This window comes from Gracilinanus agilis, chromosome 4 (assembly GCF_016433145.1).
Source record: "Gracilinanus agilis isolate LMUSP501 chromosome 4, AgileGrace, whole genome shotgun sequence".
Lineage (NCBI taxonomy): Eukaryota > Metazoa > Chordata > Mammalia > Didelphimorphia > Didelphidae > Gracilinanus > Gracilinanus agilis.
The window spans coordinates 370,179,771-370,251,859 of record NC_058133.1 but is presented as its reverse complement, the minus strand read 5'-3'; the positions used below and the strand labels follow the sequence as shown (position 1 = coordinate 370,251,859).

The 72,089-nt window shown below is 35.8% G+C and overlaps 1 protein-coding gene across 2 annotated transcripts; it reads left to right on the top strand.

The window, feature by feature from the left end:
* The first annotated feature begins 19,060 nt into the window (after positions 1–19,060).
* Positions 19,061–65,249, top strand: GOPC (golgi associated PDZ and coiled-coil motif containing). 2 transcript variants are annotated; one of them, XM_044676818.1, is made up of 9 exons: positions 19,061–19,541; positions 45,730–45,894; positions 48,261–48,284; positions 55,847–56,022; positions 57,201–57,366; positions 58,996–59,091; positions 60,532–60,696; positions 63,764–63,944; positions 64,769–65,249. In XM_044676818.1, exons 1-9 carry the CDS (start codon positions 19,254–19,256, stop codon positions 64,885–64,887), a joined length of 1,380 nt encoding a protein of 459 aa, XP_044532753.1. In that variant the 5' UTR covers positions 19,061–19,253; the 3' UTR covers positions 64,888–65,249. The 2 variants fall into 2 exon arrangements, with proteins under 2 accessions (XP_044532753.1, XP_044532754.1); XM_044676819.1 differs by lacking the exon at positions 48,261–48,284 and having other exon boundaries at positions 64,769–65,245.
* Positions 65,250–72,089: the final 6,840 nt, after the last annotated feature.

The window sequence follows — 72,089 nt, the reverse complement described above, 5'->3', positions numbered from 1 at the left end:
AGCTGGTTAAGCAACTGGTGGGATATCTGGGAATGAACTATGGCCCCTGGGATTGCTTGGGTTTATATAGGAGCCTTACAAATGTTTTGGGTAATGCTTTTACATAAACAATATTCTGTGGGAAAGAAATGCCTCCTAATTCTACTCTCTATAAAAATCTTTCTCATATCTATAATAACTGGAGTTTATGCAACCCCACCCCTCAAATCTGGCCTACTTTTGTATTTCCCCCTCTTCACCCACCTCCTATTTTCTTTTTCAGTAGCCAAACCCTGAGAAAGGGGCATATATGTAGCTATTTACAGATTCACAGGACCTACCTTACTTTGTTTTTCCTACACAATTAGCAGTTTTTGCATCTGGTGCAAGTGTGCTTGCCAAGGGGAGGAATTGCCACCTAGGATGCCGCTGATGAGTTGGCTATGGGGTTGAGTGGAATGGGAGTCAGGCTGAGGAAGAGCTTGCCTGAGCCATAGTTTTTGGAAGAGAGGAAGCTGCTAGAGCCTTTTAGAATTAAGTTTTCCTTTGTAAATGATCAACTCAGCTAGTTGCCAAACATAACTATTTTTGTGTTGCTGAAGGATTTCAGGCACTGTCTGCCACTTCCAAATACCTAGAGTACTGGGCTTGGAATCAGGAAGATTCATCTTCCTTTTTTTTTTTAATCCCTTTTTATTATTTTTTATTATTATATTAGTACTCTATCCATTGTGCCATCTGGCTACCCTTGAATATAGAAATACCAAGTAATTTTTTCAGTGATTGCACTGAGCCAAAGAAAAATGATTAACTCTCCACTCTGCTTTTTTGTTACTCCATAAGTATAACTGAAGAGTGTAGACAAGATGACCCTGAAAGCCATGCTTCTAATAGTATGGCAATGTCACCTTTGGAAGACTACTATCAAACTTAACCTAAAACAGAAACCCCTTTACCTTATATGACTTCCATTATAATAGTGAAAACTCACCTTAATTTACCCAAATAGTTCTTGGTAAAGATCAGAAATGAATGAGGAATGAGAAGCATCTAGAACATATTCTTTCTGTTATAGGTCTTCAGATAAATTCAAGGTAAATATTTGAAGCCAGGTCATGGGATATCACTCCATTAGTGTAGGATTAATACTTATTGCCAACTATAGAGTAACACTGTTGAATTCTTTTTTTTTTTTTTGCATTTTGCATTTTATTTTTTAGAAAAATTTTCCATGGTTACATGATTCATGTTCTTACTTTCCCCTTCATCCCCCAACCCCACCCCACCCCCAAGCTGACGTGCATTTCCACTGGTTTTGACATGTGTCATTATTCAAGACCTATTTCCATATTATTGATAGTTGCATTGGTGTGGTTGTTTTGAGTCTACATCCCCAACATTGTCTGCATTAACTCATGTAATGCTGCTAAATTCTGAGAAATGAAGCAAGGTTTGTTGTACATACTCTTCCAAAAAATCAATTAAACTCTGATATATATATATATCATAGTCTATCCTAGGAGTCCAAACCATCCTGATTCCATTTATTTCAACAAATATTTATTAAGCACTGTTCTGTTTTAAGAACAGTGTTAATTGGTGGGGAAATTTATTTTGATAGATTTATGAATTAATCAATGAGGGTACTTCTTCTTATCCAATGTAATCTTTGTCTTTGATCTATAAATCCTCCACTGGGGTGGAAAGATACACCTTATATTCAGGGTATTTTCAGATCTCCCCTGACATTACATGGATATCAGTGGAACAGAGACTGCCCATTAGTTATCTTTTGCTCGTTCTATATGACCAGACTATTTCCTTTTCTGGATACACTTTTCTTTGATAATATCCTTTTTGCTTTTTTTCTTTTGTACAATACCTCATCGCTAATATTCTGTAGCTTCCTTACATCCATAATATACCTACCTCTCCATTAGACTTTGGGTAACTTGCAATTAAAATTCTTCAAAATTTGTGGTATCCTTATTGTGTGACTCAGAGTCATATAGCCTAACTCAAAAATTATTTATGGTAATGTTTATGTCTTTCACTCTAATGCTAGAAGTTTACTTTGATCTTGCTCCATGGTTTCTAGCTTGTATGATAATTAAGAAACACGATGATAATAGCTCAAATAAAGTTTTCTCAAACAAATTCTTTTTGTGTAAGAATTTAAATTAAGGTTTTATTCTAAATATGAGAATTCTAAACATTGTGGTTGCCAATTTAAAAATATTACAACTTAAGTCAAAATGACTTTTAGCGGCTTTATTTAAAAGAGGTGGAAAGAGTGAAAGTGGAAGAATGGAAGAATGTAGATAAAGAGACAGAAAATGGTGCCTAGCTACAAATACCCTAAGTTTAATCCTAAATGTCTCCAGATAAGAAATGGGAATCTGAAAGTGAATCTCACCAGAATCCAAAGTCCTAATTAGGAAGCTAAAGAACCAGGAGATGCTAAAAAATCCATCAAGAACCAAAGAACCAAGGAAAGAATCACTCTACTCACTATCACAAGCAACTCAAGATCCAGGGAAAGAGTCTCTTCCTCCAGTTTGGCTCATCAAGGCAGAGAGAGTGACTGAATCCTTGAACTGGCCTTTTAAAGCAGTTTTCTTGGTGTCACTTCCTGTCACTCCCCCACTTTACGGGAACTAATTGCAATCATTCAATTTGCCTAGCTCTGCCAATGGAGCAGGGAGTGCAGTGACCTTTGGAGGTGTGAGCTTACTCTAGTAATTTGTGAACTCTTACTTAGTGTCAAGTAGGGGTACTTTAAGTTCTTGATTTGTTTTGCTAAAAATAGACCAGGGGAGAGTTAATCCTATCTTCACAATCCCCACCCCCATCCCCATTCTTTGGGAGACTAGTCTCCCTATGAATCATTTAATATAGCTAGCCTATAGCTCTAAAGATCTTCTAGCTAAAGGTGCATACAATATTGTACTTTCTAAGAGGAAACTACAATAGTTAGAGATAAGAGGAAACTAGAAGAGAGAGAGCAAAACCAAAGTTTGCTAGGCACATTGACAAAAAGCCAATTAGGGAGCAGTCCCTTTTGACATAAGAGTTTACATTCAGAATAAATGATATGTTCAATCCCCTTTAGTTTAATCCATTACATCCCAAATGGATCTTCTAATGCAGTATAAGTTTCTTTATGGCACTTTCTCCAAACAATTCACTTTCTTGATTTGAGGAGTTATCGAGCTTCTTTTTCTTAAATTTCTCTCAAAAAAAATTTAAATCTTGGATTTTACGAAAATTATACATTTGTTATTAAGTAGACAATTTTTAGAGATGTTTGGTTTGTTTGTTATTGTTTTTCAGTACCACCTAATCCTTCATGACTCTTTTGGGGTTTTCTTGGCAAAGATAGTGAAGTGGTTTGTCATTTCTTTTTCAAGCTCATTTTACAAATGAAGAAACTAAGGCAAATAAGGTTAAGTAGCTGACCCAGGATCACACAGCTAGTGTCTGAGTCTGGATTTGAACTCAGGAGGAGGAGTCTTCCTGACTCCTGGACTGGTACTCTATCCACTGAGCCACCTAAATTCTCTGGCTGTTTTGTTATGACTTTAAGTATTACATATATATATATATATATATATATATATATATATATATATTTCAGAAAAATAAACCATGTATCAGAAGTTCACAATTTTGAAATTTTAAACTCTTTCTCTTTTTTCTTGTTATATTTGTTTGTGTTTGTTGATTATTGTTACAATGATAAAAATGAAAATAATTTAACCATATGCTTTTACTGGCTCATACATACCTGAGAGTATTTGTTAAAGAAATATTTTTCTTTCCTTTCCTAGCTCTACAAAGTGAGCAATAGCAGTGAGGACAACACAACATATAAAACAATTCCTCTTCTTAAAATTCTCCAATATTTCAGTGTTGAGACAGATGACGAAGTTCTGTAATAAAAGCAGCAATAGACTTGCCAGACCTATTATTCTTTCTGTGAAACCTAGAACAATGTTTGATGGTGGTGGGGAGAAGTATGCTTTTAACACTTTCACAAATACATAAAAAAGCATAGTTTTAGATGAAGGAAGGATACTGAAGGATTTCTTTATGACATAAATTTGGATTCTACAGGCTATCTGCAGCAATACTCTCAAGAAGACTGGAACTAGATTAAAATGAATTTGGGAAATATTTAACAAAACAAATAAAATTAGAATAGAATATAAATCATATTAATTTGTGGTTTTTCTGACTCAGTGTGAAACCTTTGAGGATTCTTATATATGATTTAGTGTTTCTTATTTCTTTTTTTTATTTTAATCTAGAGGGCTTCATACTTCTTAGAGTCTTCTGCTTGCTTTGGGCTATGTAAAGCAACTTGACTATGAATCTGAGGTGAACTAATTCAAAAATGTTATTTCATGCCAAATCAACCATTTTAGGCATGTATCCTCACATTTCAGAGTGGAAGCCATGTCTAATTTCATACCTGAAACACTTAAGAATGGAATTAACGGAGCCTTAACTGCCCAGTTATAACAAGATCTCATCTTTATCACAAGAATCACTGTTGTATAAACAATAGCAGTCAGGGAAGAGATGAATTGACTTAAACAAACTTTGTTGGTGCAACAAATACTCTAGAAATTTGTGTGGTGAATTAAGGAACTCAAAGGAAATTAATCACTAACCAAAAAAAGTATCCTTTGACTTATACAGAAAAGGATTATATTGTATATGCCAAACTCCTTGCATATATTATCTTTTTTTTTTGTCCCAAAGGTCATTAAATGTAAGCAGAAGGATGAATTAGATCAGTGATTCTCAAAGTATAGTCTGAGGAATCCTTTTAGGGGTTCATGAGGCCAAAACTAATTTCATAATAGTATTAAGTTGTTTTTATTTCTAATATAGTATATGTCCTGAATAATTTTTAAACATTTAAAGGAAGTCTTGAGACCAAAATGTTTGAGAACTGCTGAATTAGATTTATGAATCAAAGTCTCAACTCCTTTTGTAAAATGTAGGGATTGAGGGCAGGTAGGGCATCAGACTTAGATACTACCTCCTAGGTATGTGCAAACCACTCTTCTGCCTTGTAACCAACCAATACCTAGTATTGATTCTAAGACAAGGTCCAAGGTAATTTTGAAATTGGGAACTATAATGTTTCTGGGATTTGCTGCCATCTAATGACATGCCAGTATTATAACATTGCTTAGGAAAGCAACCTGATTTTTTTCTGTTTTCTTCTTTGATTAGCTCATTTTGTTAAAATAATATGTTAATGAAGATAATCATGAATATGATCATCTATGAACCAGTTATTTTCATTCCATTTTTTTTGCCTTTCTAAGACTATAAATTGAAGAGCAGTTGCTGATCTGCATTGGGAGCTCCAATAAAATCATATGTTTGGACCATCAAAAATATATCTAGAAATAGACATAGATTTATAGATGAGGAAAGACAACACAGAGCTAAAAAGAAGAGAGGGAAAGAAGGTGTCCACAGGGCAAGATGGAAAATTAGATCTGAGATGCAAGAGCTGATTATTTTCAGTGCTAATTAATCTCCCCCTTTAGGGGAGAAGGGAAGGATGAATTGGAGTAGGAGAGAACTGAGGCAAGAAGGCCAGTTAGAAGGCTTATAGCAACAGCACAATCAAGAGGTAATAATGGGGGCAGCTAAGTAGCTCAGTGGATTGAGAGCTAGGCCAAGAGATGGGAGGTCCTGGATTCAAATCTGGCCTCAGACACTTCCTAGCTGTGTGACCCTGGGCAAGTCACTTAACTCCTATCACCTAGCCCCTACTGCTCTTGTCTTATTGGTTCTAAGACAGAAGGTAAGGATTTAAAAAAAGAAGATAAGGGCTAGAGGGCATGGTATGGCCTAGTGAAGTTTTCAGGAGGAAATGCATATTTATGTAGGCAGTAGCAAAGGAACTAGTAGATAGGGAGAAATTGAAGACTAAAGAGAGTAAGGGTAATTGAAATAGCTCTTTGTTGGAGAGGATGAGAGGGAATGAGATTAAAGATATAATATAGTGAAAAGAACTGCCATTGGGGAAAATGGGACAGAGAATCAATAGGGAAGAGTAAAAGGATTTCCAGGCTGAAGCAAGGGCCAAGGTGAGGTTAGCAAATATAAAGTTGAAGTGGACCCAGTTGTCTTGGTTGCATGACTTCCTCCAGTTTTGTGATAGGATATCTCTACCTCAAGGACCAACATTAGTTTGGATAGATTAAACCTTGAAGGAGGAAAGGTTGTCAAGTAAAGATGAAAGGGGGAGAGTCTAGAAATGGCAATAAGGAGTATACTAATATACCCATCAGAACCAGTGTGTCAGGGAGGTATAAAAGTAAGTATAGCCAGTACTAGAGAGGATGGCCAGAGATACAGTAATCCCTGGGGGCATCTGTGAGTGACAAAAAACCAGAAGAAACAAAAAAAAAGGAAGTGGTCAAAGTGGAGAGAGTTTGTTGAGTATAGAATGGGAATTCTAGAGGGCAAAGTGGAAGAGGTGGAGAGAAAACTAGTGTTAAAGAAGTTCTGAAGTGGGACTAGGAGATGGGGGAAGTAAACTCTTATTTAGTGTCACTGTCATTGGAAGAGCAAGAGTTTGTAATTCAACAATGGTGAATTTAGGCAAAGGAACACTGGATGGTATCAGCCCTGGTAGTAATGGGAGATGAATAGGAAGTTCTCTGCCACTTCAAAAGCATGGGCATTACACATGGTTCTCTCAAGTCCCAACATGAACAAACTGGTTCTTGTAGATCTTACTATGGATTAGGCTTGCCTTTCTGTTCCCACTTCCCATCCTGTTTTTCCTGTTATGAATGATAATTCAAATCTTCTACCTTCCTTTTCCAATATATTTTGCAAATGAGTTTAGACAAGATGAGTTATTTAAGTGCTTACTATGAGTGCTTTGCTTACCACTGGGAAAATACAAGCAAAAAGAAAGTCTCTGCTCTCAGGGAACTTAGATTATAATGGGGGAAGAAAACAGAAAAAAATAATTGAAAAGGGAGATGGAGGGAAAAAATGTCTGTGATGGCATGGTAGAAAAATAGCCTGGAAAATCAGGAGCTAAGATAGATAAATGAACACTTATTTAAATGAAGATTTCTGCTCAGCTCCTAACTCTCCACAATACTTTTTTTTTTTTTAAAACCTTTGTTTCAGGGGGCAGCTGGGTAGCTCAGTGGATTGAGAGTCAGGCCTAGAGACGGGAGGTCCTAGGTTCAAATCTGGCCTCAGACACTTCCCAGCTGTGTGACCCTGGGCAAGTCACTTGACCCCCATTGCCTACCCTTACCAATCTTCTGCCTTGGAGCCAATACACAGTACTGACTTCAAGACGGAAGGTAAGGGTTTAAAAAAAAAAAACCCTTTGTTTCAGCAGCCTTCTCATGCTAGAGATGTCTCCATTCTGTAATAAGAGGATTTTAGGATGTAATAAGGGAATATTGCAGGGTGGTAATAAGGGCTTAGGCTATAGGTAGTAGCTGGTTGGAATAGAGGATAGGCATTGTGGATAGGGGTTTGTGAGTCCCTAAGGCAATATAGTGGATGAGGAAGGTACAATGATGAAGGTTGGTAGTTGAGGTGGTAGGAGAAATAAGGGAATGTCTGAGTTTAGGAAATATAAACACTGAGATACCAAGAGTTGCAAGGGAGAGGATGAGTTAATCTAAGGCAGGCAACAACAGCAGGGAAATACAGACTGGGACCCAGGTTAGAGACAAAACACTGAAGGGAAACAGACTGAGCCCTTGGAGTAAAAGAGACACTTTTACAGAGTAAGGTTAGAGCCAGCCAAGAATGGCTTGAAATTGACTTGAGGCTTCTAGTCAGTTTCACGGGAAGGGACTAGAGGAAGTATTGAAATTACACTTCCTCCAAAATGGATACCTTCAGCTTCCTCAAACTCCAGAGAGTATGTTATTCCTCTCTCTCCTCCTCCCTCTCTTATTAATCAACTAATGAAGTAGCCAAAGGGTTTTGATTAAAGACCAATGGGGTTTATTGTCTTCTATAGTAGATTGGCAGGGTAGAGGATACAAAGTAGTCCTAACAGCCCCTTAGAGAAAGCTTCAGGTGGGGGAAGGGAGGCAGTAACGTGAGACTGAATAGGAACCAGCCTACTTCAGCCCTAAGAGGGTTTGAAGTCAAAAGGAGTAGGAAAGTTGGATACAATGATTCAATAGGTAAATTTGTAACAAGGGTGAGCCCTATTTGTCTAAACTATTGAAGATTTGAACTAACTCTCAGATCTACTCTCCTTTCAAAACTTCTCAGACATTCAGGTAGGGAAAATGAAGGTGGGAATAAGGTAGGGTAGAGAGATTCAAAGGAATTAGCTAAATTAACAATTTTAAAAAAAAAGCTGCAAAATATAGACCAGGTTTCAATCTAAAGAAGGAGCTCAGATTGACCCTGATACTCTCCACAAGTTCCCAGGACCAACTCAACTTTTCCCAAGATTCTAAACTCTCCTTAACTGACAGAAGAACTCTGCAAAGCAGTTATGCCCCCTCTCTGCACCACAATTCCCACAATTTCTTCCTGTGATTAGTCAGTTCTTCTTTGGAAATTCTGAAGAAGTACCCAGTCCAAACATGCTTACTTCTTACCCAACATTCTAAACTGGTATTGCTCTCTTATTTTTCTCTGCTTTGCAAGAAGATTCAGTGTTTTCTAGCTTAGGTGACTTAAAAAACAACATTAGTTGTCAGTAAGTACATGAAAAAGTGTTCTAAATCCCTCCTGATTAGAGAAATGCAAATTAAAACAACTTTAAGGTACCTCCCCCTTAACCCTAGCAGACTTGCCAATATGGCAGCAAAGTGATAAATGTTGGAGGGGATTTGGCAAAATTGGGACACTAACATACTGCTGGTGGATTTATGAATTGATCCAACCATTCTGGAGGGCAATTTGGAGTTAGGCCCAAAGGGCTTTAAAAGAATGCCTACCCTTTGACCCAGCCATACCACTGCTGGGTTTGTACCCCAAAGAGATAATAAGGAAAAAAACTTGTACAAAAATATTTATAGCTGTGCTCCTTGTGGTGGCAAAAAAAAATGGAAAATGAGTGGGTGTCCATCGATTGGGAAATGGCTGAACAAATTGTGGTATATGATGGTGATGGAATACTATTGTGCTGAAAAGAATAATGAGCTGGAGGAATTCCATGTGAACTGGAATGACCTCCAGGAAATTAATCCAGAGTGAATAGAGCAGAACCAGGAGAACACTGCGCACAGAGACTGATACACTGTGGCATAATTGAATGTAATGGACTTCTCTACTAGCAGCAATGCAATGACCAGCACAACACCAAGGAACTTAGGAGAAAGAATGCTATCCACATCCACAGAAAGCACTGTGGGAGTGGAAACACAGAAGAAAAACATATGATCAGTCACATAGTTCAATATGGATATGATTGGGGTTTGGATGTTGAAAGATCACTCTATTGCAAATATGAATAACATGGAAATATGTTTTGAAAAATGATAAATGTATAAGCCAGTGGAACTGCTTGTCAGCTTTGGGGGGGAGGAGGAAAGGGGGAGATCATGAATCATGTAACCATGGGAAAATATTCTTTTTTTTTTTTTTTTAACCCTTACCTTCCGTCTTGAAGTCAATACTGTGTATTGGCTCCAAGGCAGAAGAGTGGTAAGGGTAGGCAATGGGGGTCAAGTGACTTGCCCAGGGTCACACAGCTGGGAAGTATCTGAGGCCAGATTTGAACCTAGGACCTCCCGTCTCTAGGCCTGGTTCTCAATCCACTGAGCTACCCAGCTGCCCCCTGGAAAATATTCTAAATAAAACAAACAAAAAGTTAAATTTGTGTGGCTGTCAATGTTTTTTTTCCTTTATTCAATTCCTCATTTTTAGCTTGCTTGAATAAATTAGCTTGAAGATATTGTAATTGCACACTGTCTCCATTCCCATCTCTGTCTTTCTAATTTTGTATTGATTTTGAGTATGGGATTAATTAGTCAATATTTTGACCACATAAGACAGTTGATTCACAAATAACTTTAATATAAACAGTTTTCCTATATGCTAAGATAACTTCATTTTTCATGATGTTATTTATTGCTTAGTATTTTTCAATTATCTTCTTTTTTTAAAAAAAAGTTTATTTAATTAATTTAGAATATTTTTCCATGGTTATTTATGTTCTTTCCCTCTTCTCCTCCCACCCTCCTCCTGTAGCTAATGAGCAATTCCACTGAGTTTTACCAATTGTTCAAGACCTATTTCCTTATTATTGATATTTGCAATAGGGTGATCATTTAGAGTCAGTATCCCCAATCATATCCCTATCAACCTATGTGATCAAGCAATTGTTTTTCTTCTGTGTTTCTACTCCCACAGTTCTTCCTCTGAATGTGTATAGCGTTCTTTCTCATAAGTCCCTCAGAAATATCTTGGATCATTGCATTGCTGCTAGTAGAGAAGTCCATTATGTTCAATTATGCCATAATGTGTCCATCTCTGTGTATAATATTCTTCTGGTTCTGCTCCTTTAACTCTGCATCCATTCCTGGAGGTCTTTCCAGTTCACATTCCAATTATATTTTAAGAGAAAAACCATGAGGGCAAACTGCATGGCTCAGAAGAGAGATTATCTTTGTAGTCAGAAGACCTGGATTCAAGGTCTACCTTTGACACTTACCATTTGTTTGATCCCATGGTCAGTCTACATAACCTCTCTAGCTCTTAGTTTTCTGATTTATAAAATGAAGAGGCTGGACAATAGTATCTTTGACCTCTGATATACATTCAGGAATTTTTGAGTTAATATGCAACTCTTTTGAATCTTTCATTTCATAATTCTGAACTATGGTTTAATGGGACCATTACTAAGCATAGTTAAGATAATATACATTTTATAAATCTAAATAATATTTTTCAACCACAGATTAATACAGTTCTCTCTACATATTAATCCTTAACAAATGTTATATTGGATTGAAATTTAGTTCCCTAGTATGGCATAACAGTAAATGCATTCAATATCTGCTGACAACAGATGGCAGCACTAGAACATAAGATTCTGCTTTTAGGATAACATCTGGAAACATATTAGACAAAAATCTTCACACAACCAGTGTACAAGTAATAAAGTGTAGTTTATGTGCATATGCTATATCTGTTTTAGCCTCTTAATCTCTAGATTTCAGTTATAAGAAGACCAAATAGGTCCTGCACAGTGCTCAATGAGAGACAAGATGATAGTTCCCTGAACCAGTGAACATAAAAATAGGTATAACAAAAACAAGGAATTGGATTATAAAAAAATGGTCTATTCTGCACTTAGTAGAGTACTGGGCTCATTGAACTTGAAACTAGAAGACTTAGGTTTGACTCTTGACCTCTTAAATAGGTGATGTGGTCATTTTGGGTTTCAATTTCCTCTTCTATGAAGAAAAGGTAATACTTGCACTACCTCTATTCAAGGGCTACTGAGAAAAATCAACAAAAGTAATGTATAGGAAAGCATTTTTCAACCTTAAAGAACTCTACTAATTTTTTAGAACTACACTTAAAGAGATTTGTAATCTCATTGAGGTAAGTAATCTGTCCAATGAGGCAAATATCAAATGGTACAAATTGTCCTATGTAACTTTTGCCCAGTTTTCTCATAAATCTTTCATAGGTGATCTACCCAACATGCTAAGGATCTTCCTCTAGATCTCCTGCTTTGTGGATACTAATAGATACCGTTACTAATATTAATAGAGACTGTTCATCTGTTAGCCCTCAACTCTCACCATATAATTGGCCCATCTTTTTCTATAGGTCTTACAGTTCCTTTTTTACATTTACCTTTTACGTTCTGTTCACATGGTTCAATAGTAATATTTACCAAGTTTACCATTGTCTTTTTGGTGACTAGCAACCTTAGTTCTTTTTGTGAGACTTGGCATTCTATAATTTGTACCTATTCAGCATATCTGGAAGAATATTGATGTTAAAAAGGCAAAGCTTTGATTTTAGGATTTGGAGTTATTAAAGCTTGGATATATTAAAAATACTGTGCAGTTTCTCAAAGATAACATAGCCTGTTCCCCTCCTTTTAACTGGGCCCTGTTTATTATCTATTAACAATGAATATCCAACATGGATTTATTAAATCAATGGGCTACCTGTCCAATTGTGTATCAGTTTTTGGACAATAGGCATTTTCTATCCATTAACTTTCAGTCACTTGTATAACGGTAAATACAAGAACTACTGCAGAATATCATCTGAAAAAGCTTTCCTGTGACCTCAAATCTATAAAGAATGTCCTTGATAAAAAAGAAGAGAAAATAAGCATACAATTCAATAATCATCAACATTTTCTTGGTTGCTTTTTAGGGTATCAATAAGTTGCTTGATTTTTTTCTAAGCATTTCATGTATTTCTCTAGGATCTCTTTAAAAACAGTCCCTAGGTGCCTAAAAATTGCATTACCTCTAGCAGAGACCACCACTCTATATTCCTGATCTCCCATAAAGTCTTATTCCAATGGCTATTTGTGGCCTAGAGGAGACAGTATGAGGTTTTAATAGAATACAAGCTCCTACTGCTTCTGCCATGATAGAGAGTTTCCATGCTTAGTCCTGAGAACAGATTATATCTGCTTTTTAAGGATGAGCCTAGCTTAAGAAGAAGAAGGCTCTGACCACAAAGAAAATGTTACTTTCCAATCTTGACATTCTTGTAGAAATAAAAACAGAAGAAAAAAAGAAAACTAAAACTAAATGGAAGGGTGACTTTTAAAAGAAGCAAATAAAGAGGGGCAGTTGGGTGGCTCAGTGGATTGAGAGCCAGTCCTAGAGGTCCTGGGTTCAAATCTGGTCTCAGATACTTCCTAGCTGTGTGGCCCTGGGCAAATCACTTAACCCCTGTTGCCTGACCCTTACCACTCTTCTGCCATGGAATCAATATATAGTATTAATTCTAAGACAGAAGGTAAGGGTTTAAAACGGTGGTTCCCAAACTTTTTTGGCCTACCTCCCCCTTTCCAGAAAAAATATTACTTAGCCCCCTAGAAATTATTTTTAAAAAATTTAATAGCAATTAATATGAAAAATAAATGCCCCTGTGGCCATCACCACCTCCCTGGATTGCTGCAGCATCCACCAGGGGGTAGTGGTGCCCACTTTGGGAATCACTGTTCTAAAACAAAAGAGAGAGAAAAAAGAAGCAAATAAAGAAGTAGAAGAGTTGGCTTTAGCAATTGATCAGATGCAACAAGAAACACAATTTTGTGAGCCAATCAACAATTTAAAAAGCAGTTATTAAGCTCCTCCTATGTTCTATATTCAAGGAACTATGCTAAACAGGATATACAAAGAAATGAAAGTTTCTTCTCAAGAAACTTTTACATTCCACTGGAAAACTATAGCATGTACACAGAGAAATAAATTCAAGATCATTTGAAGAGGGATGAACACTAATACCCAAGGAACAAGAAGAAGCTTCCCATAGGAAGTAGCACTTAAGTTGAACTTGAAGGTAAAGTTTCTAAGAGGCAGGGATGAGAAAGAAGCATAGTTCAGGAAACTGGGGCAGAATACAAAGGCAAGGAGGCTGGAGACACAATGTTGATTTCTGAGAATTGGCCAGATCATTGAAAAGCAAAATATAAGAAGAGGAATAATGCAAATTAAATCCAGAAAGGTAAGTTGTAGTGCTCATAATAAGCATTTGCAAAAAAGAAAAAAAGCATCATGAAATATAATTGCAATTTATGCAACCATTATCTGTTGTCATAGAAAATGAGGTAGTGAAATTAAATGAAGAAATCAAGGAGGCAGTGAGGTGGCTCAGTGGATTGAGAGCCAGGGCCAGAGACAGGAAGTCTTGGGTTCAACTCTGGCCTCAGACACTTCCTAACTGTGTCACCTTGGGCAAATCACTTAAGCCCCATTGCTTAGTCCTTACCACTCTTCTGCCTTGGAACCAATATATAGTATTGATTCTAAGGTGGAGGGAGGATTTAAAAAAAAAAGAAATTATTAAGTCTCTTTAAATAAAATCATGTTAAAAGTGTTTAATACTTAGTAACTTAATGAAAAAGGTAGGCATATGGCTGGATAGTAAACAACATGTTGGAAAACACTGCCCAAGAGGAAGAAATGAAAGGGACAAAATGAATAGATTATATAGATTTATATTTATATATCATGAATACTTCCTCAAGAAACAAGTTAAAAGAAGTCAAACTTGGCAACCTAAAAATAATTAAGGAATGAAATTGCAGTGAAGGGCAAAAATTGTTTACAGAAATGAGTCATTTCTTATGGCTGCGTATAGTTAACCATTAACTTGTTAGAACAAAGATTAAAATCAGTACCAAATTAGAGTAAAAATAATTGGAATATATGGATCATGTAATTGAGGCAATTCAAGCCTGCCCCATTCATTTTTTATTTTATTTTATTTTATTGATTAAGAGAATTTTTCCATGGTTACATGATTTATATTCTTTCCCTCTCCTCCTCCTTGTAGCCAATGAGCAGTTTCACTGGGTTTTACATGTGTCATTGATCAAGACCTATTCCCATATTATTGATATTTGCACTAGGGTGATTGTTTAGAGTCTGCATCTCCAATCATATCCCCATCGAGCCATGTGATCAAGCAGTTGTTTTTTTCTGTATTTTTACTCCCACAGTTCTTTCTCTGGATGTGGATAGCATTTTTTCTCATAAGTCCCTCAGAAATATCTTGGATCATTGCATTGCTGCTAGTAAAGAAGTCCATTATATTCAATTGTGCCACAGTGTATCTGTCTCTTTGTATAAGGTTCTCCTGGTTCTGGGTTCTGCACCTTTCATTCTACATCAATTCCTGGAGGTCATTCCAGTTCACATAGAATTCCTCCAGTTCATCATTCCTTTTAGCACAATAGTATTCCATCATCAACAGATACTACAATTTGTTTAGCCATTCTCCAATCAAAGGGCATCCCTTCAGTTTCTAATTTTTTTGCCACCACAAAGAGCGCGGCTATAAATATTTTTGTACAAGTCTTTTTCCTTATTATATCTTTGGGGTATAAACCCAGCAGTGGTATGGCGGGATCAAAGTAACCTGCCCCATTCAAACAACAACAACAACAACAAAAAACTATCCAGAAAAATGAGAAATAGATAAGAGACATTGGTACAAACTATCCTCATTTCCTACGAAAGTTTTAGCAACATAAATCAGTTGCCACAATGAGGAGTACAAAAGAACCCAGAAACTATCTTAGCTAGCAAACATTTGATTTTGTTTTGAAGATAAATGGCAAAAAAAGAGCAACACCTGTTTAGAATATACATTTATTCATAAAATGTTATGGATAGTAGCATAGAAGGTGATCACCATTATTATTTATTCAACAATCATTTATTAAGTTGTCTATTATGTGCCAGATATTATATTTGATTCTGAGGGTACAGACAAAAACAAAATAGTCTCTTTCCTGAAGGCACTTACATTCTCCTGGTGGGAAAATATGCATACAGAGAAGTCAATACAAAATTTATACAAAGTGGAAATGGAGAAATTTTGTTGAGGGGAACTAAAAACTGGGAAGATCAGGAAAGGTTTCATACAAAGAAGTATATCCACATCTCTTTGCTTTTTGCTATTATTATTTTCAGTCTCATTTCCTGAATCTTTATTCAGGACATGCCTACTAACCAAGAATATCCCATTGGGCTCTGTATTGAATCCTATTCTCTTCTTTCTCTATACCACTTCACTTGATGATCTCTTAGTGATTCTCAGATCTAATTATCCAAGTCAGAGAGATGTTCAAACTATTGGTGGAAGGGAGGCAGTAGTCTAGAAGATGGCTGCCATACCCACTGTCTAATTACATGAGAGCCATGCCTTCTAACTCTGCAGGGGCAATAGGCAGACAGTATTCTCTCACAGGAAAATGGTCCCTGCAGTCAAATTGCTGCCACAGCATTCCCTCCCTCTTTTCTCCCCTAATTGTTTTTATTTTGTTTGTCCTAGGCAAATATATTGTTAAGTTATATCTCATACTCCTTAAAATCTCCTTCATCATTTTGTAACAACTTCCCAATTTCAAAATTACTCTTTAACTTGAACTAACCTAAATAAAAATGTCCATGGGAGAAGTTTGAAGGAGAAAATGACCACACAGTGTAATATGTTCATCATATACCTCTTTCTCCCTCCTCTTCCCTACTCAATGTTTCTGCAACCTTCTTTCCATGATTTGCTGGTGCTTTTAAAGATACTGGACAAATTGACAAGAGAATGTAAATCAATCTACTTCATCATTTATACTTCAATACTTAGGAGTTCTTTTGAGTGTGTATGCCTATTCTCTATAATGCAGAACATAACTCCTACATTTTTGTGATTTTTGTAAGGTGCTTCAGCAGAAACAAAATTTTTTCCTACTGCTAATAGTGATAAACCTCTTCATACTTAATAAGGCTTGTTTTTAATGAACAGATATATTCTGTTTCTGGACCCATATCCAAAACCATCTTGGCAGAGGCTTCTAGAGCTTGTACCTTATTGGCAAAGTCATTGAGAACACAAGACTATCTAGATTCTATGAGGTTATGAGGCTTAGGAATATAACTTAAGCAGCAGTCACTTCTTTACAGTTGCATCTTTATGTCTAACTGTCAATACAATGCCAAATTAATTCTTGTCTTAAAACTCATTGGTAAGTGGGTGGAGTTGGTGTGAGGCAGAGAGCTGCGGATTTTGGTAGTTCCTCTTTAGAACTCTGTAGGTCCCCTTCTTTTTAAGACTTCCAGTCTTCTTTGGACTTCAAGTTCCTTCAGGCACTTTTGGATTCCAGCTTGGAGAAGTAAGATGAAAGAGATCAACTCCCCTTCAGGTTATTGAAGAAATAAGACTGGAAAGATATAAGTTGGACTGGTAGTTTCCATGATTTCCTTGTCTTTAGCATGGTTACAGTAGAGATTTTAGGGAATTATGCCATGAATGAGATTAAGGATACTCTTGGCAATGGGAGAGCCCCTTCACTCTGAATAGTTTGTTATATATATATTCTCCTCTATGCCTTCTTTGATTTGTTTTGCTATGATTTGGGTAAGTGAATTCCTTTGCTATTTGCTAGGTGTCTTCTTTGGGAAAGTGGTATTTGGTAGGAAAGGGGTCAAGCCTTGAATACAGAGCTTGGAGTTCTCTTTTCCCCCCAAATAACAAAATAATCATGTTAGCTGAAACTGATCATATCCTCTAGATGAAGAATGTTTAAGGGGGTAGACAGACATACTTCTAACTAGGACACCCTCTCTCTGAGCATGGCAGAGTGGTGGTGGCCTCCAACCCCAATCTCCTGCTTCTCCTACTGGTAGGAATTAATGTCTGGGGGAGTTATCTATCCTGCCTTCTTTTGAGCCACACACAGCTCTTTATAGATGTGGGACTCATGTGTTTGCTACAGTAGATCTTTTTCTTTGATTTCTCTTCTGTTTCCACCCCTGCTCACCATACATACTAATATTGTTGGTTAATATTTATAAAAATGAATTTCTCCTGAAGTTAGGGACTGGACCTGTGATTTCGTGGGAAGGAAGAACTTCTTGGTGAGGAAACTTACTATCAATGTGGGTCAGCATTTCCTCTGCAATTTATATTCTTACTGAGAATATGCAGTCACATAGTCAGTATGAGTCACTAGAGGGACCAAACTCAAAATTTCTTGGTTTGGAGGTCAACTCCCTTGCTATACACCACATTATCACATATGCAGTTTTTATAGTCACACTGCCTAGGCAGGGAAAAAGCAAGTCAAAGTTAGAGAAATGATTCATTCACAAGTAGTATCTATTTAAATTGCTTGGTGTTTCTGAAACAAAAGATTTTGGGAAAGGCTAGAATCTCCCAGGTTTCTTTTTAATATACAGAAAAATTCCTTTAACATTTTTCCTTTAAGGATGAATTTATTTGCTTCCTTCCCCAAACCACACCAAACCCAACTAAACCACCACTTCTGAAAAGGTAGCATTGTATTTTCTGAAAAGTGTTGGAGAGCAGGAAGCAGAAGTGGCCAGATCTAGTGGAAAATACTCTCTTTAGAATTGGTATGGAATATAGTATGAATTCAGAGCACATAAGTTCAAATACCAGCTCTGTTATTTCTTATCTATGCGAACTTAGCATAGATAGCAACTTTTTGGCCCACGTTTCCCATCTGAAAAAAAAAAAAGTGTGTGTGTGTGTGTGTGTGTGTGTGTGTGTGTGTGTGTGTGTGTGTGTGTTAGATCTCTCAAGTCACTTTCAGTTTTAAATTCCATGATCCGTGAGCTTGCACATAACTGGTCCCAAAGGAATGAATACAGAAGAGGGAGTCAGCTCAGTTTATGGATCATGGTCAGTGCAACTTTGCTGGATTATCTGTCATTAGGAGAAGCTCCCCCTCCAGAAGCCCACGGGCCGCGTGGGTCATTCCCAGGGTTTCGCGGCAGTTCAGGCTAAGTGCCTACTCTTCGATACCTGAAGGGAATCATAGATTCAAATAGCAGAAAATCAGGCAAAAGATGCTCAGGATATATACCTTGGTAGAAGGCCAATATGCTAATAACCCAAAACGAGGCACGCCCACACGCTGGGAAGAGAAAGGGGTGGGAAAAGAGGAGATGTCAGCGTCAGGACAGAGCCAAAATGCGCCTACTGCGCACGCGTATGTGATAACTTCATTGCTCTTGCCCCAGTAGCTCCTCCTGCCCCCGCAACTTTTGGAACTGACCGAAGAACAGATGAATGGAGGCTACTCTTCTACACGACGTGGACACCCTTGCTCTTCCTCTGTGCCTTCCCATGTAGACAGTGACGCGACTCAACATTTCCAATTCTTCTATGAATTCCCACCCCACAATTTGCCAGTACCCAAGATGGCCACGAAGAGGATGGGTCCTTTCAGAAGCCTATCACAAACCAGGCGCCGACCTTTGCCCCTTCCCACTCCTCCCTCTCCGGCGCCGGTGGCGGATTGCCTCTGCGCATGCGCAAAGGGGGCGGGAGTTGGGGGGGTGCGACACGGACACTCTGTATTGCTAGTTCCGTCTCCGTAGCCGCCTCAGCCTGTGCTTCATCCCTTTACCACCCTTAGAGCTGGGTCCACGTCGTTACCTGCGCGAGGGGATAGGGAGGCAGGACCTGCGGCAGCGCGTTCCCAGTTCGCTCGGTCTGGGCTGTTCCCTTCCCTCGGGCAGGTGGCTGGGGTCGGCGGGAGAAGCTAGGGGGAGGCCCTCGGCAGCGCCATGTCAGCGGGCGGCCCGTGCTCGGCGGGGCCCGGCGGGGTCTCCGGGGGTGCTTCCTGCGCCTCAGGGGTGCCCCCCGGGGGGGTGTCGATGTTCCGGTGGCTTGAGGTGCTGGAGAAGGAGTTTGACAAGGCCTTTGTGGACGTGGACCTGCTCTTGGGCGAAATCGACCCGGACCAAGCGGACATCACTTACGAGGGGCGCCAGAAGATGACCAGCCTGAGCTCCTGCTTCGCACAGCTCTGCCACAAAGCCCAGACCGTGTCCCAAATTAACCACAAGCTCGAGGTGAGCCGGCGATTGGAATGGGGTGGTGGCGGGTCTACCCGGGGCTTTTTTTTTTTTTTTTTTTTAAATCAATCCCAGGGGCTTTCTGGTGTAGAGGCGGTGACCTGCCCACCTGGTGCCCTCGGGGCTTCACCTTCGCGTGGGAGAGGGAGGGGGAGGAGAGAGATGGGAGGCGTCCACCAAACCCTCCCCCCCCTTCTTGTAACCATAACTACAGGTTGCCCACCCCCTAACCCCCCTTTCCTCAGTGAAGAAGAAACCTTATTTGAAGAAGAGATCGCCACAGCTCTTTTTTTGAAGCCCAGAGATTTAGCATTTAGGTGATGTCTTAGCCCTCTTCCCCGCCCATCCCAACACTTAAAGTTCTATCAGATTAATGGAAAGCAGGTTTGCTTATTGTTGTTGTAGATAGATAGACACCGTTGATTTTTCTTAGTGCTGGATATCCTAATACACTAGTTTTTTCTTCAGTACCTGAGCCATTTGGTGGAATTCGATCAGATCTATTAAGACAAATGAATTTGGAAACGGAATCGCTTTCTTTAATTAAAGATAGTAGAATCATTTTCTTTATAGAAAGGTTTAGTTCTTAAGTTACACTTTAGTTGTTTGGAATGGTTTACAGCGCTGGGTCTTTATTATGAACTATTGCATACCTTTCCTAATCCCCTTTAGTGCTGCCTTTTAAGATTATCTCCAGTTTATCCTGTATACAAGGTGTCCCCACATTCCTATTGCAGTTTTGAGCTTTAGTTACTTTTTCCAAGTCTTAGTGCAGTTTTAAGTTACTAAATCTTTAATAGTTTAAACTTCACTAAAATTTTGGAACACTCTGTATATTTGGTTTGTTTATAGGTGTTTGAAAGTTGTTTCTTCCATTAAACTTTGTGAACTCCTTGAGAACAAGGCCTTTTTTTGTGTGTGCCATTTCATGTATCTCTAGTGTTTAACACAGCTCCTGGCACACAGTAGATGTCAACTTATTGACCTAACAGGCCCTCATTCTCAAAAGCTAAATTCAGGATAGGTAAAGAATGTTCATACTTTCTTATGACTTTATAGGGGTAAAAATACAAAATAATTCAAATTAGAACATTGTTACTGGAGCATAAAGTTAACAGATAAAGTGTTAAAGGAACATTTCCCATTTTAGGTTTTATAGGCAAAGAATTAGGGCTGTCTTTTTAAAGTAGAAAAGTTGAGGGGTAAGAATTAAAATTAGGACAAAGGAACTACGTGGGAAAAACTGGTCATAGTTTTTAGTTTTATGGTGATGTTGCAGGTAAAAATAACTATGATATATTTTTTAAGAAATTACTATTCATCCAGATGTTTGGGTTTTCACTGGTTACATAATTTGGACGACTTCTTTTTATTCTTATATCTTAGCAATTGGTAAGTATTGTGTAGTTAATCTTTGCTTAGTCTACTATTGCATAAATGCAATTTTTAACTTGGAAAAAAAGGTTTTCCTGAATTTTTGCTGATAGTTTATCCCTTCTCAAAAAATTGGTGGGAAGCTGGTGCTGAAAATACCTCTTGTATTCTTGCAATTTGATGCTTTATTTAAAATGACTCATTTTAGTATTTGCATTGGCTTATTGGGTGGTGCTTATGATTCTATGTTATTAGAGAAAGGAAATCTATATTGAATTGAGACTTAGAAGATTTTTGGATTTTTTATTCAGATGAAGGGCATTATTGAGAATATATTTTTATATTAAAATAGATTTTAATTTCTTTTAAAAACTTGCTGTTAAGTAGCATTTAAATTCACATGCCAAATTAAAAAGTTAATTTTATACAAAAGATCATTTTGTGAGTACGAGGTGGTTTTCAGTCACCTCCATCTTTATCCATTACAAATGAATGTTAAAAATAGTCATAAATTATGCAAAGTTGTTCTCTTTTCTCAAATTACATATTCTAACTTCAGGTCCTGTATTTTCTAATGTAAAAATGAAATTGTAGTACTTTTTGCTTGAATCTTTTTTCACATTTGTTCTAGTACTACTAATATTGGCAATAGTATAATAGTAAATGGAAGAAAAATAGGATTTTAACCTTGGGTTGGTTGGATTTATTTGAAAAAAAGTTGTATTTAGTTTATTCCAACACTTCCTAAATATTACCTACATATTACAATTTTAGCAGATTCTGCAGTCTTCATTTAATAGGAACTCTTAGTTGTGCTTGCAGAGAAGAGGAAAGAGTCACTATCAGCTTTACTTTTCAGAGTTTACCACAAGGTAGCTATTAATTTCTTCAGTCTCTAAATACTTAGAAAATATTAACCTCGTATTTTGATGCATACTTTTTGCTCCTCATATGACATGGCTTTTAAGTGCATCACCATTCTAGTTGGATTCTTCTGGCCATGATCCAGCCTATCAATATCTTCTTTAAAATTATATACCCAAGAATGTTCCAGATATGGTCTGACTTGTGCTGATTGTGTTGGGATTTATATTTATATTTGATTACTTCCTTGGTTAGCACTATATGTCTATTAATTCAGCATAAGATTTCTGTAGCTTTTTTTTGGTAGGTGGTATGGACAACCAGGTCATTTCTATTAGCTGTTATGATTAAAATTCTCTGGAGACTGTATATTAATTTATAATTATTTTTTAGTAAAGAGGTGTGTGTGTGTGTGTGTGAGAGAGAGTGAGTGTGTGAGAGAGATCACATGTTCACCTGACCGCACCTAATTCATGTCCTCATCACACTGTCTTAGTCAGCCTGAGGCCAACAAGAGTTTTCAGTCCCTGGGCACAGAAAGCCTCATACCTAGCGCCTCTACTTCTTTCTCATAAAGCCAGTTTTTACTATTCCTCCTAGAACTCTCTGGTTGGACAGACTTAATTAACCTCAGCCCTGGTCTGAGCCCTGTCTTTCTGACACTCCACAAGTTGCAAGGGGTCTTAAGCCAAACCCTTGGGAGCAGTCAGATAGTCCTATGAGGTGGCCAGTCAAAGGGTGGGATTGACACCAGCCAAAAATGAGTTTTCAAACAGAATAAGGGGAGTACAATTTATATTAAATTCACATGTAGCTCATATAGGACTTCTAATCAACTTAAAAAGCGTTAGGTCTTTTTCATATGAATTGCCATTAAACCAAGTACCTCTTCTGGAGGTGAGGGAGTTGAAGGAGGGTGGAACCTAAGTGTAGGAACTTTAAAACTTTTGTGTTTGCCATGACAATTTGATCCTCGTAGTTTCAGCATATCATACAAGTCTATTGAATTCATTTTCAGTCCAGATTCTGAGTACTTTGTGGCTTAGTGTCATTCAGCATATCTTTGTCTTCATTCAAGAAACTTGAGAGGGACAGAGATGAGGATTAAACCCTGTGCTTTTTACTATTAGAGATTTCTCTTCAATCTAATACTCAAATAGATCTATGATCTTGATTTGAAAGTTCCCTACAATGATACAGATTACAATCCTGACTATCTTATTCACTTCTTGTCTGTACCATCCCTTTAATTTCACCATAGGGCAGTGTGATGATTAGAAATGCTGAGAGGCATAATTCTAGGTAATAATTTATTATTTTATAATTATTATATAATTAATTTATTAAGACAATTTAGTCATATGATTCTTTTTGTAACCATAGTTCCCATATATGGCTCCCTAAATACAGTTTGGGAGTTCACTCTGGTCTTCCCCATGACATCTAAGACATCCTTAATTGGTGAATAACCAATGGGGGTACATTGGGACTCTCATCTCTTCTCTATCCCCTGGGAAATGGTGTACAGTCAAGTATTTGTCTTGTGCTCACAACTACGTAGGATAGAAATAAAATTTTGCCTGGTTAAAATCAACCTCTGTTTTGATTCCCATTGAAAGGTTGAAGGACTTGTTGGGGCTATGTGTGGGTATATCTAGCATAGACAGATTTCCTAATCTTTTACATAATCTCACTTTCTTTTCTATTCAGCTATAGAAGGGGTTCTTTGGCTGTATCATAAAGGAATAAGTATAGAGATTCTAATTCAAAATTCAGATGTAGAATTAATTTAGTATATATCATAAATAAATCCTGTCAACAGCCATACAATATGCTTAAAACCATCTCTGACATCATTAGGATGACAGTGGAGTATTCTTGTCTGCTGATGTCTTTCATTCTTGCTATAAGACTAGTCCAATTTCTTTGCTTTTGATCATATATTTTCCTGATAACACTGAAATTTCTTATTTGCTATACGTTGCATTCTCAGAACCATCAGTCAGCCAGCAAACATCTGTTAAGTGCTTACTGTGTTATTTCAGAAATTGCTAAGGGCTGTGAGGGTTACAGAGAAAGGGAGAAGACATACCCTGCTCTCAAGAAGCTCACAGTCCAGTGGGAGAGAAAGCATAAAAAAGATTATATATAAAAAAGCTCCCTATCCAGGATAAATTGGAAATAATCAGCAGAGGGTAGTTACTAGAATTAGGGGGAGATCATGAAAAGCTTCCTGTAGAAAGTAGGATTTTTAGCTGTGATTTAATGAAAGCTAGGAAAGCCAGGAAGCAGAGATGAGGAGAGAAAGCATTCCAGGCATATGAAATAGCCCATGAAAATACCTGGAGTAGGGAGGTGTATTATCTTGTTATAGGAATAGAAAGGAAGCTAGTATCACTGGATTATGGAGTAGTTGATAGTGGTGAAGGGAGAAAGGGGGTATAAGAATAAGGGAGAATGTATAAGAAGACTGTAGGAGTAAGTAACGACTTTGGAGGTTAAACAGGATTTTATTTTTGATACTTAAGGTGAAAGGGAATCTGGAGTTTATTGTGGGGGAGAGGAAGAGTGGCACAAACATACCTTGACATCAAGATATTAAGTTGTTAACAGGCTTTGACAACAGATTCTGAGTGAAACTCATTTTTAATTTTCCAGAGACTACAGTAATTCATGACTAGTACAACATCAGTGGTAATGTATTGATAGTAAAAAGATACATCTTTATCAAGACTGGGAAATGTTTGGGATTATAAAGGAGGTTTGCAATTTCCCAGTGGTAATATAATAGTAGTATTACATTATATTTAAATAGTTCTTTATGGTTGAAAAATACTTTATATAATTTGGGAATATCATTACCACCTCCAACACTCTAATTTTCTATAGAGCCAAACCTTTTAGAACTTTTTAGGGACCCTGTGCCATGCCCTGCCCCTTTACTATGTGTAGTACTCCCTCCTCCCCCTCCTCTTTCCCGACTGCACTGGGCTACTGGCTGGCCAAGTCCGAGGTGTGTGCATGCCGGCAGAGAGGTCTCTGCACGCCATAGGTTCACCATCATGACCTTGGTATATCCGCCCCAATGAGTGGAAAATGACTGGGGTGAAGATGAAGACACATTTTAAAAGAGTTGGATGGTGTTATCTTTTAAGGAATCTTGAATAATGTTGATGTATAGATGAGAAAACACCTTGTTGGAATAAAACATTTAAGGTGTTATTTTGCTCTCCCAAATGAAATGCTTAAAAAAAAATTTTTTTTAAATCAATAAATAACAAGAGTTGGATCTTGTATTTTCTACAGCTATAAGTTAATTGCTTGATGACAAATGGCCCACTATAAAATATTGATTATAAGAACCTGTCCATTCCCTCATCAAGGATGACAACAATGCTTGTGTAATTAATTCTAAAAAAAAGTTATATAAAAAAAGTTATATAGAATTACAGATCAGTAATTTTTATTGTTCTCTTTAACTTCTTAAAAAATTATTAAGGGCCAAACATTTTTCCTTCATCTTTGGTGTCTTTTTCTCTTTCCAATTTCTTGTGATTTAGTCCCATAGTACCCTCTTAATTGTTGATTCTTCTTTGTACACTTGGTATAACTTAATTGCTTTTTCTATCTTTGTTCTCGAGTGTCATTTCTGTCCTCTACAGTCATATGTACAGCTATAATATCAAAGGCCAAACATGGTGGCACTTCCATCTGTGATGGTGTTAAAAAAAAAAGTTTGCTATAAAAATAATTATAGCTCTTTTTCTTTGTTGTGTTCTCATTTTCATTTTAATTTAATCTTGCCATGAGTGCTTATTTAGAGCTCATGAAACATTCTTTAAATTGGTTTTATTCTTTTTATTTTCTTTATTTCATAAACTAATACTACTCATAATCCTTAATCTTTCATAAGTTTAAAATATAAATTGTATTTTAAAGAAGCATTGCTCTTCATTGCCATATCTCCATGTAGCAGTAAGTAACTCAGTTTTTATTTACTTAATGAAAGAAGCTCTTTGATTTCCTTGTTATGACATTTGATTTACAATATTTGAAATTACTGTAGTCTTTGTCTCTTTTATTCTGTCCATATTCCATTTCTTCTTATCAATAACTTAAGTAGTGAGGATGGAGTTTTATCTGTTCATTCCTTTTTATCATTTTAAGTTTTTAAAATAAATTTTGTACTGATTTTGATTTTTATAGATTAGCCTAAATATAAATAGACAGTTGACTCAGGGATGAATCTCATCACATTGAGGATTCAATTCTTTTCTGTTAAATAAAATCATTTTCATTTTTTTTTGTGTGTGTGTGATGTTGTTTGGTTCTTACTATGTCTGGTGCCTTCTAATTTTTTTCTAATAAAAATGTTCCCAAATGTATTTAGTTTTCAAGTCTTCAGCCATTCTCATTCTTTATTCCTTATTCACATTTTCCATCATATTTCCAGCTATTTTCTCCTGTTCTAATCTATGTTTTTAAGTCATTAAGTATTTTTAAAAGTGGATTTAGGGAAATCATTCCAATTCCTATGATTTCTATACATCTTCATTATGTGCGTAGAAGTTGATATGTGTGATGTAATTATTTTCATGGTAGTAGACGAGTATTTACCATGAGATACAGAGAACAAAGACCAAATTCCTTTTGTTGCTCTTGGTGCATGATAGAACCTATGAACTCCTTTATTTGCCTTTTTTAGAACTGGTGAACCATCCTTCCATTTAGCTACAATTTTGTTTTCATTTTGGCTTCAGTTTTATTGAAAATTTCAAGATGAATGTGAGTTAATTCCTCTGGTAGTTTATCCATTCATAGGTCCATTGAGTCAGAATTTCCCATTTAGTTTCAAAGGCTAAGTTAAAATATATAGAATGTCAATATCCTGAGTTATTTTTAAAATCTTCTGCTCTATCCTGGAATTGAAGCATGGAAAGCTAGAACCACTCTGAGAATCCTCTCAAACCAACCTTAAAATAACACCTCAAAATGAATACCGGAGTGCCAGAATCAGCAAGGGAGCAAAGTGAAGCAGCCCTCCTGCAGAAAACAGCTTGGAAGATAGGCAGAGAGGGTTTAAAGGGGAGCATAGCCAGCAGCAAAGTTTCACTAAGTAGTTCCAGCACAAGCCAACAGCAAACTGCCCACTTCCCACCTGCTCTAGGTTATGAACCTGGGCCTAAGCCAACTTTGAGACCCTGTGGTTCTGCCTAAGCCAGCAGCAGAACACCCCACATCCACCCCTTGAAGTTCCAAGCCCTAATATAATCCTTCAGTGAGGTACTCCCAAGACCAAGCACAAGGAAGTCCATAGTTCCTGGCCTGTTCAAGCCTAAGGGAGAACCCAGAACTTCTTCCCAAGCCTGTGGACCCACCCTCCCAAGTTCCATTACAGGACTGGTGTAAGTCCAGAGTGAGGCTTTTGAGCCCCTATCCAACTCTTCATTGAAGACCTGAACCTTAGCAAGGCAGTCCTCTGTGCACTAGCCTAACGGGAGACACTGAGCCGCAGGGCCATGGGCTAGGCAGTTTGAAGGGCAACTGGCTGGTGTGGGCTCAAAGTGAGGCTCAGAGCCAGTTCCTAAGCCTTAACTGAGGTCTCCAAGCCCCAAAGCAAGGCAGTTCATAGTGCATCTGGCCTGTGTAAGCCCAAAGTGAGGCCTTAGAGCCCTTGCCACAGGATCGAGGTGAGGATGTGAGCCAGAGCACATGGTATCTCATAGGGCTTTGAGCACTGCAATCCATCAGTAGTTCTTAAAGAAGACTAACATCCACGGGCCATTATATTACCATGGAAGAACTGAAACTTGTAGTGCCCTCTCTATTCTGAAAACAGATGCCCACCTTTAAGACAAAAGTAAAAGTCAAAGACTGGGGAAATGAGCAGACATCAAAGAAACAAACAAATCCCAAATCACCTAAACATAGAAAATTAATATGGAGATGAAGAAGAGCAAGGCATAGACTCAGAAGGGGACAGTGACAGCAAAGCAGCCGTACCAAAACTTCAAAGAAAAATGGGAATTAGTCTCAGGCTGTGGAAGAACTAAAAAATGAATTCAAAAAGCAAATAAGAGAAGCAGAAGAATGGGGAAGAGAAATAAAAGCAATGCGAGAAGAAAATAATGCCTTAAAAAAACAGAATTGGACAAATGAAAAAAAAGCCACAAAACTCCAGTGAGGAAGAGTTCTTTAAAAAGTAGAATTGGCCAAATGGAAAAAGAGGTACAAAAATTCAATGAAGAAAAGAGTTATTTAAAAAATAAAACTGACTAAAAAGAAAAGGAGGTTCAAAAGCTCATAGAAGAAAAATCATTCCTTAAAATTAGAATTGGACAAATAGAAGCTAATGATTTCACGAGGCATCAAGAAACAATAAAAAACAAAAGAATGTAAAAAAAGAAAAAAATATTAACTATTTCATTAAAAAAAATCCACTGACATGGAAAATAGATCCAGAAGAGAAAAATCTTAAGAATTATTGGACTACCTGATGAAAGTCATGATTAAAAAAAAAAAAAAGCCTAGGCACCATATTGCAAGAAATCACTGAAAACTGCCCTGATATTTTTGAAGAAGAGGATAAAATAGAAATTGAAAGAATCCATTGGTCACCTCCTGAAATAAATCCCCAAATGACAACTCCTATGAATGCTATTGCCAAATTAAGAGCTCCTAGGTGAAGGAGAAAATACTTCAAGCAGCCAGAAAGAAAAATTCAAATATCAGGGAGCCACAGTCAGGATTACATAGGACTTAGCACCTTTTACCTTAAATAATCTAAAAGCTTAGAATATGGTATTCCAGAAGGCAAAGGAATTGAGGTTACATCTATGAATTACCCATCAAAACTGAGGATATTATTTCAGGGGTTGGAAATAATCATTTAATAAAATAGATTTCTCAGCATTCCTGATGAAAAGATCAGACCTAAACAGAAAATTTGATATCCAAATATAAGACTGAAGAGAAACGTAAAAAGGTAATTAAGAGACATTTTAAGGGATTCAATAAAGTCGAACTGTTTATATCCCTATGTGGATAGATTTTATTTGTAACTCAAAAATTTTTCTCATTATCAGAGCAGTTAAAAGGAATATACATAGAGAGAGGGTGTTTTCATATCAGAATTCAACAAAAATTATAATCAGTAAGGGCCCATGGAAAGAAAAATTAATTGGAAACTAAATAATCTAATTCTAAAAATGAGTTAGGTCAAAGAGAAAATTACAGAAACACCAATAATTTCATTAAAGAGAGGAGACATATAACAATATTCATGGGTTATAGCCAAAGCAATGCTTAGGGGGAAATTTATAGCTTTAAAAGCTTAAATCAGTAAAATAGAGAAAAAGCAGATTTATGAATTAGGCATTTAACTTAAAAAGAACAAATTTAAAATCCCCAATTAAAGACTAAATTGGAAAATCTAAAAATCAAGAGAGAAATTAATACAGTTTAAAGTAAGAGCACTGCTGAACTAATATATAAAACTAGGAATTGGTTTTATGAAAAAAAAACAAGTAAAATAGATTATTGGTTAATTTGATTTAAAAAAGGAAAGAAGAAAATCAAATTACCTGTATCAAAAATGAAAAGGGTGAATTCACCAATGAAATTAGGAGCTGTTTTGCCCAATTATATGACAATAAATCTGACAATCTAGGTGAAATGGATGAATGTTTACAAAAATATAAATTGCTTATATTCACAAAAGAGGAAATAGAACACTTAAGTAATCCCATCTCAGAAAAAAAAAAAAAACTCCCAAAGAAAAAATTCCCACATCCAGATGGATTTGCAAGTAAATTCTATCAAACATTTAAAGAACAATTAATTCCAGTACTATATAAACTGTTTGGCAAAATAGGCCAAGAAGGATTCCTATCAAATTCTTTTCATGACACAAATATGGTGTTGATGCCTAAGCCAGAAGCAGCAAAAACAGAAAAAGAAAATTACAGACCAATTTCCTTAATGAATATTGATTCAAAAATCTTCAATAAAATGCTAACCAAGAGACTACAGCAATATATCACAAGAATTGTTCACTATGACGAGGTGGAATTTATACCAGGAATGTTAGGCTGGTTTAATAATTGGGAAAACTATCAGCATAATTGACCAGTTGACAGACCAACAAATCACATGATTATCTCACAAGATACAGAAAAAGCATTCAACAAAATACAACACCTATTTCTGTTAAAAACACTAGAAAGCCGAGGAATAAATGGCTTTTCCTTAAAGTTATAAGTAGTATCTATCTAAAATCATCAAGTATCATCTGCAAGGCAGATCTCAGTGAGATCAGGGATGAAGCAAGGATGCTCATTATCACCACTATTATTCAATATACTAGAAATGTTAGCTTTAGCAATGAGAAGAAAAAGAAATTTAAGGAATTAAAGAAACTAAACTATCACTCTTTGCAGATGATGTGATGCTATACTTAGAGAATTTTGAAGAATTAGGTTACTAAGTTATAGGTTAAAACATAAACTTACACAAATCATCAACATTTCTCTATATTACCATCAAAGTGGGTAGATAGAAAAGTAGATAGAGATAGAGAAATTCCATTTAAAATAACTCTAGACAATATAAAATACTTGGGAATCTATTTGCCAAGACAAACACAAGAATTACATGAACACAATTACAAAACACTTCACACAAATAAAGTTAGATCTTAACAATTGGAATAATGTGAATTGCTTATGGGGAGGAAGAACTAATGTAATAAAAATTTAAATGACAACTGCATCTAAATTAATTTACTTATTCAGTGCCATACCAATCAAACTACCAAAATTATTTTATAGAACTAGAAAAAATAATAAAATTCATCTGGAAGAACAAAAGATCAAGAATATCAAGGGAATTTTTAAAAAATGTGAAGGAAGTTGGCCTAGCAATACCAAATCTCAAATTGTACCATAAAGCAGTAGTCATCAAAACAATTTGATACTTGTTTAGATATAGAACATTTGATCAGTGGGATACATTAGGGTTAAATGGCCTCATCAATCTAGTATTTGGTAAACCCAAAGATTCCAACTTTTGGGATAAGAACTCACTATATGACAAAAATTGCTAGAAAAAATGAAAGATAGTATGGGAGAAACTAGGTATAGACCAATATCTTATATCCTATTATACTAAGATAAGGTAAGAAGCCTTTCTTGATCTTTTATTACATGTAATAGGTAAAATAAAATATCTTTAAAAAAGTCTTCCCTTTCCACTATTATTAAACTATCAGCGTAGAAGCAAAAGAAGGTCATATGGGCCTGAGGTCATTTTATATTTAGCTTTCAAGGGTCATCTGTGTAACAAAACATCCTATATTTTAGGATCACTAGAAAGAAATTCCAATGGGAAATCTGTATTTCTTTTCTTTGGAGAGATTGGCATTAGAACTAGGTTCATGGAACTTTTGTTTCCTTTTTAATTCTTGGCTATTAACTCTTGATTTCTGATCTTTCACCCATAAGGAATATTTATCTGAAAAATACTTCCAAAAATATATGATTCATTGACTCAAGTACTTTTCTCTATTGATATAGATATCTAATCATCCACATTTTAGTAGCTGGTTTTATATATTGCAGTGGTTAAATTCATAATGTAATGACCATTTTTTTTTATTCTGACCTTAACCATTAGCAAATATGAGCATTTCTACAAAATAAGGAAAAAGAAGCTGAATGTATATGAAGCTGTAAATCCATGAAATGAATGCCTTTTCCTTTAAATTATATAATAAATATGTCAGCATGTTTTTTTTAATTGTGACTAGTCTACTTGTTTATTCATCTTTTCTTATATTATTTTTTTTAAATGCTTCATTGACCCTCTTTTCTTTTTTCCATTTTAAATAACTGTGTCACCAGCCCTCCTCTTCTCAAAATCTCCTCTATTTCCTCCCCCAAAAGATAATTAGAATCTTTGTATAATCAGATATGTCTACTCAATCTAGTGGAACAGATCTGCACATAGACCATATCTGAAAGTGTATCACTCATTCACTACCTTGAATTCATCACCTTTCTGTCAGGTTAGTCTTGGTTTGATCACCAATCAGTGGTTTAATCACCAATCTTGGTTTTCTCTGTTGGTCATTGCATGAACTTTTAAGAGTTCTTAATTCTTTCTAAGTTGTTTTTCTTTACAGTGCCATTTTATTGTATAAATTGTTCTCTGGATTCTGCTCACTTTATTCTCTACCAATTCATCAAGCTTTTCCAAAATTATCATTTTAATAATTTCCTATGGCACAATTATATTCCATTACTTTCACATACTCTAATTTGTTTACCTATTCACCAACAATGGGTAATGTTTTTAGTTTCCATTTCTTTGCCATTAAAAGAGCTACTGTAAATATTTTTGTACCTAGGACTTTTTTTCCCTTCTTTGATCTCTTCAGGGTAAAAGTCTATTGCTACATCAAAAAGTAGGCATGGTGACTTTTGGTATATTCATTCAGTCCTCATCATTCTCAAGTTTAACTTTCAGAACTTCAAACATTCCTGTGACTTTATTAGTAACCTCATTTTTCAATTTCTCCTTGGCATTCCACAGCTGTGTACACTAGAGGGGGGAAAAAAGGCATTATGCACACAAGTTTGTGGAGCAGTTATTATCCTAGGGCTGTGATGGTGAACCTGTGCACGCATAGACCTCTCTGTGAGCATGCATGCCAAGGACCCAGTGCAACAGCACATAAGCACATAGTTTGTCAGAGTTCCTAACTAGAAAGTGGAAGGGAGGAGCAGCTGGGCTGCTCCTCTCCCCCTCTCCCCAGTAGAAGTTAGTAAGCCTGTCTCTTCAAGACATCATCCTTTGCAGAACAAGATTGCCCCACCTCATTCAGAATAGAATGGCCTCTTAATTACCTTTGGCCCTAGTGAGACAGAAACTACTTATGTCTTTACTATCAGAGGCAACCAGTCTCTTTGCTATGCAAAGTATTTTTGGGATATGGGGATGTGTCTTTTGAGTTTGTACTTTAAAAATGTTCAAAACTGTAGTCTAGTGATTTAGGAATAAGTTTTATGAAGTGGAGGTTAGGCTTAAAGCCTCTTCTCTGTTCTATAGCTCATATAGTTTTCAAAATATATAGTTTTGAGGACATTATCTTAGTCTGATTAACCTAGTAGAAAATCAGACTTACTATAAAAATGTACTATAATTGGTATTTGACAATTTTTTTTCAGAGACATGGTATGAAATTCCTTGGAGAATTTTCTTATCATTAGTCAATCTGTCAGAAACTATTCATTAAGCTTCCACTAAGTTTCCTATTAAGGAAATACGAAGAAAGGCAAAAGACAAGACTGCCCACAAGGAGCTCAGAAGGGAGAGGCATTATAGATAATCATGTTCAAACAAGCTATATACAGAATAAGTAGGAAATAATTAACAGAGAGAAGACATTAGCATTAAGAGCGATTGAGGAAGATTTCTGGGAGAAGGGAGGATTTTAGTTGTGACCTGAAGGAAAGCCAGATTGGGGAAATGAGGAGGAAGAGCATTTCAGGCATAGGAGACAGCCAGAGAAGTACCTGGAGCAAAGAGGTGGGGTGACATATTAGAGGAACAGCAAAGATGCCAATGTTACTAGCTCAAAGGTAATGTGGAAGAGCATAAGGTATAAGATGATTAGAAATGTAGAGATATGAGGGCTAGGATTTGAAGGGCTTTGAATACTAAACAGAGGATTTTGTATTTGATTTTGGAGATTATAGGGAGTCACTGGAGTTTATCAAATATGGGGTGACTTGGTCAGATCTTTATTTGAACAAAATCACTTGACATTGTGAGGGTACTCAGTGGGGGGAGGGGGCATGACTTGGCACTCTGTCTCTAAAGGGTTTGCCATCATTGATCTATAGCAGTGGTTCCCAAACTTTTTGGCCTACTGTCCCCTTTCCAGAAAAAAATATTACTTAGCCCCCTGGAAATTAATTTTTTAAATTTTAATAGCAATTAATAGGAAAGATAAATGCACCTGTGGCCATCACTGCTCCCCTGGATCGCTGCAGCACCCACCAGGGGGTGGTAGCACCCACTTTGGGAATCACTGATCCATAGTAAAGTTCTTTGAGTGTTCTTATGTTATTTTTTCAGTCTTCTGCTTTAGTGCTTGCTTTGTGTGAATTCTCCCTAAAATAATTTTTTAGATAAATGTACATGTGTCATTGAGACAACATAGCCCACTGGAGTAGTACTCTGCAGTAGGAATGATAGATTGGGTTTTCAGGGAGTTATTATTCTCATATAAAGACATCTGCTTGCCATTCAGGAGCTTCCTTGAAAGAAAAACATTTGGTATTCGTTTCATTGGTGGTGATGGACTCCCCCCTACCTGTAGCCCTTTTGACATGGCTAATGTGAGAATTTTTTTGGCTTCATTATGCATAATTGTTACAAAGATTTTCTTTTCCCTTTTCCATTGGAAAGTGGAGAGAAGAAATGGATTTTTGTTAATTTAAAAATATTTTTAAAGTCACAGGCATATTAAAGATTAGTCAGTCCCCCTTTTTAAAATAAATGAGTTATTGTATATAAAGTGAAAGGTTTGCTATCTTGAAACTTTAGGTCAATTCAGGTTAACATTTATTTAGTACACATTGTATATGCACTCTATTAAGTGCTGTAGTACTTAAAGGTGATGGTGCTTTTAAAATTTGATAGTGGAATTTGAAATTTTTGAAGAGAGACCTATAGTCTTCTATTTTGAAAGTTTTTGTCTTGTAAAGGAGATAATTTTATTTGATTCAGTGCAGATTACATGTTTATAGGTTTGGAAGAATTTTTCCTTTCTCGTCCCCACACATACCTTAGATTTAACTTTTTCTGAGCATGAAATACTTAGAGTTTTGATAGCCTTCAGTTTACTCATGAGTAAAATTAGTTAGATTTATGGCAAAATTCTCTTCTAATTAAATCATTGCTGTCTCATGGCCTTTCTTCCTAGATCAACTATGTCTTAATTCATGCATAAAGATTTGTCAGTAAGTTAAATTCTACTCTTCAAACTTAGATTAAATTCAGTTAACCCTTTGGGAAGATAAGAGTTTGCCAGCCTTTTTCGTGATTATGAAATATATTCATGCAATTTCAAAACAACACATAGTTTCAATATTCAATTTTATAAGAGGAACATTAAGAACCTGAAAGTAGAGGAACATGTTTGAGGGCTTAGTAGAAAATATGACACCAGAATATCTTTGAATTTATTTCACTTCCATATTTAATTGTATGTTTAAAGAGTTAGACTCCCTTCAGGAACTGTGGTTTGATAAAGACAGTGCAACCAAAGGCTGTAAAACTAGAGCAGCCACTAATAAGAAATTAAAGTGAAAGATGTTAAAAGGAGGAAAGGAAATCTTTGATTGATGATGTTATAAAAGCTAGTTGTTTTGTTCTAGTCAACCAAGCTCAAGGATATTTCTCCTGCCTGACTGGTCAGAGAGCTAATGGCTGCCTTCTGTGCCTAACTGAGTATAATGATGGTAGAAGTAAATGTAGTGATATGAGTCAGATTGAGGAATATTGAAGGAATGGAGATTGATGGTTGGTTAGGGAATTTTGCATTACCCTACCAGAGGAAACCAGTAATGGGCAAGGATTTTAGCGTCACCTAAGTTTGAAGAAAGGTTTACCCCTCCAAATAAACCTTTTCTCTCTTTAGCCTTTACTTCTCTCTTTTCCAATTATCTGACTGCTAATTGTAATCAAAGATGTTTATTGATGATAGTCTAACAAGGGTGAAGTAGGGAAAGAGGTAAAATAGGAGTTCCCTGTCTAAAGTCTCAGAGAGATATGCAGCTTTGGCCAATAGCTAAAGGATCAGCCTGGAAGTTGTCTCAATCCTCTTGACTTTTCTAATGCTGACTAATCTAATCCATTAACACAGAGAACAGAATGATTTTAGATGAGGCAGGTACAGAGGAAATTGTTCTCTTTTGGGACTGACAGAGCCTGCCCTCCAGGATAAAATCCTTTTGAACAGCTGAATGTCCTGCCAGCCCTCAGGTCTCCAGATACTGATGAAAAAGGTCACTTCACAGTCAATATGACTGTAGTAAAGCTTGGGAAATCCTCTGGAAAGGCTTTGGATTCAATCCCAAGATCGGATTTGGAGCTCTTCTCAGTCCACGGTTCAAAACTGAACTCCCCCCCAGTCACTTCTCATCCCAGAAGTCTTTTTTTTTTTTTTTTTTTTTTTTGTTACTTTCTAGTTATATTTTAAATAGATGCTAACTCATATGTAGGTTTTTTGGTGTGTGTCCCCCCCCCCCCCCCCCAAGCAAATCATCTTCCCAGGTGGTGCAGTAAATAGTTCTGGATTTGGAGTTAAGACCTGATTTCAAATCCTGCCTCAGATATTTACTTAGCTTCGTGACCCTGGACAAATCATTTAACCTGTCTGCAATAATTTTAATTGGGATGATATAATAGCACCCATCTCCCTAATGTTATTTTAAGGGTATAGTGAGATGATATTTGTGAAGCACTTTGTAAACCTTAAAGTGTTAGATTAGCACTGGGATATCTTGAAAGAGTACTTGGGTATTGAGAGGTGGCAATACTAAAAAATAGTTTGTTATTCACTAAGGTCTTTGGTATAGATAAGACATGTTTCATCCAGCTTGTTAGAAAGCCTCATTTGGTTTTTTAAAGTCAGATTTTGACTATTAAAGGACTGGGCTATTGTTTTTTGCTTTATGTGGATCTATTTCTTCTTTTCACCTTCTGTTTAAAATATATTTCCTTGCTTGTTTCCTTTTTTTCCTACCTCCTGGAGTTGTGAAATCAGTTCTTTTTTTTTTTTAATAAACCCTTAGCTTCTGTCTTGGAATCAATACTGCATATTGGTTCCAGGGCAGAATGGTAAGGGCTAGGCAATGGGGATCAAGTGACTTGTGCAGGGTCATAAAGTTGGGAAGTGTCTGAGGCCATATTTGAACCTAGGACCTCCCGTCTCTAGGCCTGGCTCTCAATCCACTGAGCTACCCAGCTGCCCCCTCTACTTACTTTTTTTTTTTTTAAACCCTTACCTTCCGTCTTTGCATCAATACTGTGTATTGACTCCAAGGCAGAAGAGTGGTAAGGATAGGCAATGGGGGTCAAGTAACTTGCCCAGAGTCACATAGCTGGGAAGTGTCTGAGGCTAGATTTGAACCTAGGACCTCCTGTCTCTAGGCCTGGCTCTCAATCCACTGAGCTACCCAGCTGCCCCCATGCCCCCTCTACTTTCTAATCAGGTTTTATTAAAAAAGGATTTTTGGAAGAGCTCTGGTTTTTCAATCATCCAAGGCTTTTTGGTCCCAGTAAACATAGATCATTTAGATGTGATTCAATATTATTTAATCTTCATAATTTGATGGATATTTTGACCCTAGCAACAGCTGTTTTTAAATTAGGTAGTATATAAGCTGCATTTCTAGATATTTATATTGACCCCACAGAGAACAGAAGTAGTATAAAATTTTATTATATGGCAAATTGGCTTCCAGGAATATAAAATTTTTATTTGTCATGGGTGTTTGACAAGGGAGGACTTTGTAAGCCATTGTTTTTGAATATTTCCTGTGGGTAAGTTTTTCTTACTTGGTTTCCAGTTTCAATCTATTTCTGTGCTTACTCAATGACTTACTGGATATCTATAACCTGCTTAATTGTATTATTATTTAATAATATGCCTATAAAGTTTATTACATAAAAATTTTTATTTGAGAACTATGGCTTTTAGATAATCCAGCACTAGTTCTGTTTAGTGGCAATATAACTTTGTTTTTTTTTTTAGGGACTGCTAGGTGGCAGTGTAGATAGATTGCTGGGGCTAGAGTATCTTCCTGAATTCAAATTCAGCTTCAGACACTAGCTGTGTGACCCAGGGTAAGTCACTTAACCCTATTTGCCTTAATTTTCTCATCTTGTAAAATGAGCTGGAGAAGGAAATGGCAAACCTGTAAGGATTAAAATTGGGGTATTAACTCAATATGAGAGTTATAAAAGTGGTCACTGTTTATAAAAATATTAGCCCCTAAGTCAAAATGACTGTTAGCAGCTTTTATTTACAAGGTAGAAAAAGTGAAAGTGGGAAATGTAGAAAAGAGACAGAGCCTTAACAAGCCTACCAACCCTTCTCCAGTGAAGTCTGGCTCAGCCCCTGGCACTGGCTTCCCCAAGTCCTGATCTCCATGTGGATTTCCTGATAATCCTTAGTCAGAGTTCCACCAATGCAAAATGACTCCAAGGAAAAGAAAGTAGCTCCATTCACCCACACCGAAACTAGGAAAAGAGTCTCCTCCAAAGCCAAGCCAGGAATCTCCAGAAACAATCTTCCCCCAACTCCAGGAAAGGAGTGGTATTAGGTCATGCTCGTCTCTTCTTTTATGCTCCTTTTCTACATCATTTCCTGTGTCTCCCCTTTCTTCAAAGAAACCAATTGTAGTCTTTCAGTTAGTCCTACCCAGGGCTGGGCAGTCCCCTTTGGAGGTGAGAGTTTTTGACTCAAATAAAATCTGCTCAGCTTGCTCTATGTGTGCACAATATAATCAAAGCATATTTAAACAAAAAGCTTTTGGTGGTTGTCCACTAGCTCATATACCATTTGATCATTTACAAATAGATCATATCAAGATGCCCAAATCAGGAAATTTTACTTAAGTGTTGAGTAGAGGTGCTTTGAGTTCTTGATTGATTGAGTTAAAGGTTGCTGATTGATTTCATTAAAATAGATAAAGAGAGATAATTTTGTTTTCACAATCCCCTCTGTGTCTTGGGGAGACTAGTCTTCCCCAAGGAATCATTTAACATAACTAGCTTATACCTCTAAAGATCTTCAGAAAGCTAAAGGTACATACAATATTGCACTTTCTAAGAGGAAACTACAATAGTTGGAGATAAGAGGAAAATAGGAGAGAGCAAAACCGAAGTTTGCTAGGCATATTGACAAAAAGCCAATTAGGGAGCAGTCCCTTTTGGCATCAGAGTTTACATTCAGAAGAAATGTGTTCAGTCCCCCTTTAGTTCAATTAGTTATATCCAAAGTTCATTCTGGATCTTTGATGCAGTGTGTGGTTTCTGTGTGTTTCTTTATGGCACTTTCTCCAAACAGTTTGCATTCTTGATTCTAAGAGTTGGTGAGCTTCTTTTCCTGAAATTTTCTTCAAAAATTTTTTAAATCTTGGATTTTTTGAAAATTATACAATCCCCCTGAGGAGGGTGTTGACCAACACACGGATCAACCCAGGATACGTGTCTGAGTTATGAGGTATATGAATCAGTTGTCAAAAGAAAAACCAAAAACATTAAAAACAAATAAAAGAGAAAAATAAAATTTTGGGGGAAAAATATTTCAAAAATCTATGTACATAAAATTCTGAGTAAGCAAGAATAAACCCATACCAGGTTCTTAAATCAGGGCCCAATTAAAGTGATTTATATCCTACAAGCCTATAGGACAAATGCAGCATTATAGCACGTACCCAGTCGGCAGCCAGGACTACAGAAAATTGCCATACTATGAAGAGAGAAAAGGGACTAGATTTTGAAGTAAAAGGGAAGTATGATTCCTTGGTATGATTTTACATTCACTCTCAAGGATAGGGGAGCAAATGGCAGCCAAACTACTTGTTGGAATGTGGCACAAGGAAGACCTGCATCTGATGTATGTCAAATAGCCACTACCTTGAACCTCAAACAAATCCTCTGTCTTGGCAGAGATCTCATCAATCCCACAAGGATTGTTGGTCTCCTTGACCTTGTGCTTCTTGGCATTGTACAATGACTCTTTCCCACAATATTTAACAATCATTGGCAGGTTTCCATAGTCTAAAGCTTTTGAGTATGCATTGATATTAGAGCTAGTAGATATCGTAAACTTATCCTTCAAAATCAGAAACATTAATACTGATTATATGTACTTCAAGTAAAAGAAATAAGAAAGGAAAAAAATCAAATATTCTATTGAAAATAAGAAAAGCAATAATAAAGAAAATTCAGGAGTTTAATGTGTCAGCCAAAACAATGTCCACTTGTTTATGGACTTCTATCTCCAATGTATGTGACAGGATACATTCAGTCAGTGTCGATAGAAGGTACTTGTTTTACATGTAAGCAATGAATCCAAGAGTCCTTTTCTCCAATTTTGATTGCTGTTGGAGTGGTTAACAGTACTTGAAATGGACCTTCCCAGGCAGGCTGAGTTGTTCCAGTGCACTGGAAGTTCTTTATGTAAACCTTGTCTCCTGGGTTTAGGTCATGAAGTGAGAAGTCTATAGGTCCTGCTTGTACTGCAGTTCTGGATTCATGGAGTTCTCGCAATTTGATCTGCAAGTCCTGTATATAGGAAGCAATAGAAGTGTGTGTGTCTCCCAGTAATGATGTGTATGCAGGAGAAAAAGGCTTAGCCTGTATGGAGGATGCCCAAAAAGCATCCCAAATGGTGAGATATGTAGATCTCCCCTGGGCCTGCTTCAAAGATAAAATAGAGCTAGAGGGAGAACTTCGGGCCATTTTAAGTGAGTCTCCATGCACAATTTGCCAATCATAGTTTCAAGATCTCTATTCACTCTCTCAACTTGGCCTGAGCTCTGGGGATGATATGGTACATGGGATTTGGGAGTGATTTTCAAACACGAATAAATTTGGGACAGAACCAAATTGGTAAAATGAGGTTCCCTGTCTGAATCAATTCATGCTGGCAGGCCAAAATGAGGAATAATCTCTTTTAAAAGCACCTTGGCAATGAAATCTCTTTTAAAAGAACCTTGACTTGGGCACTAGGAAACTCTTCTGGCCAGCTTGTCAGTTGATCCAGTATGACTAGACAAAATTTATAATGTCTGGCCTTTGGCATCGTGATCAAGTCGATTTGAAAATACTCAAAAGGTGTGTAAACTAGAGGATGCCTACCAAACGCTTTGCCATGAAAGGCATGTTGGTTATATGCTTGACAGGTAAGGCAGTCTGCACATACTTTAGAGGCTATGGTAGTTATACCAGGGGCTATCCATACTCTTTTAACAGAGCCTGCAATGCTCTGGGTACCAAAGTGACCATTTTTGTGAATGGATAAACAAACTTGATAAAAACTTCTAGGGAATAGAAATTTTCCTTCAGATGACACCCATACTCCATTCACCTGTTTTGCTTTGAACTTTTGTTCCATTTTTTCCACTTCTGTTCATTTTAAGAAAGGGATAAATTTGAATTGTTGTTGTCAAAGTTAAAATTAATTCAGGCCCTTCTAAGGCAGTGAGTTTTGGTGCAGTATCTGCCTGGTTTTTCCCTCTAGAGACAGGGCCAGTTCCACCTGTTTGGGCAGAGCAGTGAACTACAGTTAGGGTTTCAGGTATCTGGAAAGCAGAAAGGACTTCTTTAATGATTTCTGCATTTGCTTTACATTTTCCAGCTGAGGTTAAAAATCCCCTTTGGAGCCATAGCATACCTACTGAATGACATATTCCAAATGCATATCTAGAATCTGTATAAATTATTGCCTTCTTATCTTTGGAAATTATACAGGAATGTTTTAGAGCTGTCAGTTCTGCAACTTGAGCACTTACACTTGAAGTTAACCACACAGTGGCAAATTCTGTGACTACGGCAGCTCTAGTGTAGCATATGCCATTCCTCATGAAAGAAGAACCATCAATGAATAAGACTAAATCTGGGTTGTCTAAAGGAGTATCCAGAAGACTATCTTGAGGCTTTTTAGCCATGGACACTAAAGATTCACAACTGTGTAATGGTTCTCCTGAGACTGGTAAATCTGGAAGCAAGGTGGCAGGATTAAGTACTGTACAGTGTGTTACGGTAATATTTTCCTTATCTAACAAGGTTACTTCATATCTTGCGAGACTGATCAGAAAATGCCTGTGTTCTTTGTCTTAGCAACAGTGCTTTGACTTCATGTGGGCATGTTATGATTAATGGGCATCCCAATACTAAATCAGTAGATTTAGTTGCTAATAAAGCTGTGGCAGCTATGCCTCTAAGACATGGTGGTGCTTCTGAAGCTATTGGGTCCATCTGGGCCAAATAGTAAGCAACTGGATGTTGAACAGGCCCTAAAGTTTGAGTTAAAACAGCTGAAGCTCCTGTTCTGTGTTCATGTACATATAAAGTGAATAGCTTTTTGTTATCTGGGATGCCTGAAGCAGGGGTAGACAGGATAGCCTGTTTTAATTTTCAAAGAGCTGACAGATATTCTGCCTATAATCCAGGTGGTTCAGAGACAGAATTTTTTGTCAGCTCAAGCTATAAGGTGTTTAGTGATTTCTCCACAGCAAAGGATCCACTGTCAACAAAATCCTGTTGCTCCTAAAATTGCTTTCAACTGTTTCTTAGTGGAGGGGGCACTCAGTTTTTTCATATCTTCAATGCACTTGAGGGAAATGGAGCGGGCACCACAGTTAAAATGAACCCTAAATATTCTTCTTTGGGGAGATACCACTGAACCTTTGCCTTTGAGACCTTGTGGCCTCTCTTATGTAGTTCTAAAAGAAGATGTTTGCTATCTTCCTGGCATAGTGTGACATTTTGTGAGTCCAAGAGCAAATCATTCACAAATTGTATCAAACAACTATTCTGAAATTTAATATTTGCTAAATCCTGTGTTAAAATTTGTGAGAACAGCGTACGACTGTCCACGAACCCTTGTGGTAACTGACACCATATCCACTGGAAACCTTTCCAGGTGAAGGCAAATATATTTCCTGGAATTTTCATGAATTGGTATTGAGAAGAATGCTGAGCACAGATCTACTATAGTAATATATTTGGCAGTGCTAGGAATAGAGGATATAATTGTGGCTGGGCTTGGAACCATAAGATGTCTCTTTATGACTTGATTATTTACAGTCCTTAAATCCTATACAGATCTATAGACAGGTTTTCCATCTGTACCTAATTTTGGCTTTTTTTACAGATAGAATGGTTGTATTATATTCAGATTTGCATGGAATTATTCCTTGCTCAATTAGTGAAATTATTGCTGGGGTATTTCACCTCAATTGCCTCTTTCTATAGGGGATATTGAAGAATGGAAGGAGTTGGGGCACCTTTTGTTTTAATTTGTGCTGGAACAGCTGATTTAAATAGGCCTACAAACGGCTCCAGTATCTTTGCCAAGAAAATCCCAAATGGAATTATGAAGAGTCAGATGTGATTGCACAAGAATTACATATACTTAATGTAGGTTGTACTTAAGAACTTCATTCTTTTAGTATTCTGTTTCTTTTGAAATCAGTTGTTATTTCTGACAGACAGAGACCTCTAACATCAATTCATTATTGCAGTTAAAGCAAGTGTAGTAGTATTTAAAACTGAAAATTCTCTTGCATCATTAATTTATCTGATTTTTATAATTTTGAAAATAATTTCTATTTTGGCTAAAGCTATGGGAAGTCCAAAATAAAACTGGAAGACTTTGTTTGGCTAGTGAGGTTTTAAAATTTTTTAGGTAGCTCAATTTTGGTTCAATTGAATAACCTTGAATAATGGCATGAGCTTTGTAATAAAATAAACTATCTAATGGATTAATTTTTAATGCTTTGAAAATAGAAGTAGCCTATTTTGATTCAGAAAATGCAAACTTTTTTTTCTCCTAGGAATTAGAATTGAATTAGAATCATTATAGATGAAAAGGAATTTAGAGATCATAATCCAGTGTGATACATATTAGAGATGAAAAGGAATTTAGAGATCATCATCCAGTGTGATGCAGTGGTCTAGGAATTGGGATACATGGATTCATCCAAGCTCAGCTACTAACTAGGTAGCAATTTGCCATTGGGTAAATAACTTAACTTCTATGGACCTCAGTTTTCTCATTTGTGGAAAAAAAATGATTTTGTCCTGGGTTGGGGGAAGGAGTGCAAAAAGAAAAGTCCCATCTATCAAGGAATTTTCTGCACCGTGGTCCATGCACAGTAAGAGATCTTTTACCCTTACTCCTCTTAGCTCCCTATGCCAGAAAGGCCAAGGTCAAGGTCAAGGACAAGGGGTGAGTCCCCAGGCTTATGTTCTCTTTTCCTCCTTAGGAACAGGTTGAAAACCTAAGGAAGGGTCCATTCACCATGCTTTGTTTCCCAGTATCCAGCAGAATCTGTATTCTCACTTTCCCTTTCATGGCCTTAACTTATTTCTACTAGTCAAATAGCCTAGTTCCAAATACTTATTTTTGATCAAAAGAAGTATCCTAACCACTTGGCAGCCCTTCTGGACATTGGTACCTTCTTTGATTCCTACTTTTAAACTAGAGATCTGGAAAAGGTGACCAGCTACCTCTCTCTTTGCCCCTTGGTCCCAAGTGATAGGAAAGAAGGGAGCTCAGGATTGCTTTCCAGGGATAGAAGGGCTGAACCTGTGAGACACCATAACTTGATAGAAGAGACACAGGAAGTGAGAGTGGCAGAGTTAGGAACCAAGCTTCCTTCAACTAGCCCAAGGTTCAGGACCCAGACAAAACTCCCAGGGACAGGAAAATAGATCAATCCTGAGCCAAAGGAGATATCTACTACTAAGCTCAGTCTCCTTCAGCAGCTCTTTAGAACCAGAAAGCCAAGTGACCAGGAGCCAAGATCATGATATAAGCTTCCAGGCTTATATTGCCTTCCCCTAGGGACAGATGGTGAGCCCAGAGTGAAAGGGCCTTTAGAGGCCAAGCTCTGTTGCCCTCAGGATCAAGAAAGGCAAGAGGACCAAAGCTTAAGTTTAGGTATAGACCCATAGTTTTTATTCCCTTTCTCTTGGGGCGTATCAAGAACCTGGGGAGGGACCCAGGTCCAGGCAGAACCCCTACCTCCCCATCCTCTTTTTCTTTCCTCCAGAGGCAGGTGAATAGTCCTGAGAGATTTTGAAAGGCTCAGGTTTCCTTAGCTGCCTAAATACTAGAGGGCTAGGACACAGGACTTGGGACCAGATCAAATTGTCAGACTCTTGCTCCCTTCCCCCAAGCAACTCAGGGCCAAAATGGTAAGGCCTGAGCCAAGATCAGTCAACTTCAAGGCCAAGGGTGATTTCCAAGTTCCTATTCCTTTCTCCTAGAGCTTTGATGGCAAACCTATGGCACATGTGCCAAAGATGGAACTCAGAGACCTCTGTGGGCATGCCAGCTGTTGCCCACTAGAGTTATTTATTAGAAAGGCAGAGATACTCTGGTGGAGCTGCTCCCTTCCCCCTTTCCATTATGTCCCTCTCCCCTTCTGCCCCAGTGGAGGGCCTAGGCCATTCCTTTCCTTTTTCCTACTCCTACCTGGGGTTGGGACACATTCAGTCTCTGGGGGTGGGGGTAGGGCATTGCATGGCAAGGCAGTGTCTAAAAGGTTCTAAAAAGTTCTCCATCACTATCCTAGGGAATGTGTGAATACCTCTAGGCACAGTCACTGAAAATACCGAGGAGCTAAGAGTAGGATTCTTTTCTATTTTTCCTTATTTCCGTCAGTAGAATGTAACCTCAGTATTAGGTTTTGTATTTGTATATCCAGAAGTTACTGGCACAAAGTATATATGTGCTGCTTGATTGATTACATAACATTAAAAACTCTCATTGGTCAGAGTTCCTTTGCCACCAAAGAATAATAACAAAAATAAAATATTAATAATTGATAGTAGGTTATAGATGGTATTGTCTTTTAATGATTGGAAGAATATGTTTGAAGTAGGATAGGTGTCATATCTTCTCCCAGTAGATTCTTACTTGTCTTTTATTATCTTAAGTATATCTTTGAAATGAAGGTGGCATTCTTATGTGATTGCTTTAGAAGAATGACTCATTCCATTTTATTCTGTACCAGGACAATATAGTTTGGGTGGTACACAAATGATTTTTGTATAGTGTCACAATGGAGAGTATCATTCAGGCACTCAGAAATGTACTTTATTAGAATGGTGAATGTCCTGTTGTTGTCTTTTAAAGGCACAGTTGGTGGATCTGAAATCTGAATTGACAGAGACCCAGGCTGAAAAAGTGGTATTAGAAAAAGAAGTTCATGATCAACTTTTACAACTGCACTCCGTTCAACTTCAGCTGCATGCCAAAACTGGCCAGAGTGTTGACTCTGGTACCATTAAGGCAAAACTGGTAAGTAGCTGAAAGAAGGGTATTTGTTTTGGAATAAGGTAGAAGACTATTTTTCTTGAAAGCTACACATCAGTTTTTATGTAACACAATGGCAATTATTCCTGTGAGTTTTATTATTGATGTTTACTCAAACTCCAACCTATCCTTTTCTGAATTTATTTATAATTAAGGGTAAAAAATTTGATAAAAGATTTTTGAAATAAAAGGATGATAAAGACTCTGCTTTTGAACCTTTGAAACCCATGTTTTAGTAGGGAGTTTCTTCTGACCTGTTCTCCTTTGATTCTTATTTTCTCCTTTTATTAAGAATTTATTGGAAAGGCAACTAGGTGAATCAGTGGATTGAGAGCCAAGCATGGAGGCAGGAGGTCCTGAATTCAAATCTGAATTCCAATACTTCCTACCTCTGAGACCCTGGGCAGGTCATTTAATGCCCATTGCCTAGCCTGTACTGTTCTTCTGTCCCAGAACCAATACTTAATACAGATTCCAAGCCAGAGGGTAAAGGTTTGAAAAAAAAGAATTTATCTATTAAATTGGTAAAATTAAAGAATTTTAGAACCTCTCAGTTACCCTTAGAATACTTTATAGTGTTTTATTCACTACAGTTCTGTTAGTTAAGCATAAGTATCATTATCCACATTTTACAGATGAGGAAACTGATGCCCAGGGAAAAAATCACTTTAACTTTACAAAGTACTTTTCATATTTATATATATTTGACCCCTGTAAAGTGTTTGAGAAGTTTGAACCCAGATTCTGGGTCTAGGCCCATTATTTCTTCCATAATACCACTTGCCTTTCTACACCTTATCTTATTGATAAGGAAGCTGAACTTGTCTATAGTCATATCATAATAATAATAGCAGAGCTAAGACAATAATTTAGATCTTCTGTCACATTCTTTTTCCTGCTGTACCAATGAAATGTAAAGCCTTCTCTCCTGTCTCAGGACTCTTGGCCAGTAAAATCACCAGCCCTGAGAGCATTATGACACTTCTGTGGCTTTCCCCAAAAAACTGCCTATCGAAACATTATCAAATATTTTAAAAAGAAAACTAATTAGTTGATATTCAAGAGGGAGAAAACAATTTCAATAATTATTTCGGGTGTTTCTTTGACATGGGCATTTTACTGATAGCCTTAAATTTTTACTAACTTCATTCATTCAACATATATTTACTGATAACCTACTATGTGCATATTTTTTTTGTTAACACATAAAAACCTTTATTTCTGCTTATTTTATTATAAGATAGTTGAACAACTTTTTTTAACAGTATTAAGATGGCATTTTGATGTAAATTGTTTCATCCTAAGACAACAAAGTGCTTCAGACATTAACTTAACTAATTTTTGTAACAGATTTCTGAATATGAAAAAAATTCTTGAGATTAATATAAAAAATTACATATTTTTTAATATAAAAACATTTACTTTAGGTTAAATTGTATGACAACTAGAATCATAGATTTATAGAGCTAGAATGGAACATAGAGAGTATTTTACCTGACTTCTTCATTTCACAAAATTTGGATGTGAAGTTCTGACAGTTTGGGGTATTTGATGGAAGTAATTAGGCAAATAGTGTGAAAGTTCATAACTGAATGAGTGTAAGTTGAATACGCTGCTTTATTTTCTGTACTACTACACTGCCTATATGGGGAAAATCTAGTATATTCATTGTACTGGAATTTAATTGGAACAAGCGTAGTGTGGCGGAATGAAGTCTAGTTTGTGCCAGGTAGTCAAGTGAAGGTTGAGTTCCTTACTCTACCACTTAATATTTCTGACCTGGGGCTATTTCCTCATCTTTAAAATGCTAGGGCTTGGATTATACAGTTTTTATTCTGACATTCTGTGAATCTAAAGAACTTGACTAAAATAATTTCCTTTCATGATGGAAATCAGGGAAGCCTCTACTCAGTAACAGAGTTTCAATGAATATTGTTGACCATAAGCAGGTCCAAGATAGAAAATATTTGAAAATATTAGCTTTGAATATTTACTTTGTTAGCCATGTCTGAGTTAGGAAGTTTCTCCTTAGACTGCATATTATGCTAATAATTTTTGTTTACTCCATCCTCATGTTAGAGTATAAACACACTTGATCATGGAGTATTTGATCCCTTACCCCTCCATAGCCCCCGCAGGAATGGGGGAATGGGAAGTTGAGGAAGGGAAGAAAAGTTCAGAAATAGCTATTGTAAATAGATAGTCAAATTATTATTGTGGACTTTTAAGTATATTTTTATAGTTCTGTTTGTTTTAGAAGAGTTTGCCTTACAATTGTGATTTTTACCACTAAATTCATCTGTTTATTCACTTGTGTTTCTAACTACAAAACTTTCTTCTTATATCTTAAGTCTGTCCCTTCTGTGGAAGAACTGGTAAGTATGACATCTTCCCTCTCTCATTTACTACTATGTGTTTCTATGCTGTGTGTATGTGTTTATACTAAATTAGTGTACTTAGTGTTTTAAAATTTTACTGATGGTTATGTGTGAAAATTTTTGAAAGGTCAGTGGGTGACCCTATAGTCTTTTATACAACACTTCTTTTCTGATCCTTAGTAGAATCTGTCACTGTTTGTGATTTATCCTCTGAGAGGTACCTAAACTTTGCCTTTCCTCCAAAAGAGTGTTCTATTTTCCCATCTTGTGAGGGATACTTTGTCAGGCTTCTCAAGAAGGCAAAGATGAATAAGTCCAGGTTTTTGTCCCTAATGGAGATTTGTTTGATAGGATAGGGAAGTCTTGGACACAAATAATTATAATGCAATTAAAAATGCAATAAGTGCTTTAAATGTTATAAAGTTCTTTTTGAGACTCTGGGTGAGAGGTTACTTAAAACTGAGACCATTTCTAGCCAACTTTCTTTCCTTCAGTGTAACATTACTGAAATTTCTCTAAATCTAATCTTGAGCTCAAGAATATGCATGATTTTGCTTATGTCATTGCATGTAAGTTGTAGCAACTTTTTAGAAGTCTTTGAAAAGGTTATTCTTTTAGAAAGATGTTTTGAAACTTTCTTTTGCAAATAGTAGGGAAAAGTAAGAATATATAAATTGTTTTTTTCAGTTGTCTTCTAGTCTTGTTGCCTTCTACTCCCTTATCGCCTTTATCTGGCCACTTTCTTAACTTTCCTGAAATTTTCTTGGTTTAAAAATATTATACTACATCTAGTTAGAATTTATATGTAGACAATACCTTTGGTTTATGATCTAATAATAGTATAACTTAGGTTGTTTGACTTGTTCCTTATATAGAAAATATTTCTCTTAAATGATATTCTTTCATGGGTTGATTTGTAGCATAAGACATATGTCTTTGCTTTTTATATTGCCTAAATTTCTATGTCTTTTTTTCTGCTTGATTTCAAGCCTCTCAGAGAGCCATCTCTTGTAACATATTTTTTTTTTTGAGAAAAAAGGAAAAAATTGTCAGAACTGATCAGTACATCAAAAAATTTGACTGTATATGTAGTGCTCCACTCTCATGTCCTCCCTCCCCCCCCCCCATTACTCCTTTGTAGAAGAATAGGGGAAGGCATAGAAATATAAGATTTTTTTTTTCAGATTGCTTAGTGCACTACAACACTTAGTTCTTATTATGTATATAAGATTCTTCACTAATGCTGGAGATACAAAGATGTTAAAGTCCCTGCCTACAAGAGGCATGCAGCCTGATGGTGCAGTAGATAGAGCACCAGATGGAACAGTAGATAGAGTACCAGGCAGAGTACCAAGGCCTGCAATTGGGAGGTCCTGGGTTCAGATCTGTCTACAGACACTTCCTAGCTGTGTGACTTTGGGCAAGCCACTTACCCCTGAATGCCAGGATTTTGCCCTTCTGTTTTAGAGTTGTTACTAAGATGGAAAGTAAGGGTTAAAAAAGAGAGAGAGTTATACAAATAAGTAAGATATACGCTAAATTGAGATAAGGGCAAAGGAAAGCTAGACAAAAGGCTATGAAAAAGTTGAAAAGAAAGATAACGCCTTCCCTTGAGAATTAGAAAGGATCAGGAAGGTTTGTTTCATGGGAGGATTTGTACCAATTGGAAGCAGGCCTTGAAGGAAGGGTTAGATTTCAGCAGACAGGTTAAGGAATGGCTATTTCAGGTGCTTTTTAAGTTTTGTTACGATTAAAAATGATAAAGACTGATATAATAATATAACTTAGTATTTTAATTAAAGCCATGGCCATGCTGGTAAAATATATATAAGACCGCACCTGTAAGTATTCAAACTGCCACCTCAGCCATTTTACCTTTCGTATCACCCGCGCCTGCTAGCTAAGAGACCAGTTCAAAGTCACTTCCCCCTATTTAAAGCTGTCCCTCACCTTGAATACGTAATCCAAAACAGGAAACCCATTGGACCATGGGAAATGTAGTTTTAAGGTCCCACGTGTCCATAGAAAATATATATATATACATACACTTTTAAATGGCATCTCCCAAATTCCAATTATACAATTCCCCCTGAGATCTGGCAAAAAAAAGGTTGGCCCTTTTTTCTTTGCTGGATCTGTAAACATAGACAACTTCCAATTTTCAGGAATTTGGAGATAAAAGAAATAGATGAACGAATGGATAAAAGCCGCATTGACAAAAAACCAATTTGGGGGCAGTCCCCTATTGGTATGACATGTACAATTAAAACAAATTGCATTCAACTCAATTTCCACTCCCCATAGTTCAGTCAACTGCACCCCAAAATTCAGTTTTGATCTTCATGGTCCAGTGAAGGGTCTTTAGGCATCTTTTGGTGCCTTCATCAAATAGGTTTGTCGTCTGGATTCTGGGGAGATGGCAAGATCCTTATCCTGAAATTATTCTCAAAAGAATTTAAACTTTACATTATAGATTACTAAACATACATTTTCTAAGAATTATACATTTCCCCCTGAAATTACTCCTAAAAGAGTTAAATATACGTATATTTTTACATTATCGAATTAAAAAAAAAAACTTAATACATATCCCATCCCCCTGAGGTAAATTCTAAACACACCTTATTTCCTTGAAAAGGGTACCTCAGGTCAGCTAAGGATGAGTGGCTTAGTCCCAGGGGTTGTATGAAATCAATTGGCAAAATAAAAAGAATAAAATTCAAGAAAAAAAAGAAAAAATTAACTTGTGAATGAAATGTAAAATGTGTAAAAAATGTAGGGAAACTAAAGTTATAACAGGATTTTGAAACAAGGCCCAATGAAAAGGGATTTAATCATTTTGCTATTACCCATTCAGGTCCAGGACTACAGAAAAATTGCCATTTTCTCTATATAGAGAGTAGAGAGAGGAATAAGGGAAATGCCTTTCTTTGATCCGATTTTTTTTTTTTGCACCTTCCCAGGGAATGAGCCATTAAATGATAGCCAATCTTAGGTGCTGGCCTAGGAATTTAAGTTGAGGGGACCCACGTCCTCTAAAGTTTTAGAAAAAGACTCCAGGACTCAAACCCCAATTTCCAAGCCCTAAAGTATTGGCATAGAACTCCTGCAATCCATGCAGATCTTTTAGTCAAGTCTCTGACCATGTGCTTTCTTAGCACTAATTAACGGCTTTTATATTCCCTTCTCCTGGAATTAGAGAGGCATTTAATCACAGTCCCATATTCTCAGTCTCAGGCTCAGGTATTTACATTAAGCTTATATAGCTGTAGAATCAGAAAAAGGATAAATAATGATTATATATGTACTTCCAGTACAAGATGAGAAAAAGGAAAAATCAGTTGCTCTAATTAAAAAAAAGTTTTAAAAATAATATATATATATATATATATATAGCTTAGAACTATAGAAGGGTTTTGTTACCCAAAAATGAGATTTTCTGTGAGAGAAAGTGGATCTTACAAATAGCAGATTCAAAATGCACATTCAAATAGAGTACCATAATTTCCAATAGCACATTTTAAAATAATAAACAATGATGTTAAAAAAAAATCATATACTTGTTACAACTTGTAATCCTTGGCTAAGAGTTTCTCAACAAATTCTGTTATTACTTCCATAGCAAAATCTGATATTTAAAAAAAAAATCTTCTGGTCTAAATTATCCTCAGATAAGAATATACAGGAGCTCCTTGGCTTCCTGTTTTAAAAAAAAAATCCTGGGTAGGAAATTTTATGCTTCTACCCATTTAAGGCAATAATTTCTCTTATAATAAAATATATAAAAGCTTATCCTACAAGACAACAATTCTTTAGGATCTAGAGTAAAAGTTAAAAAGAGCTCTTGTAAAATTACAAGTTAATTCTCAAGACATGGAAACTTCCAAGATTCTATACAATTACCAAGACAGAATAAATTTTAAAAGACATGTGCTCTTATAAATCCAGTATACATAAGGCAATTTACAACTTTAAAATATGTGTAGGAAATATAATGTGAGTACCAGATTAACAAGCTGGTCAAAACCTCTTACTAGTTCTAATAGATTTTTCTCATTATTTGGGAGTTACAATAAAATCATAAACAAAATTAATCTAGCACCCACAAACTTCATTAACTTAAAATGATTCAGTGCAACAGGAAAATCAACGAAATAAGCAAGATTAATTTGCAAAACTAATTAGCAAAATACAGTCTTTTTAAAACAGAAATAAAACTCATTCAGTTCCGAGGTTTAAAAGTCCAACCCTGGTTCAATTTAAGGTTCTTCTGATTGAGTTCTGCTGAGTTTAAGGGTTTTTTTTAAAGTTGAAAGTTCTGAGCAGGTATGGGGGTGAATAGGCCATGTGGCCCGATTAAGGGTAAATGCTAGTTCAAGGTTCAGACGCTAGGTCCATGTGGGGTCGGGTTGTGGGCTTGGGGCTAGAGAAAAACTTAGGTCAGTTTTGTAGAAAATCCCACATGTAGAGCTTGTGGGGGTGGGGGATGCTTAAGTTAGGTCTTTAGAGAAACACGTGGAGGGCTAGAATGCAGGCCATTACCAAGAGAGTGGGGGTGGGGGGACAATACCAAATCCTAAGCAGCAGAGGCAGAAGTCTCTGAAGATCTCAGCAAGTCAGAACTGGGTCGATCCTCGGAAATCTCAGGATTTCGGATCCATAGAAATGGTCTGCACTGGTGAGGCAGGAAAAGCTGCAGAGATCACAGGCACTGGGACACTGGCAGGAACGTGAGGCAGTGGTCTGTACTGGCGGGCCCCATTAGGGATGAAGTCTAGGTCAGGACTTAAGGAGATCAGTGACGAGACGATACTGGCTGGGCTCCAGCAGTCCGTCAGTGTCCGCAAGGGCCACCAGGCCTGGGGCATTGAGCAAAATAATTCGCAGCCCAGTGGCAATTAAAACCATTGTCTCTCTTCCCTGTAAAACAGCCTCTAGGCTGGGGAAAATTGGGAGAGGACTGGGCAAGGAAAAAGAGCGTTTCTGAGACTCTGGGTCCCAGAGCCGCATGGCTTCTTCTTAGGCTATCTAGAAAATTGAGAATTCGAATTCCAAACTTCTTATGGTTGCCATAATTGTTACGATTAAAAATGATAAAGACTGCTATAATAATATAAATTAGTATTTTAATTAAAGCCATGGCCATGCTGGTAAAATATATATAAGACTGCACCTGTAAGTATTCAAACTGCCGCCTCAGCCATTTTACCTTTCGTATCGCCCGCGCCTGCTAGCTAAGAGACCAGTTCAAAGTCACTTCCCCCTATTTAAAGCTGTCCCTCACCTTGAATATGGATTCCAAAACAGGAGACCCATTGGACCATGGGAAATGTAGTTTTAAGGTCCCCACATGTCCATAGAAAATATATATATACTTTTAAATGGCATCTCCCAAATTCCAATTATACAGTTTATATGAGTTTCAGATAGTGAATCATTATATAATTGTACTGTGTCCTTAGCAAGTAAAGTTTAAAAAAAAATACACACTCAGGTTTTATTATCTCAGAATTGTAACATCAGGAAACATTATTGTGGACTGTTTTCATTTAAGGGGCAACTAGGCGGCTCAGAAGATTGAGAGCTAGGCCTAGAGATAGAAAGTCCTGGGTTCAAATATGACCTCAGACACTTCCTAGCTGTGTGATCCTGGGCAAGACCCCTAACTTCTGTCTACCAAATGTAAAAAGAAGATGATAATAGCATCTGCTTCTCAGGGTTGTTGTGAGAATCAAATGAGATAAGATTTGTAAAGCAATTATCACAAGCATGAGCATATAGTAGGTACATAGTAAATACTTGTTTATTTCATTTTTTCCTTGTGTCTGTAGTCCCAACTCCAATCCCAGGTTATTCTTCTTTCCTTCAATTTCCATGCTTCTAAAATTATCAAGCTATAACATGACCACCACTTTATTCTGTTCTCTGTCAGGACAGAGATCTTCTGTCTAATTAGATTCCCTCTGTGATCCCTGATGGTTCCTCTAATAGAATGTGAAAAGTTTATCTTTTTATTAGTCCCTTGTGATTGTTCAATTATGTTTGCCTTTTTATGTTTCTCTTAACTCCTGTATTTTAACTTTAAAATTTCTACATAGTTCTGGTCTTTTCATCAGGGATACTTGAAAAGCCCTTTTTCATTAACGATCTACCCCCTCACAACACCTTATGATTATACTCAATTTTGCTGAGTAAGTTATTCTTGGCTATAAGCTTTTGCTTTCTATAATATCTTAGTCAAAACTCTGTACTCCTAATAGCTATTATGATCGTTCCCATTTTACAGTTCAGGAAATATATTCAGAATTTATGACTTACCCAGCTGTAGTAAGCATCTCAGGTGAGATTTGAATGTATGTTTTCCTGTCTGCAAATCCAATTTTCTGGCCACTATATGATGTTGCCTCTCTTCATGCCTTTCATTTTAACTAACACAAACTGAATTTTATTGATACGCGACTCGTTTGGATAGATTCAACTTTTACATTAAACTTTTCCACTTTTTCACTTTTCCTTTTTGTACTCCTAGTGATTTCATTTTATTTACTAGATTTGCTAAATGAGAGGCAAAATTCAAGTCAACATGCTTTGTTACTTGCAATTTTGGATATAGACCTAAGTGGTGATGGCAGATTATTTTTGTGGGCTTAATCTATCATTATGGTTACTGATCTTTATTGGATAATTATTTGTGAGATGACTAATGTACTAACTTTTTTAGCCCCTAACTCTTCCTTTGACGTTTACCTAAATTTAATGTTGAAATGGATTCTACTATTTCATTTTTTCTTGTGTAGAATTTATTAATAACATGGTCATAATATTAAATTAAGCTTACTTGTTCCTACTAAGATTACAGTATTTTGCCCTTTTTTTAAAAAAATTTCCTTGTATTAGGAAAGCATTTTCCTAAAAGCAGAGCCTTTCCTATGTTTTGACAGATGAATCAAATGATTGTTTAAAAGAAATGCTCAGTGAATAGAATTTTTGTATATTCGTATTTTTTGTAAAAGGAATTATAGCAGACCAACTGAACAAAAATTAAGGCATACATAGCATTTTTTTAGGCTCATCAGGATTTAAGCATGTTGAAATCCTTAGGTTTTCTGTTTGAATTAAAGTCTTCTTTTGCCTTAAAGGAAGATGATTTGGTGATTTAGGGAAATTTAGTTGAATATGAAGGTTTGACCTATTTTGAAAAAATATTATTCATAGCATTGTAATTCATTTATTTTTTACATATACTGTATATTAACTGTCCAATTCATAATGACTAAGAGATCCAGCCTGAGCTAGGGAGACTTGAGTTTAGGTTCCTTTTCTCACACAGAGACTTTGTGATCCTGCTCTAAATAACACTCTTAAGACTCTAAGCTGCATAATAGATGTTTAACTTTATCAATGAAGGAAATTTTCTTGCTTGGAATTCTCTGTACAGATGAAGTTACATTTAGTCCCAAACCAGATTGGTTTAGATGTTTTTGTCTTTGCTAAGGAATGCTATTCCTAAGGATTCTTGCTAATATTGTCAGTAAATTATATTTTTAAAATTATGTTAGGAGAGAGAACTTGAAGCAAATAAAAAAGAAAAAATGAAAGAAGCTCAACTTGAAGCTGAGGTGAAGCTATTAAGAAAGGAGAATGAAGCCCTTCGTAGACACATAGCAGTTCTCCAGGCGGAAGTTTATGGGGCGAGACTGGCAGCCAAATACTTGGATAAAGAATTGGCAGGAAGGTAGGTAAAAGTGGATTCCACATTTTCAAGTGTGGATGGAGTTTTTATATTTAAGAATATAAGTGGACATTCAATGAAATCTGTTCACATACATGTTACTTAGATAATTTCCTATGATAAATGAGAAGAATACAGCAGTAACCTTTACTCTAGAAACATTTTTACAGTTGAATAGAACTTACTTTCAAGAAATTAACATTGATGACGCATGTTCTATATATTAGAAAGGGTTTAAAAGTAATGGAATTAGTCATTTTAGATAGGCAGTGTGATGAAATAGAAAGCTGACCTTAGAGTCAGAAAGTCCTGGTTTAAGTTCTGTCTGACATATTGCTGGCTCTGTGATCCTGGGCAAGATGCTACTTGTAGTGCTCTAGGTAATTATCTATTTTATAAATTACACAATAATTAGTGATCAGCATTGGTAGAGAGAATTTCTTCATCAGGAGCTCCTTATTCTAAGGAAAGTTTATAAGGAGTACATAAAGAGCAGATTTTTAATTTGTTTAGACTCCTGAAGTAACCCCGTAATTGGTGTCTCAATTTATATCACCCTACCACCATTCCCATGCCTACAGATCTTATTACTATTCACTCTGTTTGCCGATAATTTAAAGTTCAAATTCTTCTTCATTGTGTAATTCAAGGTCATCCAAAGTTTCATTCCGTTTTATGGAGCCAGCCTTTTCACCCACCATTCTATAAGAAGTTCCTCCTGATATTGCCAATTATGCTTTCTTGCTTATCTACTGCATATAGTATGCTCCTTTCATACTTGTGTTTTGTTCAGATTATTTCCCTTTCCTGAAGCTGTCACTAACTTCTGCCGTCTAAATCTTACCCAGGCTTCAAAGCCTGTCTTATGCTTCACTTCTTCTGTGACCTTGACAAATCCTGCCCATTTGGATTTTTCTTAATATCACATCCTTATTTTTTTTTAACCATGCACTTGACACTTGATTATGTTGAAATTATCACTTAATTTATTAAATATTAAGTATTATGTTACTCTCTCACTGTTTCAAATGAGTACTTGTCTTCACAACAAGTTTATAAGATGCATTGGGGCAAGAGCTGTGCTATATTTCTCTCATGTTTCTTATAGCACCGTAGCCTGGTGCTAGCCATATAGATAAACTGAATGGATTTTATTTTTTTTTTTACTTTTAAATAAAAAGAGTCCAACAGATCCAGTTACTAGGTCGAGATATGAAGGGACCTGCTCATGATAAACTTTGGAACCAATTAGAAGCTGAAATCCACCTGCATCGTCACAAAACAGTTATTAGAGCCTGTAGAGGACGTAATGACTTGAAACGATCAATGCAAGCACCGCCAGGACATGTATGTTTTTTAATCCTTCTACAACCAACCTTTTTTCTTTTGAAATCTATTGTTTAATGGGTCTGTGTTAATTTTAATCTCTTCAGGAAGATCTCTTCACTAAATCTACAATAAAAGATTGCAGTTTTATTCATTTGATATGCAAAATCATTTAAAAAATCTTAATAGCTCCTAAAGATTTCACCAGTCCTTGGAATACCTGCCACTTACAAATGGTACTTTAGAAAGTGGTGATCAATAGTAGTTTTAAGAATTATGGTACAAATACTGTGGGTCATATTTCAAAATTTTCCTTAACCCCTAATTAGGTCTGACATAATCAAGAGAGTTGGTTTAATGGGTATATTTGTTACCACAATTTCTTATCCCTAAAGTCAGTCCATCAATGTAATAAGTAAAATTAATTAAATAAGCAATATTTTTATATAAATAATTTATCAATTTCTATGTACATTATATAGACAAATACAGTTTTATAAAAATGTTGATTAATTTGGTTACCAAATTTGAAACACAGACTTGGGGATAATATTACCACTATCTGATCTTGAGTTTAATGAAAATAGAGTCTGAGATGTACATAAAATAATCTGCTTTCACCACTACAACTGTATTCCTTGGTTTTACTTCCCATTTAGCTAAATCCAAATCAAATCTGATTGCAACAGCTGCCCTTAAAGAAAAATCTTACTCTAATGAAATTATTACCTTTACATTTTGGTTCATGTGAGTATTTTGGCTCTAGGCCTGGTGTTCTAGACATTGTGCCACCTAGCTGCCTCCATGTGAGTATTTTGTATTTGCAAGAGTAATTCTAAGACAATGAAATGATTTCTCCACAAAATTCATTTTTATCAAGAATTGATGAATGCATAGTATATTACTGATAACACCTATTGCTGCTGCCTCTTCCATTCTCAGTGAGCCCTTCCCCTTCAACTTCTTCACACTTTTCGCATTAGAAGTAAATGTTTTTGGCATGTTGTAAGAAGGTTTGGGAGGTAGTGTTGGGTTTGTATGTATAAGTAATAAGGGATGGTCTATAAATAGGATAAAATCATATAATAGTTTTTTTTATTAGTTCCGTTACTCCTTTCCAAACTATAGGTGGCAAACCTGTACTGGGAAGTAAGACTCTTCAGTTCATGTTGCAGGATGGCATGCAGGATAATCATCTTTCTTTGTATAGTCTAATTTTTTTTCTTACTATTAAGGTTGAGTGATGATAGAAAAGCTGGGGCAAGAAAGACAATGGGAGTACATATCTATTCCTGAGGGCACAGGAGTGTGAGTATCCAGAGTGGAAAGCCTTGTGTTTCTTCTTTAGTTACTTAGCCTAGGGTGAAAATAATTTAAGAGTCATTGAGCTGACAGTTTAAATCCAAAATGGATAGTTCAAAAAGTATATGAATCTTCACTATACTTTTAAGTGAAGTTATCCAATTTTATTTTCTAAGGCTTTTTATTTACCCCTTAGTTCGTGATAACTATTAGTTGACAACCTGTTACCTTCCCCGAAATAAGGATTTCTAAATGAAGGTTATGTGGTGACCTTGAATGAGTTAACATCTTTTAGCATAATTTTTTTCAAAAAGCTTAATTTAATTTTAAAAGTTTTGTTTTAACTAGGATCAAGATTCCTTAAAGAAAAGTCAAGGTGTTGGTCCAATTAGAAAGGTTCTTCTCCTCAAGGAAGATCATGAAGGACTTGGCATTTCAATTACAGTAAGAAGTCATTCTCTTTCTAGTGCGTTTTCTTATTTTGTGTTTAATATGTGTGAAGGGAACCCCACTCCCAACATCATGTACTGGGGTCCTACCTATGTGCTGCAGCATGGGTCACGGGACAGTGACCTAGGCACATTGATTCAGAAAGGATCAGGTTATGGGTCCAGGGTAAAGAGAAGGAATAAAAGAGGGAGTTTCAAGAAGTGGTCTCTATTCACTTGGGCTCATGGTGGAAGAAAGGTGACTGAGAGAGCCATATGGAGAAGCACTCTAGTGGCTAGTTAGAAATAGGCTTTTCTCTATATTTATCTGCCTTCTCTTACTCAAGTAAATATTAACAAACTGTGGAAATTAAGGACTGGAGTTTAGTTTTAACAAACACAATTCTCCTTCAAGAATTAAAGTGATGAATTAATTAGCTTTTTGAAGATAAGTTTATCTTCTTTAAATGCTAAAAGTGATTTTTAAACATTTTAAACTATTTTTTTTGATGAAAATCTTCCTAAAATGTGTTGTATACTTCTCTTTCATAGTAAGCAGAATATATGTGACATATATTTAACTTTTTTTGAAGGTTCAGGATTATCATAATTTTATTTATGATTATAAATAAAAATGATACCCAGAAATGGAGATGAAACTCTTCATGACTAAACTAAATGGGCCTATTGGAGTGGGTTTTTTTCTTTTTTGTTTTTGTTTTAAGGTCCTTTTGTTATCTGTCATTGCTCTTTGCTTGTCTGATCAGCTCCTATTCTTTTACTTTAATTTATATATGTCTTAGTTGAGAGGCCTGGGGATTGTTCCATCTCCTTTATAAGGACATGGACTTTGTGATAGCTTTGCTGCTTAGAGGTCCTGAGACCTTAGTTCTGGATGAATAATTAAGATTACTATTCTTTAATTTTCATTTATGTTTGATAAAGAAACTGTACATATTCATTTACTTCTGGTTTCTCTATTTAGTATAATAGTGACATTGTAAATGTATACATTAATTTGAGTATTTTAAATATTAACTTGACATCAATTCTTTTATAAAGTTAATAGTGTCCTATATACTTGTAGAGTATAGATTTTTCAAGAGTAGACATTTGCTTTTAAAATTGTAAAAGGTCTGTTGAGGAAAAACAAAACCAGTAACTTCAATAGAATAGAAAGGTTTTTTCAGTCTTTTTTTCCTAAGCAACTTGTAGGTAATTGGTATAATAAATATTAGAGTTTATTGATAAAAGAATTTTATTTTTGATCTTTATTGTATAAGTTATTTGAATTTAGCCTCTGAATATATGAGACATAATCATCTTTTACTAGAAAAGAGCTTTTAAAATTCCTTAGTTTTTATGAAAATGTTTTCATGATTTTATTTGAATGTTAAATGAACTTGATCATTTTGACTGTGACTATAATTTGTTAATAAAATTATCCTGCTGATAGGGTGGAAAGGAACATGGTGTTCCAATTCTTATCTCTGAAATCCATCCTGGACAACCTGCTGATCGTTGTGGAGGACTGCATGTTGGAGATGCCATTCTGGCAGTCAATGGAGTTAACCTGAGAGATGCTAAGCATAAAGAAGCTGTAACTATTCTTTCCCAGCAGGCAAGTTCACTTGTGTTTATATAGTTGTGACTATCAGTTAGGTCTTTTATTATTTGAAAACTTGTAAGCCTACACATTTTTTTCTTTACTGCAAGTCCTCTGAGGTATCAAGATATTGATATAATTGTGAGACTTTTTGAACACTGTTTTGTCAGACACATTAAAGAAAACTTTATGAAATAATGCAGTGGAATTATAACAATCAAGCTTGTTTCCAAAGAAGTGATATGAGAATGCACCTACCTCCTTTCTTTGGAAAGATGGGGGAACTAGAAATATGGAACACTGCATATAATAATATATTTGATTTGCTATCTTGATTGGTTTTCCTGAAGTGTTTTGTTTTGTTTTGTTTTTTTCTTATAAGTGGTGGTGCTCTCAGAGGGAGGGGAGGAGATATTGGGAAATACAGGTGATATAAAAACAAAAAGTGTCAATAAATTTATTTAAAGAAAAATCTTTTCTTCTCAAACTTGTCTAGCAAGAGATCCAGATTAGGTTAAAAATTGATTCTGAAGTATATTTTAAACATGAATAAAAACCATATAGAAATGTAAAACATTAAAGAAAACACAAACTAAAAATAGATTTATTTATTTCTAAAGACTTAACATTTGTTAGAGAGGCTTATTTTTGAATGCTGGTTGTCAGGTAATGATTTGGGTGGAGGAAGGGGAGAGCCAAGAACTTAAGAAACTCATTTTACAAGCAGAAGGCATAGCCATAAACATAAGCCACCAAGGTAAAATTGCATATTATTATAGTTTGTAATCTCCTTAAACCCAGGTACTTGTTTTACTTTTTTATTTGTATCTTCAGTGCCTACTGGACTCATAGTAGTTACTTTAAAAATGGCTTCTTGAGTGACTTTAAGGGTAAGAATATATATACTAGACAGTATAAAATGTCAGTACTAATACCTGAAGTGCTTGTTAGGATCTGGATTTTTTGGCTTGCTAAAATCTAGTTTGTCCATTTTTACCATATGCAGGTGGTTAGTTTATATTTGCTTAGGGTCTGTTGTTGAAGGGCCTGATATAGCAGGTAAATCGCTTCTAAAGTCATATAAGCTCATAGCTGTACTTCTAACTAGAGTGGGCCAACTTGCAAATGAATGCAGTCACAAAGGCACTTAGCATGAGTCAGCACAAATCCATTAGAGTTACTGATAAATAACCCAAATTGTATAACCTTATAATGGTAGGTTGGTATTTTCTTTCTATCCTGTAAAACTTGTTCTAATGTAGCACAACTCAGTGGGCTAAGTACTAGCTTAAGATCTTTCTTTAATTGGTCGTTCTTTGAACCACCAAAAATAACTTAAAAAGCAGACTATTGTGTTACATTTAATTTGTACACATTGAGAGTCATAGATTTAGAGTTGGATAGGATCTTAAAGGCCATCTCATCTAACATGCTCATTTTGCAAATGAGGAAACTGAGGTCCAGGGAGGCTAGGTTATTTACTTAAGGTCCCACAAGTAAGGTTTGAACTTAGGTGTTTTGACCTGAAATCCATTGCTGCTTCCACTGTATAGCTGTCTTCTAGACATAACTGATTTATTAAAACATCTGATTTCTCATTAGGATTTTGGGAAGGATAAGTATGGGGAAAAAATGTTCTTTGAATGAGTAGAAATTTTATTTAAGAGTTTTACTGCCAAGACATGTCATTATTAAATCATTAACTGGCAAGAGTTACTCTAGACTGAATTAGCCTGTCTTCATTGAAACAGTGTTTACTATAACCTAGCTTGGTTGGAAGGAAAGTGAAGAGTAAGTAAGAGCAGAAAACTACTTCTGATGTGATTTATAAAAGAATGTAGTAAGGACAAGGGGAATGCTTCAGCAATACTGAAGCACAAATTCAAGTAATTGTGGCATAACTGTGACCTGGGAATCATTATTACATGATTGATCAACTTAGTTTTTTTCAATCATTGTCTCTTTGACCTCTTTTAAGTAAAAATGTGCTACTTTAGAGACTCTAACCCTGAGACCACCCAAAGATCAGAGTGGTTCTCTTCTAAAAATAGCATAGCAAAAATTTCAGTGCGTCTCTGAAATTGTTGAGAATATGAAGGCAGAAGGATAAAGATGATAGTTGTTTTTTTTCCTTTCTTTAAACATTGAGAAGACCTGGGTGTGTTTATAGGCAGATAGAAATTGTACAAAGGACAAGGAAAGATTAAAAATAAATGAGAGGAAGCCATTGGCAGTTGGCTTGGAGGAGGTAAGAGGGAATGGAATCAAGAACACAGGTAGAAAGATTAGCTTTATTCAAAGGTAGGGAAAAGCCCTGAGAAATAAAACTAGGGTAGAACTTATGGATGGTACCAGATGAAACAATGATTTCTTCTAAATATAGAACAAATTAAGATTTACATGCTGATATAAAAAGAAAAGAACACATTATACATTTCTTTTAAGAGGTCATCCAGTAAGACAACTTTTGTAATCATTTGGACCTAGGCAGATCCTACCAACTTTATTGGAAACTACTTATAGCCACATAGCTAAGGAAGAACTTGGCATTTTCTAAAATAAATAAAAATAAACATTTTTTTAAAGTAGACATACTCACAGATATAAATGCTAATTATGATTAGAATAATCCTCACATATTACATTGTCCATAAGTCACATTGGAAGTTCTACATCTAGAAAAATACTTCTTAAATTTTTGAAAGCTAGAAAGTAGACAAAAAAAGCTTATAATGATATTTAAAAGCTTATTCTAGTTATTTAAAGGAAGACCAGTATCTTCAGATTCAATAGTAAAAGATTAAAATGAATATAAAATTATTTTTTATAGTTTTTATGGTGAATTTCTGCCTGAGGTAAAATAAATGTCACATCATTAAGTGTATTAATGAAAATTCTAACTTGTCTTAGATAAACTTTATTAGTACATTGATATAATTCTTTCCATCAGTTGAATTAAAATTAATTTTAAAGGAAAAGTTTGAAATTTGCCTTTCTCAAATGCAACAATCCTTTAGAATTCGGAAGTGCTTAACTGAGAGAAATATAACTTTCTTCTTTTCTTCCTTATCCTACCAATTAGAGAGGAGAGATTGAGTTTGAAGTAGTTTATGTTGCTCCTGAGGTAGATTCTGATGATGAAAATGTGGAGTATGAGGATGAGAGTGGACACCGTTATCGTTTGTATCTTGATGAATTAGAGGGAAGTGGAAATCCTGTTGCTCATCGGAAAGGTGCAAGCGGGGACATAAAGCTATTACAAGGTAAAGTAATTTGTTTAGATTCCTAAAGTAGATATTTGACTTTGTTTTTTAAAGTCCTATTAATTAGTAGTTGTTTGATGACAAATAGCAAACTACTAGATAAATCAAGGGAGTTGTGTTTCTTATTATTTTATGTTGATAGATAATGCTAAGTAACTGAATATTATGTTAGTCCTTTCAGATTGAGTCATTTATATAAGTTGTAATATTCCATGAGACATTATCTAAATTATGTGGAAGGGGTGCTTATTCTAGTGCAATGATATGTCCACAGAATGCCATTATTCATTCTTCAAAAGCTTACAAATAACAGTAGTACGTTATATTTATTTGTGTAGAGATTATCCATATTGTAGTTAATCCAACTTCAATTTTTTATACTAGCTTGGTTCACAATGCTTCCTTCCAAAATTCCTATCAATTAGGGAACATGATGCAATTACAAAGTAATTTTAATAGCAGAGGTAATCATTTAGCTAAAGTGGCATTAGAATGCATCCCAAAGTACAGTAGAAATTAATTTTTTTACCTGCTATTTTAGGTCATCTGTGCTACTTGATTTCATTAATGCAAATATACAGAAGCTGCTGATAATCAAAATTTACACATTATGAATAAACCTAGTGAGAAATGACATCTTGTGCAAAATTGGAGTAGCCTCTTGTTAAGACTAACAAGCCCTATTAATTTAGGGCATGTTATCTCACCTAACTAATAAATAATTATTATAGTAGGTTTTCCTTGGAGAATGAATTAATGGTATTAAAATTATTCTTTATCCTATTAATGTAAATGTTTGTTTTATTACATCTCTCCTTTTTCAGGCTTTAATAAGAAACCAGTAATTGATGGTCATGAAAATGGAGACCTGGGAACCTCGAGTGAAACTCCCCTCGATGACAGTGCATCCAAGTTAGCTGAGTCAGCAGAATCTTTGTCATAAATAGTTTATTAAATTGACTTTTCTGCAGGCAATATTGTTACTCAGACTTTTATGGATTTTATATTCTAGGGGAGATTGTGAAAAGGACTATCTAAAAATAAAGGGAGGCTGTTGTTTATTGCCTAAGTAAAAGGCAGTTACCTCAGGGCTTCATTGTGAGCAATTCTAAATGTTTAAAACTCTCCGTTTTCTGTGATAAACCATAATTAGCAATTGCATGTAAAGCAATTTTTATTTTCTTAAAATTGTAAGCACCAAAGCATGTGTTTCCCAAAGGGATATTACTAATCTTTTAAGGTACAAAATGAAGCATAATTGTTTCATTTGGTTCCTTTTTTTCACTTAACAGAAGGACAGTGTTAACAGGAATCTAATAGAAAACAGCCTTTAATTACAAAAGAGTAAACTAAATTGTTTTAAGTGTATCCCAGAATAATATATTGTGGTGTTTTAAATTGGAAAATTTTATTTTGTTAAGAGCAGAAAAGTGGGCTTAACTTCAAAACAAAAAAGTTCTACATTTGAATATTTCAAAATTGAGGGAATGATTTAGTTTTCTATTTATTACAGATTTTGATTCCTGAATCATTTCTTAGTGATCATTTAGGTATAATGAATATGCCTTTCAGCTTTGTTTAATGCAGTTAAAAAGTAGTTTAAGTAATCCTTTGTCAATCAATGCTGCACTAGAAATAATTTCTGAAGAGTTCTTGCACATTATACTTTTTTTTAAAAATTCAAATAAGTGTAAAATATCTGTTCACAATTATGTTGATGCATGTGTGCATGGCATTGTTCATTCCCAAGCTTCCTTCCTGATTTCCTGTGAGATTAGTTTTATACATTTTGAGTTGTTCATACAGTTTGTCATGCCATGATAGTCCTGGTACTTAAAAGTTCAGTATTGTTGTTGTTAACATGAAAAAAAAACGATTGCCTTTGAAGATTAGTTTTAAAGTAACTGATAAGATAATTGATGTCTCAAGGCTCAGGGCACACATGAAGTATTAGGAAACTTGATACACTGATTGTTTGGTTAGTTTTTCCTTTCTGTCCTTAAAGTATTCTTATGCAAATTTTACAAATGTGCTAGCTTCTCTCATCTCCGAGCAAAACCTGTTTTTACTGCTCTTGTTGGCTACTCTGTAAACCATTATACCCTAGTGGGCAACATCAAAGCATTGTACCTAATTAACAAGATGAGTTTTGCCAACATCCTGGTTTTAAAGACCCTACATAGATGGAGAAAAACCTAAACGGCCTTTAGGATGATATCAGTTTATTCAATGCCTAATGTTGAAATGTTATATGTTGCAGGACAAGGTTCCTAGCCTTTCCTAGGTGCATTATATATTTGTTTATAGAGAAATCTTAAAAATGTATATACTTTATTCATTGATTTTGCTATTTATAAATCTTGTTTATAACTATTGCTCAATGACAATTTTTTTGGTTATTATTATTTTTTGGGGGGGCAGTTTCATTCACGTCACTTTGCTATTATATTTCCATATTACATTTTTAACAGTAGTGCACTTCATATTGTATGTTGTTATTGATATTAAAATACCTTATAGCATAACATTGCCTTTAAGCAAAAGCTAGTATTTAATAGTAGAACTGGGTAAGCAAGCAAGGTGCATATCATTGTTTACTCTAACATCATTTTTGGTGGGAGGGTGGGGGAGCATTTACTTTTTCATGCATGATATGAAATCTGAAGTTGGATTTCAGTGTATATTCATTTTTGTAATGCTTCACAGTGAGGTTTTCATTGTGACAAATCTAAAAACTATTCCCCTAGGGCATGGAGTCTATTTTTTCCCCTATTTTCCAAAAAGATTGAGTGATGATGGTAACTATCACATTTTTCAGAGAATATCCTCCTTTTTATCTGTGACTAAAACTTTATGGAACTTGTTGGGTCAAAGAGAACTAATTTTTAGATTTATGAAGATTTATTATAATCCCGAACCTGAGATATCTGTGAAGATGATGATGTGATTTGGAGGATGTTGTGAAGGATTTTTGCAGTGGAAATTCTATCTCCACAAGGTTGAATCTTGTAAATTAAGCAAGGTCATTGAAAACACTACTCTTTACTTCTTTGTTGATATTCCATAGCCTGCTGCTATACTCTTTCAAGGACTTTTGAAGAGAAAATTATAGAAACAGGTAGATGCCTATATGACTTGTCTCCCCTTCATCTCTATTCCACCTTGGTTTTGAAGCCCCAGATTAGAGCACTGTTGCTAAGATGTTACTGTGAACAAATCTGTGTCTCCTACTACAATGGGTGGCCATACAGGTGCTTTGGTAAGTGTTCCAGTTCAAAATTCACCTGGGAGGTGTAGCACTTTGAGACTGAACTAGGAATTACAGAGATGTTTTCCCAGTTTCTTTCTGTTTTTCTAATGATTATACTTCTTAGACACTGGTCCAAAGAGGAGTTAGATTTGAGAAGTTTCCAATGTAAAGCAGTATTGATGTTTTCATTTTTATAGGAAAAACCACCATCAATATATGTCATTTAGGCCATTTATACATTTACTTCTAAGACAAAACCAGACTGGCACCTATGTGCATGTTTGTGTGTGTATATTTGTATGTATGCACACTCACTTCTGTGCACATGTGTACGTGTGTGGTGTGAAAAGGTCTAGATGAAGACCAAAGTTATCTACACATCTTATATCAGGATCATTTTCTGAAGATTCCTCATCTGCATTGATTTCAGAGTTTAACAAAATACTGACTTCAACAACACACGATCATATTAAGGTGGATTTAACAAAGATGAAAATTCCTTAGTAGTAGAAGTAACTAAACAGTTTTCAAAAGACATGATTAAATTTCCTTGGTGGTGGTGCTTTTATAACAGTGGGGATTTTTGTGTCTGACTTCAGAAACTTAAAGATGTTTTCTATACCTATGTATGTTAAACATTATTTCACAGCATTATTTATTATGTAATTCAGTATCCTTCTATTCAGGGTTGGGCTCATCTGTAAAAGATGTAATATTTACAACAACTGTATTATATCTAGTTAAGTTGAGTTGAATATTTTTTTATTAGCCTGTAAATAAAGATGGCATCTTTACATTGAAATGTCTTACCTTATTTAACAAAAATTTTTTTTCATGCTTTTGTTTCATATTAAATATATTTACTTTTTCTGATTACTTCATTTTATTCCAATATAGCACATCTATCATGAAATTCCCATCAAGTTTGAATCATTTAATAGTTAATAGTCAGCATATCTTATCATGGCGTATGATATTAGGAATAAAGTATAGTTAAGAGCAAATCAAAGCAAATTCAACTGAAATCAGGTTTCTGTTTTGTTTGTTTGTTTTTAACCCTTACCTTCTGTCTTGGAATCAATATTGTGTATTGGTTCTAAGGCAGAAGAGTGGTAAGGACTAGGCAATGGGGGATTAATTGATTTGCCCAGGGTCACACAGCTGGTAAGTGTCTGAGGCCAGACTTGAACCCAGGACCTCCCATCTCTGGGCCTGACTCTCAATCCACTCAGCCACCCAGCTGCCCCCTAGGTTTCTTTTCTAATAGGTGAAGAGTTCTTGGATAAATTGGCCTCTTTTGTTTATTCTTGACATTATACAAATGTCTGGTAGCTATTAGTAATGATCACTACTAGCTGAAGAGCATCCCAGACTACTAAACAGAATATATTTAGTTTTTTCCACCTAGTGATTCAGCAACTATTTCCTAAACATCTTCATAATGGAAAATATTTTCAGGTCTTTTAATTGCAAGCCTACCTCACATATACATGGAAAACTTATCTTAAGCTTTCCATTTACTCATGCTTTCTCTTTGATAGAAATGCTAATAAGTTCTTGTATTTGAAATACACACACATACATACACATAGATATATGTACTTATTCCATACCAAGTTCTATTGAGCTTCATTAAGAGAATAAACCTATCCCCTTCATTTTACTCTTTATTTCATTAGTCGATTGAATTCAAAATAAAATTAGCATCACCTCTAAACTGGTAGAATACAATATTTTGATATATAATCAGTATTCCTTTTAGTGATACAGATCACAGTTCATCTATACTTGTCAGGCTTATTGAAATTGTTGGAGAAAAGTATACAAAATATGCATTTTGAAGAAAGGACAAAAAGATTTAAATCTTTTTTTCTCCTTATATTTTTAGATTATATGCTGAGAATATTGTAGGTTTGGCAAATCCACAGAACTGGACTCTTTATTTGCTCAGGTGCTATATAAAAGAGCAAAGTAAATCTTAATTCCCATGAGAAGTCAATTCAGGACCTTATTTTACACAATCAGCTAATCAGTCTAGAAGACTTGATTTTTTTCTCTTCTAATAATAGCAACACTCAGTTGCAAGAGTTTAGTTATAGTACAAAAAATCAAAACAACATGAAAAGTTAAACATAAAATATTGAGAATCCTAATGCCCCACAGTGTTGCCTACTGGATTTATACCACGAAAGCATTTCTTCATTGGGAGGGAGGTGCTGTGGGTTCTTGGCATTGCTAACAAAAAAGACTAGCTCTGGCATGACATTCTAGAATTTGCAATTTGGTAAAATACCAGGAGGGGGCAGCATATTTCTTTAAAATGTGTCAAAGGGCTTACCATTATCAGAATAAACATAAAGCAATAATTATCAAAACTATTTGCTACTGAGTTTTTAAAATAGAGTAGTAGGTCAGTGAACTATTCTAAATTAGTAATACCTAGGAATTAGTAAATATAACAACATAAGTTTTATAAAAAAAAATCCAAAAAACTACTAATGGAAGGAAACTTGGTTTAACAAGTATTGGGGAAACCAGAAAACAGTTTGGCAGAAAATAGGTATAAACCAACATTTTATACCATATACCACAATAATGGCCAAATGGATAAGTAAATGGTTTAAATATGTAAAAGTCCACATCATTCACAATGATCAGAGTTAGATCTATAACTAGATATGGAATAGAAAATGTTCCAGAAGGAAATAATTTCAATTGCACAAGATGCAGATATTTTTTATACAATTAGAATTCATTTAGGATAAGGAAAAAAGTACCAGCAAAAAAAAAAATGTGCATGAAAAAGCTCTGATAAGTTTGGCATCCAAAATCTACATGGAATTGGTAAGTGGTCAAAGACTATGAGCTAAGTTTTTTCAGTGAAGAAATATGCATGCTAAGTTATATGAAAACGGGTCACAATTTTAATACTTAAAATGCCAATTGGAATATACTAATGTATAAACACCCATCAAATTGATAGAGGGTAAAGGATAGAAATAGACAATGTTGAAAGAAGTGTGGAGAGAGAAACTATGCTAAATAACTGAATGGAACTGAATTGGTCAAACAGGCCTGGGAAACAATTTGGAATTGTGTGAAAAGTCACTAAACTGATCATCTCCTTTGGTCCTGCAATTCTACTCATTTTATACCCTTTTCACTCTTCCTCTCCCACATCCTTACCCTAATGAAGTCCATGGTGGGAAGTTCCTTAAATATCAGACCAAATGGTACTTTGATTTCATCATTAATTTGTCCTACAGGGCAGATCAAGTACCAAATCAATTTTTTCTAAAAGGAATAATGTAAGTCGAATTGATCGATTCCAGACACCCAGATTTTATATGACGTGCGTTAATGGAGTTGTGTTTTACTAAATAAATGATAATACATAGTAAATTATGTATTATGAGTAAAAACAATAGATTAAATAAAGTAATGTAAGTTTGCCTTTATTGAGAGGCATTCATGGCTTAAGGGAATGGTGGGGAGGAGAAATGTATGGTCTGGAAGAGGAGAGCCCTGCCATAATATCTGAGGGCAATTGCCTTTCTGGAGTTCTTTCTTTCTCTTGTTTCTTATCACCACTGAACCCTGCTTGAGATTCATCAGGTGTAAACTTCATAAGAAACCTTATCCAATGAAGTTTGTTTTTGTATTTCAAAATTTCTCTAAAGTGGGAAATAGTCTGATCGTTTAACAAGTCCTCAACTCTGCCTGTTAAAGCTTTATTAAGGAGACATTTTTTGACAAAGTTCTGCACTTCCACCCATTTTGCACACATTTCCTTGATAAATGAAGTGGGAACATCCTCCTTTGCCTCCTCCTCAGCTGAAGAAAACTTCCCTGCCACTAGCAGTTGCTGTTCCCTTTAAAGTTCCTGCAGCTCCACAGTGTTGAATTCTTCTTTATGCTCCTTTGTTTCAGCTAAAGTAAGCAAAAGTTTCCTGAGGTCATAATGCCAACAAGTCCTAGCAAGCTTGGCTAGTGCCAAGCAAATGTCAAAATGCCATGAAAATTTTTCTTGTCAAAATGCGTTGAATACCAAATCCAATGAGTTCTGAAACCACTGAATACCAAAGTTTGACTATATTTGTAGCAACTGAGGAAGACCTAAATTTAAGATGCTTCTGGAAACAAGTGTGTCCATTGATTAGGGAATACTTTAAAAACTGGTGTACGACAGTAATGGAATAACATTGCACTAAAAGGAATGGCAAATAGCAAATATTTAGATAAACATAGAAGACTTAGGAGCTTGTTCTAAGTGAAGAATACTGAATCAAAAGAACAATATACACTATGACTGATAATGTAAATAAAAAAAAAAAAGTCAAAGGCAATGGCCTTGGTGGTTCTGGGTAACCCCTGTTAAAATACACTTCTTTCTGCTAAGAAATGGTTGAGCAAAAAAATAGCAAGTTACAAGTGCTATTAGCAACACATTTAGGTTATTTAGTTTTAGTTTATTTTTTTTAATAGCTTGAGTTACCATTTATTAGAAAATGTTTTGTCAAGACAAATGTATGAGTAAGAAAAATATCATGTTAATGTTACCTGAAAGTTTTAAGGAAGAAACAAATGTAGAACCTAATGTTGAGGGGTGGGAGAGACTTTGTCCTTTGGAGGATCTTTGTCCATTAAAATAAAAACAACTAGAAAGGTGGTAAACTTCACATCTGAGGTTGCCCAGGATATGAGCCAGCAAAAACATTTGTATACTTTCTAGTGATTTAGGAAACAAGTAAAAATAGTTTAACTTTGTGAACTGTAGGAGTATTCTCTATGTATTAGTTTATTTCAGTAATGTGAGATAAGGTAATCCGTTTCTCAAACACTTTGAAAACGTAATTTATAGGGGACAGCTAGATGGCTCTATGGATAGAAAGCCA

Coding starts and splice junctions, on each gene's coding strand:
- GOPC (XM_044676818.1), top strand. CDS start 19,254: ATGTCAGCGGGCGGCCCGTGCTCGGCGGGGCCCGGCGGGGTCTCCGGG. Junction 57,367..58,995: donor TGCAAGCACCGCCAGGACAT/GTATGTTTTTTA, acceptor TGTTTTAACTAG/GATCAAGATTCCTTAAAGAA. Junction 63,945..64,768: donor GGACATAAAGCTATTACAAG/GTAAAGTAATTT, acceptor CTCCTTTTTCAG/GCTTTAATAAGAAACCAGTA.